Source organism: Bubalus bubalis, chromosome 3, assembly GCF_019923935.1.
Source record: "Bubalus bubalis isolate 160015118507 breed Murrah chromosome 3, NDDB_SH_1, whole genome shotgun sequence".
NCBI lineage: Eukaryota > Metazoa > Chordata > Mammalia > Artiodactyla > Bovidae > Bubalus > Bubalus bubalis.
The window spans coordinates 5,807,373-5,878,909 of NC_059159.1; the positions used below are offsets into that span (position 1 = coordinate 5,807,373).

The following is a 71,537-nucleotide window of genomic DNA, read 5'->3' on the forward strand; positions in this document are numbered from 1 at the left end:
AAGATGCCCCACAATAATGTTGAAGAAGGAGACGGGGCAAAGTCTAGGATTCCCCACCCCCTTCCCTTGCACTGCGCATGCCCAGAGTCAACTTGCCTGATTAATGTTCCCCAGCCAGGGTGCACAGACCAAAGAAGCCTGATTAACCAGGACATGTGTCCCATTTACTGAGACACAGGTCAGGGGGCAGCACGGAAGAGAACAGGTGGAGTCTTTAGACATGCTGTCAAAAGTACAGGTGGAGGTGGATGGATTTGGGTAGACAGTTGGGAGTTTAGGAGTAATATAGGGCTGGTGTTGAAATAATGGGGGTGTTTTTGGCTTGTGGATGATATGTAAGACAATGAGACTGGAGGAGACATCTGGAGAGAAAAAGAGATTGAGAGAGAGAGAGGTGGGTTGGGGTGGGGAACAGAGGAGAGACAGACAGACAGAGAGGAATTGGGCACACTGTGGCACTCTGGTGGGGGCAGGTCACCAGCAAAGAAAACGGAGGTGGGGGAAAGACGGAGAACTTTGATGCACTGGAAGTGGAGGAAGAGATGGTTCAGAAAAGTATGCTGCATGGGATGGAATCCTGCAGAGACACCAAGGAAAATGAGGACGGAAGAGTGGCCAATATGTCTACGTAGAGGGTCTTACAAACCTTGTCTCAGCAGGTTCAGAAGCCAGTTGGGAGGGGTTGAAAAGTGAACGGAGGCAGTAGGGGGAGCACCACACAAATACGTGCACCTTGACCCTTGCCTCACACCGTACACACCTTAGTCATCACCAAGCGGAGGTGACCACACCCTGCACTATAGCTTTTTATGTGCAATCACTTACAGTTATGCAATTAAACTAAAGGAAGTGGGGTTAGTATGAACACGTCTATCTAGCACTTTCTACACTGCATTATAATTGCTAGTTGACTTTTTTTATCTCCCACGTTAAGCTGTGAACTCCTTGAATCCAGAGATAGAATCTTGTCATCTTTTTACCTCCAGTGTAACTAAAAAATGGATCATAGATCTCAATGTCAAACCTAGAACTATAAAACTTCTGGAATAAAGCATAAAAGAAACTTTTGTAACCTTAGGAGAGATCAAGATTCCTCAGGATACAAAAAGCATTTAAAAAATGGATATTATAAGTCACAAAACACACAAAAAATTTTAAATTCTGCTCTTCAAAAATACCATTAAGAAAATGAAAAGGTAGACCATAAACTGGGGGAAAAATTTTACAAAACATATATCTGAAAAAAGACCTGTATCCAGAATGTATGAAGAATCCTTACAATAAGACAATTTGATAGGAAAAAAAAGAAAAAATTTTAAACAGAAACTTTACCAAAATAAAGGAGTACATGAAAAGATGCTCAACATTATTAGTCATCAAGGAAATGCAAATTAAAACCATAATAAGATACCAATATACAAACCTACGCGGATGGTGAAAATTAAAAAGATATCCTTACCACCAAGTGCTGGTGAGGATGGGGAGCAAATGGAATTCTCATGCACCACTGGTGAAATAGCTTGACCACTTTTGGGAAAAAATCTGGCAGCTTTTAATAAAGCCAAATGCACACTTATTACATGACCCAACAATGTCAATTCCATGCATTTATTTACCTAAGGAAAGTGAAGACACATCCAAAGACACTGTTGCCGTTTTTCAGTCGCTCAGTCATGTCCAATTCTTTGCAACCGCATGGACTGCAGCACGCCAGGCTTCCCTGTCCTTCACCATCTCCCAGAGCTTGCTCAAACTCATGTCCATTGAGTCGGTGATGCCATCCAACCATCTCATCCTCTGTTGTCCCCTTCTCCTCCTGCCTTCAGTCTTTCCCAGCATCAGGGTCTTTTCTAATGAGTCAGTTCTTCGCACCAGGTGGCCAAAGTATTGGAGCTTCAGCTTCAGCATCAGTCCTTCCAATGAATATTCAGGATTGATTTCCTTTTGGATTGACTGGTTGGATCTCCTTGCTGTCCAAGGGACTCTCAAGAGTCTATTCTAACACCATAGTTCAAAAGCATCAGTTCTTCAGCATTCAGCCTTCTTTATGATCCAACTCTCACATCCATACATGACTACTAGAAAAACCATAGCTTTGGCTATATGGACATTTGTTGGCAAAGTAATGTCTCTGCTTTTTAATAGGCTGTCTAGGTTTGTCATGACCTGCAGGTCAAGAAGCCACAGTTAGAACTGGACATGGAACAACAGACTGGTTCCAAATCAGGAAAGGAGTATGTCAAGGCTGTATATTGTCATCCTGCTTATTTAACTTATAGGCAGAGTACATCATGAGAAATGCTGGGCTGGATGAAGCACAAGCTGGAATCAAGATTGCCGGGAGAAATATCAATAACCTCAGATATGCAAATGACACTGCCCTTATGGCAGAAAGTGAAGAGCAACTAAAGAGCCTCTTGATGAAAGTGAAGGAGGAGAGTGAAAAAATTGGCTTAAAACTCAACATTCAGAAAACCAAGATCATGGCATCCGGTTCCATCACTTCATGGCAAATAGATGCGGAAATAATGGAAACAGTGACAGACTTTATTTTTTGGGGCTCCAAAATCACTGCAGATGGTGACTGCAGCCATGAAATTAAAAGATGCTTGCTCCTTGGAAGAAAAGTTATGACCAACCTAGAGAGCATATTAAAAAGCAGAGACATTATTTTGCCAACAAAGGTCCGTCTAGTCAAGGCTGTGGTTTATCCAGTAGTCACGTATGGATGTGAGAGCTGGACTATAAAGAAAGCTGAGTGCTGAAGAATTGATGCTTTTGAACTGTGGTGTTGGAGAAGACTCTTGAGACTCCCTTGGACCGCAAGGGGATCCAACCAGTCCATCCTAAAGAAAATCAATCCTGAATATTCATTGAAAGGACTGATGCTGAAGCTGAAACTCCAATAGTTTGCCCACCTGATACAAAGAGCTGACTCATTTGAAAATACCCTGATTCTGGGAAAGATTGAAGGCAGGAGAAGGGGATGACAGAGGATGTAATGGTTGGATGGCATCACCGACTCGATGGACATGAGTTTGTGTAAGCTCTGGGAGTTGGTGACGGACAGGGAGGCCTGGTGTGCTGCAGTCCATGGGTTGCGAAGAGTCGGACACAACTGAGCGACTGAATTGGACTGAACTAGGTTTGTCAGAGCTTTTCTTCCAAGGAGCAAGTTTCTTTTAATTTCATGGCTTCAGTCACCTTCTGCAGTGATTTTGGAGCCCAAGAAAATAAAGTCTGTCACTGTTTCCCTTGTTTCCCCATCTATTTGCCATGAAGTGATGGGACTGGATGCCATGATCTTAGCTTTTGAATGCTGAATTTTAAGCCAGCTTTTTCACTCTCCTCTTTCACTCTCATCAAGAGGCTCTTTAGTTCCTCTTCACTTTCTGCCATAAGGGTGGTGTCATCTGCATATCTGAGGTTATTGATATTTCTCTCGGCAATCTTTGTTCCAGTTTGTGCTTCAACCAGCCTGGCATTTTGCATGATGTACTCTGCCTATAAGTTAAATAAGCAGGGTGACAATATACTGCCTTGATGTACTCTTTTCCCAATTTTGAACCAGTCTGTTGTTCCATGTCTGGTTCTAACGGTTGCTTCTTGGTTGCATACAGGCTTTGCAGGAGGCGGTATGATTCATACAAGCCCCAAACTAGAAATAACTCAATCACCAGCAGAACGGATAAACAAATTGTGGCATATGCACACAAAGGAGCTCTATTCAACGCTCCTTGGGATGACTTGCTGATATGTGCAACACATGACCCTCAAAAACATGCTGAGGGACTTTCCTGGTGGTCCAGTGGCTAAGGCTCCACGTTCCCAATGCAGGGGCCTGGGTTCAATGCCTGGTGGGGAACTAGATCCCATGTGCTGCAACTATGAGTTCGCATGGCAGAGCTAATAGCATGAGCTCGCATGCTACAGCTACAGATGCTGGGTGCTGCAGAAAGACAGAAGATGCCGAGTGCTGCAACCTAAGACCTGGTACAGACAAAAAAATAATAAACACACACACACACACTGAGTGAAGGACCTCTGGTACCAGAGAGTGCTTGCTGTAGGATTCCATTTACATGAAATTCTGGAAAAGGCAAAACTATCTACGGTGACAGAAAGAAGGCCAGAGGTTGCCTGGAGCTAGCAGTGGGTGTGGAATTTGCCTGTAAATACTCATGAGGATACTTCATATTGTCCTTGGCTTTTGGAGTTGTGGTTGCATGGTTGTATATATTTGTCAAAGAGCAAATTGGGATTCCCAGGCGGCTCAGAGGTAGAGAATGGTGTAGGAGATTCAGGAGGCATGGCTTCCATCCCTGGGTCAAGAAGATCCCCTGGAGAAGGAAATGGCCACCCACTCCAGTTTTCTTGTCTGGGAAGTCCCATGGACAGGAGCGTCGGAGCGCCCATGGGGTCATAGAGAGTTGGAGGCACCTGAGAGAGCAAGCACAGGGCAACTTGTGCCCCAGCTTCCGGGGGAGCCGTGTTAGAGGCCCAGCTTGGCTCTCTGGGCTGGTGAGCTGAAGGTGGCGGGACCCTATTTTCCTTTCACAAGTGGCCTTTGTTTGAGGAGCTGGGTCTCATGCCCCTGGGTTGTACGAGCTCCTAAAGGAAGACTTGCTGCCCTGGCAAGTGCTCCCAGCCATTTTCATTCCTTCCCCATTAGCCAAGCAAGCCAAATATATTTTGCTGCATGTAAATCGTATCTCCATAAAGATAATTTTTGAAAGTTAATGGGACATAGTGCACTAACTATATAATTTCCAAGTATGTGGGACTATGCACATTTCCACGAGCGCATAAATGCAAAGAAATATCCAGAAATATACGTACCACAATACCTGTATTGCTGACCTCTGGTTAGAGGTAAGGGGAAAGGACTGTGATTGAGGTCAGTGGTCAGAGGGACTTCAGCCTTAACTACGGGGCTTTAATTTTTCAAAAGGAGAAAAATTTGTCCACTCGTTTTTCCCTGACACTTAGATTTTCAGGAAGCATGACGAGCAGAGCTGAGCAGAGTTTGTTCCATCATCAAAAGTCAGTTGAATGTCTTTGACCTGTTTGGATCAGCTATTCCCTTCAGTTATTTATTGAGCATCTATGTTTCTGGAAACATACGATGAGACAGGGTTCTTCTGTTCTTGGTTTCAGCCCTTCCTTCAGCTCACCCTCAAAGAAGCCAGGGAGCCAGTCTTTGACACCCATCGTTAACTAGCTGGGGGGCCAACTGACTCAAATTTTAAACCTCGCTTTTGCTGGCTCATAATAGCATCTGCCGCAGAGCCCCCCTGAGGGATTCTGTGAGAAAACAGAGGCAATGAACATGGCCCAGAGTCTAATAAATAAGAGCTGAGGTTTGTGTTTTATTATTATTACCATATTTTATTGATTTTTAAGACAGTTTTTTCATACTTTAATATTTCCGGAATTGGGCTCGTTTTATAATCACTGTCGCAGTTTATTTGGGAGTGTTTTTTTTTTTCTTTCTTGGTCTATAAAATAACGGTGCATCTTATAATCGCTGGTGTCTTAGATTATAGGAAATATGGTGATAGCATTTTGCCTGTGGCTTTCCTGTGAGGCTCTGCGGATATTTAACCAACATTAGAAACAGGGAGAAAAGCTAATCCTCTTCCCAGATGAGGGAGAAAGAGAAAAAGCAGGAATGATTTAATTAAATCATCACCGCCAGTACCCCAACAATAGTATTCCATCTGGCTCAGCTGTCACTTTGGGGAAGGCTCAGCTGCCAAGGAACTTCCTAGGTACCACTTTCTGGATATTTGCGACCTTGTCCTTGGATGGCCAAAGCTGGTCCCTTGCTCTTTGGTCAAGCAACCTCCATCAGCCTCTTAAGCTTCCCCGCCTACAGGCTTTCCTTTGGAACAACAAATCATGAATGTCCCTGGGGTGGTTTTTATCCATTGGCTCCGTCCCCTCTCCTCCAGGTCATGGCCATCTGAAAATTCTGATGCCATTGTTGTCATTTACCCATCGTGAACCTTTCTAGTACATTCAATGGGTTCTCAGTAACAACCTGAGGCTAACTTCTTTGCCTTGGAAAGAAAGCAGGAGCTCACAGAGTTGATGGGAAGGATGGAGAACTACGCTGAGAAAATGAAGAGGAATCACAAAAAGGCAGACAGAACCAAACAGACAGGGTGTTCCTGTGTGGCCGCCTTAGCCCTACCCACCCTCCAGCCCCAGGGCCCACTCTGCTGCTGCAGTGATGACCCGCCTTCCCGTGAGCCTCATCCATCACTTCCTCCACACTCAGGTTCCCTCTGAGAGTAATGAACGGCTCGACTCCAGTTCTGTGAGCTTGCCCAACTTCCAGGGTGGAAAATGGAAACGCTGGTCACCTGCCACACCTCCCAAGACTCGCAGTGGGGGATTCCTGTTGCTTAGGAAGGGACTACAGGTGCTCCAGACAGTTAACAAATGGCCAGCATTCACTCCATTTGTTTCCAGGAATGCTCGTGTTTTCATCACTAGGGACTGACTCAGATGCCCAACACTCAGAAACGTTTCCAGTTTGGTATTTTGTCTGCAATTCGGGCAAGTTAATCCCCCCTGGGGAGGAAAAGCTTCTTACAGTCCAGCCTGGTGTGTTAAGGAGCTCCTTTCCATACTTAGGGCTAGCCGAGAAATAGGTCCTCTGCTCCCCCTCGTTATCCTTCCTGAAAAAGTAGAAACTACGGTGTTTTATTGTTACATAGGGTGAAGTCCTGGAGGAGGAAATGGCACCGCACTCCAGTATTCTTGCCTGGAAAATTCCATGGGCAGAGGAGCCTGGCGGGCTACAGTCCACGGGGTCGCAAAGAGTTGGACATGACTGAGCACATCGAGTGAAGTAAGTCAGAAAGAGAAAAACAAATATCATATGTCAGTGCATATATGTGGAATCTAGAAAAATAGTACAGATGAACCTATCTGCGGGATAGGAATAGAGACACAGACATACAGGAGGGACATGTGGATGAAAGTGGGAAGGGGAGGCTGGGATGAACTGGGAGATTAGAACTGATGTATGCGCATTACCACATGTGAACTGGATAGCTAGTGGGAAGCTGCTCTATAGCACAGGGAACTCAGCGTGGTGCCCTGTGATGACCTAGCTGGGTGGGAGGGAGGTCCAAGAGAGGGGATATGGAGCCGATTTGTTCTGTTGTACACCAGAAACTAACACAAGATTGTAAAGCAATTACACTCCAATAACAAAGCTACAAAAAAAGGTCATCTAGAATTTTGAATTGTTGTTGTTTTGTTGCTAAGTTGTGTCTGACTCTTTTGTGACCCCATGGACTGTAGTCCCTAGGCTCTTCTGTCCATGGGATTTCTCAGGCAAGAATATTGGAGTGGGTTGCCATTTTTTTCTCCAGGGGGTCTTCCCAACCCAGGTATCTCCTGCAATGGCATGCGGATTCTTTACTACTGAGCCACCTGGGAAGCCCCAGAATTATGAATTACCGTTTGCCTATAGTGATGCTCGATGAAAGCAATATTTAGAGAAATCAAGACACCTATCTACCTTCTTAACTGACTCTTCCCTTATCAATCACAGTGAAGGCCCACGGTTCTCCAAACAGCCTGGAACTTGTTAGAAATGCAAATTCTTGCTTCCCTCCCCAAACCGGGCAAATCAGACGCTCAGAAGTGAAGCTTCAGAGGTGTGGTTTAACAAGGCCTCCAGGTGAATTTTATTTTTGCTGAATTCTGAGAACTGCTGGCTTCATCTTGATCTTGACTCCCTTGAGAATCACCTGAGGCACCTTTAAACTATTCAGCGCCTGGACCTCACCCCAAACCAATTAAATCTGCCTATTGAGGGAAGAGGCTTTTTTTTGTTAAATTTTCCTAGGTGACTCATGTATAGCCAGGGCCAAGGGACAAAGATGGAGCCCATGGTTATGTAAAAGGAGTCTTAACTCATGCTCATCTCTTAGCTCCCTTTTGTGAGTAGGTGCTTGCCTCTACTACCTTGAGATTTTTGAAACTGTCTCTGAGATTCTCCCTACCTTTGACAAGCTCTTTGCTGCTAAACTGATCCTTCTCAGCAAAGGAAAACCCAACCCATCCATGGAAACAGCAGCTGTGAGCAGTAGCAGAAAGTTGCCATGTACCTCCTTCCCAGCATGGAATTCCTGGTAACCGATCTTTGCTTTCTCTAAAGACAAGTTTTCATGGTCCATTTTGCGAGCACGCCCTCCTCCCCTCCTCTAGCCTGAATCACTGGCAATCAGAAGAGCCAGATGTTGCTTGGGTTAAAAGCAGATGTTATTGTTAAACGCCAAGATCCTTCTCCATCCCAACTCGGGATCTTGCCCGCTCATTGGCATCTTTTTCTGTCTCGCAAATGAGTTCTGTTTCCCTACTGGGGGAACACGGCTGCAGGCAGCTTTAGGATTTCCTCATTTTCATAGTGGAGAAGGCAATGGCAACCCTCTCCAGTACTCTTGCCTGGAAAATCCCACAGATGGAGGAGCCTGGTAGGCTGCAGTCCATGGGGTCGAGAAGAGTTGGACATGACTGAGCGACTTCCCTTTCACTTTTCACTTTCTGCATTGGAGAAGGAAATGGCAACTCACTGCAGTGTTCTTGCCTGGAGAATCCCAGGGACGGCGGAGCCTGGTGGGCTGCCATCTATGCTGCTGCTAAGTCACTTCAGTTGTGTCCGACTCTGTGTGACCCCATAGATGGCAGCTCACCAGGCTCCGCCATCCCTGGGATTCTCCAGGCAAGAACACTGGAGTGGGTTTCCATTTCCTTCTCCAATGCATGAAAGTGAAAAGTGAAAGTGAAGTCGCTCAGTCGTGTCCGACCCTCAGCAACCCCATGGACTGCAGCCTACCAGGCTCCTCCATCCATGGGATTTTCCAGGCAGGAGTACTGGAGTGGGGTGCCATTGCCTTCTCTGGGCTGCCATCTATGGGGTTGCACAAAGTCGGACATGACTGAAGTGACTTAGCAGCAGCAGCAGCAGCATTTTCATAGAGACCCAAGAGGAAAGAGGGTGCCTGTCACCAGGTCTTAGTGTGGAAGATCCCGGATAGTCTTCTCATGGTTTCAACACGGCTAAAAAGCCAGGACTGGCTCACTCCCAGGAGCTGGTCCGTGACCAGGTTATAGAGAAGGTGCGCTGGAAGACACACCCAAAGCTGTTATAGGTCAGTAAAACCTTTAACCCCTTTTAGGTCGATCTGTTTTGCATAGTTGAGTCAATACATGTGTTTTCCTATGCAGACAGACGCTTCCTTATAAAGGTCAAGCTTCCCAAAGCTTTAAGCTATATCACCATACAGAAAGCCTGTTCAACAAGACCATTTTAAGAGGACAGGGAAGTGGGGGAGGGGCTCAGAACCATGTCATTTGAAGAACTGTTGGAAACCAGGATGTTTAACAAGGAGCAGAGAAGACTGGAGGCACCAGCTGCCTCGTGTTAATATTCAGACTCTTCAGGCAAGAGAATGTTAACTAGTTCTGCATGGCTTCCCAGGCAAAATGATTCCCTAACTGGCCACAGCTTGAGGTCCGAATTCCTTGACATGCAGTCGAAGACCTGCTTCCGCTTTCCAGAGCCTTCCCTGATCTCATCTCTGGGTTCCAAAGGAAGGCAGTGTCAAGGGAATACTGAATGAATAACTCTTGTTAAAGGCGCAAGACGATGATTCAGACAACTTCTTGGTAGATACTGAGCTCAACTCCAACAAAGACAAAGATGATTGAGGGTCTTAAAGGAGAACAGAGAGGGGACACTATGGGGAAGCAGGAAGGGCCATTTTGAATATGGATTTTGGCCATATTGCATTTTCTGGGGGAATCTGGGCATGGCTTCTGGGGAAGCCAGGCGCAAGTTTGGTCCAGTTTCTTAAGCACAGTGTTTGGGCAAGTCCTTGGTGCCTCGTGGGAGTTCATAGTTCATTGTAGGAACAGGAAGTGAGGGTCCTGGGGGACGGCAGGGGAAATTGGGGATGTCACCTCTGCCTAGCGTGGTGCCCAGTAGCAATATCTGATGGATGGGAAAGTGAATGTGTGCAATCATGGTCTCTCATCACCCACCCAGAGAGAGCACTCCTATCAGGGCTGGATTCAACCAGCCTGGACTCAACATGTCAAAGTGTTTACAGTCCGTACGGTGGTGTTTTAGAGGCAAAGAGACACAATGCAAAGAACCTGGGCTAGATGGATTTCCGTTCTTGCCAGGTTGTTATATGTGCAACTTGGAATAAGCTCGTTAACCTTGCTGAGTTTGCATTTTCTCAGCTCTCAGAAGGGAGTAATGGCGATGTCCAGCTATTGGGGTTGATGGAGGAATAAATGAGATTTCACAGACCAGGCATCTAGTCCACTCTAGGTAAGACGCTTGAAGAAACTTACTTTCCTCTTCCCCTAAATGGTTGTAATCATTTTGTCCTGTTCCGTCTGAAAATGTGAGTTGTTGTCCAAGTGTTTTGGAAGACAGAGTGAATGTCTCAGCTGCACGATGTCATTTATAATGAAAAACTCAATAAAGGCTCCGCTTTTTGGTGAGCAGGATTTCTGAGGTCACTCAGGTCCACGAGGCCGCGTTAGACATCCGTCTCTCTTCATCTGGACCCTCAGAGCAGGGTTTCCCCAAGAGGGAGCCATGTGACCAGGGTCACCTGAGGATCACAGTCAAGCCTGACGTCCAGATCTCTAGTTCCTCCTCAGAGTCTGGGCATCTGGGTGTGAACCAGCTCCCTGCAGCGATCTTTCTGTGCACTGAATTTTGGGTTGCAGGATGAGGCTCAACATTGTCCATCGGGGCAAGGGTATCCTCTATCACCCAGAGCTTCAAAGCCTTGCCAGATCCATGGTGTGGCATCTTCCTGAGGTCATGACCCTCTCCAACCTCGGGCTTCCCTCCTCTTGACCTCTGTAGACTTCAGTTTCCCCGTTTGCTAAATGATAAGAAAAACACTGCATTTTTGTCCTGTGGAGTCACCAACTGGTTCCAGTTTGCCCACTGAAAGTCCTGAGTGGGCCCACCATAAGGCTTGATCACCCTACTCAGCACATAACAGGTTCTTGTGAAATGCTGGTCCCATTTCCTCTGTGTAAGATTGCAGCAGGGGTGGAGATGACATTCATAAACATTTGCTTCTCAAGCATGGCACCTGATCCAGAGAGCTTGCTAGAAATACAGAGCCTCACTCTGTCCCTGACCTACTGATTTGGATCAATTACATCTCAGAGGATGCCAGGCAACTCATTTATCCACATTTGCAAGTCTGAGAAGGGCTGGCTTGGTATTCCACAAATGGTAGTTCTTTTTACCCAGTCCCCCGACAGAGCTTCTTAACAAAACAAGAGCTTCTTAAGCAAAGCATAACCCATCTAGATTTCCTTAAAGTCCTAGTCACTCAGTCCTCTCTGACTCTTTGTGATCTCGTGAACTGTAGCCCACCAGGCTCCTCTGTCCATGGAATTCTCCAGGCAAGAATAACGGAGTGGGTTGCCATTTCCTCCTCCAGATCTTCCAGACCCAGGGATGGAACCCAGATCTCCCACATTGCAGGTAGATCCTTTACCATCTGAGCCACCAGGGAAGCCCCAGATTTCCTTAAGGAACAGTCTAAAACCAACTTCAAAGACCCGGGCCCTGGGGCTGAGGCTTTCACTCCTGTAAGTTTCTAGGAAAGAGCTGTAAGCTGAGAGTGGAACCAAGGAAAGTTCTAGAATTATGGGGTTCCACACCATAAGCTGAGGTAGACTTGATTTAGTCCTGCTGGGTACTTTGGGCAGCCTCACTCAGCAGACTCAACCTCGTCAATACTTCCAGGTACTGGAGTCAGGGAGCTCACCCAAGTTACTCCCACCGACTCTGATACTCGGGCGGGGTGAGTCATTGATTCAGCCTGAACCAGTTGTGATGGTTCAGCTGGCAGAACAGCCTATGGTCCTGGCAAAGGGGGCTGATTGGTGACAGCCCCCGAGGGGTGACGGGCCACTGGCGGGACACAGGATGTTCCCACCAGGCCCTCCAGGGTCCACTGGCCTCATTAAAACCTGGCCCCTTTCAATGCCCAACCTGCTGGGGGTGGCCATTCAATTTCCTTTATCCTCGGAGGCAGTGCCCTGGCTGGCTTCACTGAATTAGCCCTGCGGGGCTCAGAGGGAACACTTCAGATAGAGCCCTCCCAGATGAACTTGTAACATTTAATTACGGAAGCTGGGCTATCACAATGTTTAAAGCCATTTACAAAGCCTGGGAGCTACGGAGCCTTCCTACTCCTGTGTCCAGGGAGGCCAGGGCAGCCTGTAGATCATTAGCCGCTGAGAAAAATCTCAGTTTGCATATTAAGGTCAGGAAATTATCCTTTCGATTTCCTCACTAAATGGCCAATGTATTCATCTTGTGAAGAAAGAGCAATTCTGAGACGCCAAGAGGAAGCAAAGACCTCCAGAAGCCATTGCTCCAGGTTCCCATCTCTAAGCAGCTTGACAAATTCAATTGCCAGATAAAGGCCAAGGGCACAACGGAGACAAAAACTCTCGTCATTAAGGAACTCCTAAATGAATACGGCAACAGACATAAGTGCCTAGGAATAAGTGCAGGATAGAGGGGGAAATTAACACAAGCTTTGGGGGTATTCCTGGAAGGCTTCCCAGAAGAGGTGTCCCTTCCTTGGGGTTTTGAAGAATAAAGAGGAGTCATTCTTGAAAGTGAAGGAGTGGGTGGGCATGAGCCAATACAAGACATTTCAGAAAGGACCCTGCTAGTTCTGCAACCTGTAGGAACAAAGTTTCTTCTGTCCAACTTGCTTCTCTCTCTGGAAGATTCTCTCCTGCTTTGCTCTCTGTGGGGCTGGAGAACTGGTCAGTACCTATTCCTTAAAACCTTCATATTATAAACTCCTCAAGGTCTTCCTTTAGATTTCCAGCAGCATCTGAAAGGGCTGAGCCCATCCTAGCAGAGCTCATAATTGAATCTGCAAGCACAGCTGGAACCCTTCACCACCTGGTTTCCAGGCCCTCTCCCAGCTGAGCCAACTTGCGCCCAAATTCTAAACCTTCCGAAGTATGACCTTTTTTCCCCATCAATTTAATCCTCATAGAGTTAAGAGAATGAGGCAGGATGAGTGGATTTATGGCCTTCAATGAATTTCAAGATGAATAAGAACAATCACAATTCAAGTCAAATTTCTGGCCAAGGATTTGATCCCTTTCAAGTAAAGAGTGGGCTTGCCCTGCCCGCAGCCACGGCAGCTCCTTAATGGGAATTTAAATGCTAGAAGCCAAGCGTCTGAAGCAAACATGTGGGGAAAGCCGCCACCTTTGAAGCTAATTTTGTGACAGCTTTTTCACCGCAGCGCCTTGGGAGACCATACACAGCTTGTAGTTACTCACGAAAGCTAGAAAAGGTCCTCCTTTTAGACCCAGCTCTACTAAACCGGGGCTTCCCAGGTGGCCCAGTGGTAAAGAATCCGCCTGCAATGCAGAAGACATGGGTTTGATCCCTGGGTCAGGAAGGTCCCCTGGAGGAGGAAAGGGCAACCCACTCCAGTATTCTTGCCTGGGAAATCCCATGAACAGAGGAGCCTGGCGGGCTACAGTCTATGGAGTCATAAAAGAGTCGGACACGACTGAGCGACTAAACGAACAGCAACTGCCGCAATTGCCTGCATTCACCACCTTCTCCCCCAGCTCCCTCTGCCCCTCTGGGTGAATCAGCTATTTTCCCATGACCCAGAGGAGGATAAATGAGGGGTCCAGGGGGTCAATGATTTGCCTGTAGTTGGTTAGAAAAAATTAAATAGCTGCCAGACCCTGAGCCCTGCAGTGAAGGGGGCTGGAAGACGTTTTACTGATGATCTGTACACGGGAGCTGGTCCTGCCTCCTTGCCCGCACATCTGGAGGGAAGAGAAACAAGAGCCCAGTCCTCGGGAGCCTCCAGGTTCAAAAGGAATCAATGGTCAACAGGGAAGACAAGAGCCCCTGCCTCAAATGCAGGTCCTCCCCTCTGGATACCTAGGGAGGCTCCCTTTGGGGATGGAGGTACAGAGGGCACAGCATTTAAGGAGGTGACAGAGGATGAGAAGTTTGGATGACATCATCAACTCAATGATGGTGAAGGACAGGGAAGCCTGGCGTGCTGCAGTACATGGGGTTGCAAACAGCTGGACACACCTGAATGACTGAACTACTTTACTCCCTCTTAGGGGCTGCATTTTCCTTGCACGACCTTGACAATAAGTGCCTCCTTACATGCCCTGGAGGGGTGGGGGCCTTTTGCCCCTCCCCTTCTGCTAAAGGCTACTCTGAGTTGGGGGAAGGGAGTGGTTTCCAGATGCAAGAACAGTCTCTTCTTTGAGATGCATAAGGCTGTTCTCACCTCAATACACCAATAAAGAAGTGACTCCCGGCACAAGTAACCTCCCCTCCGTGATGGACCTGACCCTCTCACGGCGTCTCACACCATCTTTCTCCCCCAGCCTGCCACCCCAGCCCCTTCTTCAGTCTCAGCTGGCGACTCTGCGTCTTTTTACATCGAGTGCAACTCATCAGGAGTTGGGAAGGAGGAAGGGAAGACTCAGGTCCTGCGGGAGGAAGCCTGGGTGGTGACGCCCTCCATCCCAGGCACCCACCCCTGGGCACTGGGTGGTGCCCGGAACCCCAGCCCATCTCGACAGCCTTGGTGCCTGCACCTCTCAGGGGCAGGGTTCAGTGGTCCAGCCCTCCCCCTGCCCACCATGCTGAGCATGGACGCCAGATGGGTATTCAGAAAACACGTGCTCTCACACCTCGGGAGTTACAGTCTGAACCCCCAAGACAGCAACTTCTCTCTGAGGTGTCGGTGGAATGAAACCAAGTCTCTGCCAAACCTCCTTTTCTGGCAGGATGTACGAGAAAATCCAAAGGAGGGGGTCCTTCCTGTGCACAGGGGAGGGCTTGGCGGGGGGCGGGAAGGTCTGGTCTGGTCAGCTCAGGCCACCTGGACCTGAGCCACTGAAGATGCCCCAGAGGTGCAGTGCCCAGCACCCTGATAACCTCGACTTCCTGGCTCCCTGCCTTCCTCGGGGGGGCGACTTGGAGTGGGATGAGGAGAGGCATCTGTCAGCGATGACTCCGCGTCAGCTCGAAGACACGCACTCCCTCTGGAGCTTGGGCAGAGTAGAGCCTCGCGGCGTCGTGAATGTCTGGCGTCTGGCGTGCTATGGCTGTTCCTTGGCTTCAAGGTGCCTGCCAGGAACAGAGTGAGGACTGGTGAGCTGAGAAGGTGCAAGATTGCAACCGCGCCTCCATTTCTCCTGCCTTCCTGTATCCTCACGCTTTGCAGCTCCTATCAAGAGATGAAGTCTACCTCCCACCTGCATTGGTTTCCCAGGGCTGCTGTAAAAAAAAAAAAAAAAAAAAATTAGACCACAGACTGGGTGGCTTAAACAACAGAATTTATTCTCTTGTGGTTCTGGAGACTGGAAGTCCACAGTCAAGGTATCAGCAGGTCCATGCTCCCTCCGAAAGCTCTAGGAGACAATTCATTCCTTGCTTCAGGTGGATGCCATTAGCCTTTGGTTTCCTTGCTTATAGCTGCCTCACCTTGACCTCTGCCTCCAACTTTACAGGTCTTTCCCACCGGGTCTGTCTCTGTGTCTTTTCTTCTTCTAATAAGAACTCCAGTCATTGGATTGAGTGTGTTAGTCACTCAGTCGTGTCTGACTCTTTGCAACCCCATGGACTGTAGCCCGCCAGGCTCCTCTGTCCATGAGATTCTCCAGGCAAGAATACTGGAGTGGGTTGCCATTTCCTCCTCCAGGGGATCTTCCCAACCCAGGGATGGAACCAGGTCTATGGCATTGCAGGTAGGCGCTTTACTGTATGAGCCACCCAAGGAAGCCCCACTGGATTGAGCACTCACCCCAAATTCAGGATGATCTTATCTGTAGCTTTAATTACACCCGAATGAAATCCTACTTTCACATAAGGTCACACTCTGAAGTTCCAAGAGGACGTGAATTTTGGAGGAATGTTATCCAACCACCCCTTGAGTCTGATCTGCCCTTGTGTCTTGCTCTGGCTGGTAGAACAAGGTGGAAGTGACAATGTTTATATGTAAGGCTGTAAAGCTTTTGCTCTTGCCCTCTGAACCTTGAGACCACCTGAGGACAAGCTCATGGAAGATGAAACAGCATGGTGAGGGGGTCCCCATCAAGCCATCCCAGTGGCCGGGCTGAGGACACTCTGAGCCAGACAGCTCCTGGCTCAGCTACCCAGCTGACCTCCTGAGCTCACAGACGTCTGGTCCACATCAGTGAAGGCTCCAGACCAGCTGAGCCCAGCCCTGCAAAATCAAGACTAAATACATAGTTATCATTTTAAGCCACCAAGTTTGAGGTTATTGGTTATACAGCAACAGGTGACTGAGTCCCAAGATGTGATTGGCTCCAGGTCAAGGTGGGGAAGGTGATATCATTTCTGGGGGGCTGCTGAGTGTAACAAAAACTGGTGGCTTAAGATCTGGACCAACCACTAGTGACCTGGCGACCTGGACATCTTCTGAGCCACCCTCAGAAATGGTAACTGATGTTACTGAATCCACCAGTGCATTCACACCACACACCTCGCAGCATCCCCCTGCAGTTCGCTGAATGTGGAGCCACGCACGCGGTGGTGCCTGTTCAAGGTATGGAGGTGACCGTGGGGATCATAGCAAAAACCAGGGTCAGGGGCACCTAGATTCAGGGGAAAGAAATGAGTCATTGCCCACCAGCCTCTCAGGAAAGGTCTAATCCTTCCATGCCCCAAAGTCACGTGGACACGGAGAGGCTGCCAGTGTGAAATCCCAGAGATGGAACCCCCCACCTGGCCGGGGCCACCAATTAAGAGCCCAAGAGCCAGACATCAGCGGGAACCTTGAACATGCTGGCTGAAATTAATCACTTGCCTTGCAAGGGCATTTATTTTCTCCTTTATACCTGGAGAGAAATGGGCCGTGAACTGGAAATTTCCAGCGCAGTAGGCTGAACTTTTTGTCTGAATGGGAACAACTTTCTTTTAAAGTGCAACCATTTGCTCTGTTCAACTCCACCATTAAAGGACAATGGCCAATTTTCTGTGGACCTGGGATGTCGGTTTTGCCTAAAGAGTGAGCGAGCAGGTAATTTACTAACCTGGCTGCGATTGCCCGTGAAAACAGGTTATTTAACAGGATTTAAATACTGTGCTCTCAAGCTCAACAGCAGTGAGGAGGCAGCTGGAGAATTGGAGCCGTGTCTTTCCCTCCCAGTTCTTAATGATTGAAGACGGGAAAATTTGGAGTGATCGATTAGAGACATGCAGAAAGAGACAAGACAGAATCAGGGTCAAAGAGATGGGCGGGATGACCCCAATCAAGAGAGGGTATCTGCTCTTTTTAAAGTGATATTAAAACAGGTGTGTGTTCATTCAATCACTTATCCACCAATTTCATTCAACAAGTGATTTTGTTAAGGGATCTGCTGAGCTCAAGGCTCTCACATTGGTATTAAACCAAAGCAGGTGCTGATCTTTGTGGGCTTCCTGGAAGAGGCATTTGGAGGCAATACTTAACCTAATTTGTAACACTTCTGCCAGTTGTTCCTTAGCATCCTCCTCCCCTCTTCCCCTGAACTTGTGACTTGTTAAATGAAGGAATGAATAGAGTATGGAATTAGTGCCAGGAAGTCGTTTCCTCCGTTAACTGACTGTAATCTCAGGTTATTGTATAGGCTTAGTTTTCCCATCTACAAAATGGTAATCATTATACCCAACTCCAGCGATCATCTGCAGAATTAAAGAAAAATGTGGGTAGATCTTCCGGCACAATACCAAGCACATGTGAGATAAACACGAGTGTCAGTTTCCCTCTCTTCCCAATCGACCTTTGCCAGGCTATACTGCTCTCTAAAATCTGCCCAGGAGTTTGTTTCTTCCAGAAAGCTTACTTCCACCTAAAAGTTGCTGAATTAGGGGTGGCTCTGCCCTTAATTGCCAACATCTGCTGGATCATCGGAAAAGCAAGAGAGTTCCAGAAAAACATCTATTTCTGCTTTATTGACTATGCTAAAGCCTTTGTGTGGATCACAATAAACGGTGGAAAATTCTGAAAGACATGGGAATACCAGACCACCTGACCTGCCTCTTGAGAAACCTATATGCAGGTCAGGAAGCAACAGTTAGAACTGGACATGGAACAACAGACTGGTTCCAAATAGGAAAGGGAGTATATCAAGGCTGTATATTGTCACCCTGTTTATTTAACTTCTATGCAGAGTACATCATAAGAAACTCTGGGCTGGAAGAAGCACAAGCTGGAATCAAGATTGCTGGGAGAAATATCAATAACCTCAGATATGCAGATGACACCACCCTTATGGCAGAAAGTGAAGAGGAACTCAAAAGCCTCTTGATGAAAGTGAAAGAGGAGAGTGAAAAAGTTGGCTTAAAGCTCAACATGCAGAAAATGAAGATTATGGCATCTGGTCTCGTCACTTCATGGGAAATGGATGGGGAAACAGTGTCAGACTTTATTTTTCTGGGCTCCAAAATCACTGCAGATGGTGATTGAAGCCATGAAATTAAAAGACGCTTACTCTTTGGAAGGAAGGTTATGACCAACCTAGATAGCATATTAAAAAGCAGAGACATCACTTTGCCAACAAAGGTCCGTCTAGTCAAGACTATGGTTTTTCCTGTGGTCATGTATGGATGTGAGAGTTGGACTGTGAAGAAAGCTAAGTGCCAAAGAATTGATGCTTTTGAACTGTGGTGTTGGAGAAGACTCTTGAGAGTCCCTTGGACTGCAAGGAGATCCAACCAGTCCATCCTAAAGGAGACCAGTCCTGGGTGTTCATTGGAAGGACTGATGCTGAAGCTGAAACTCTAGTACTTTGGCCACCTCATGTGAAGAGTTGACTCATTGGAAAAGACTCTGATGCATGAAGGGATTGGGGGCAGGAGGAGAAGGGGACGACAGAGGATGAGATGGCTGGATGGCATCACTGACTCGATGGACGTGAGTCTCAGTGAACTCTGGGAGTTGGTGATGGACAGGGAGGCCTGGCGTGCTGCGATTCATGGGGTGGCAAAGAGTCGGACATGACTGAGCGACTGAATTGAACTGAACTGCCCTTAATAGCATTTGGAGTGGCCCTGCCCTAAATGGCACAGAGTGGTGTCTCAGAATGAGGGCTGGGATCAGACTTTCCTCGTCCCATGACTCACAGGTTGTATGAAATTGAACAGGATATTTAACCCTATAAGTCTCGGTTTCTCATTAAAGTCATAGTACATACTTTCCAGGGCTTCCCTTGTGGCTCCACGTCAAAGAATCTGCCTGCCAAGGCAGGAGATGCAGGTTCAATCCCTGGGTCGGGAAGATGCCCTGGAGAAGAATATGGCAACCCACTCCATTAGTCTTGCCTGGAGAATCCCACAGTCAGAGGAGCCTGGCAGGCTACAATAGTCCATGGGGTCACAAAAGCATAGGACACGACTAAACAACAGCAACATGCTTCCTAGGACCTTCAGGGTTAAAGGGGTGGCCCGTATAAAATGCTGTCCTGGGGGCCGGGCACTTAGTATGCGTTCAGTAAATGACAGCTGTCAGTCCCCATCGCTACGACCCACGACCACAAGTGAGGGCTGTTTCCCAGAGGATGAGAAGGCTACTCCTCTACTGCCCTCGATAAAGACATCTTTGTCTCTATTTGAAAAGCAAAATCAAACCACTACTGCTGAAGCCCACCCCAGCAAAGGCGCTGGCTGCCTCCTTGGCAGAGCCTCGCACCTTCCAAGCAGAAAGAGTTTTACATCCAGGCTTAATTTGCCCAATCACTCCACAACTTGGGCTCTTCCAACACACACAGAGACTTTAAAGAGGGACTGTACTGGCTGAGGGAGCACAAAATGCTCGATGATCGAGACACAGAACGGGCGAGAAGCGCTCCTTCCCCATGTGACTCAAGAATGAATTCTCTGACCTCTTTCTGTTGCAGCCTCAGCTCCTCTTTCCATTCTACTTCAATTTCAGAATGACTTTTTGTTTCCTTGCAATAGCGCTGGTCTGAGGTAGATTGGAGGTGGGCAGGAGGAAGCCAGGGTGGGAGAGCCGTACAACACACCCCAGCGATTCACTTTCCAAACCCCAAATCAGGACCCGCAGCCCGAGAGGGTTTGCATGTGAGTGTATTCAGGAGGTGGCAATCTAAGAGACATTGTTCGGTTGCTGAAATATTGGTGTTTCAATGGTTTATGGGCACAAAGGAATAGTGTTCTTGAAATCAGAGCTGTTCTAAAAAATCCAGGGTGCGTGGTTACCATTTCAGGTCCAGGGAATCTAACGTTGAATTTTTCAATTTGCCGCAAAACAGAAAATCAGAAGCAAGTAACACACAACATTGGGAATCTCTGGGGGCCCACTGAGAGTTAGGCTTGTATAGTTAGTTCTCTAGCAGAGTCCTCACTGCCCTGGATATCAATGATTAGGCGTTATTATTTATAAATTGTCATTAATTATTGGCATACTATTTGCCTGATGGATATCTCCCCAGCTTTATCCTGAGCTCCTTTTTTCGTTGTTTAATATTTATTTATCTATTTTTGGCTGTGCTGGGTCTTCAGTGCCGCATGGGCACGGGCTTTCTCTAGCTGCCAGGAGAGCAGGGGCTCCTCTTCAGCTGCAGTGGCTTCTCCTGTTGGGGAACACAGGTTCTAGCCCATGGGCTTCAGAAACTGCAGCACTCAGGCTCATAGCTGCGGCTCCCAGGCCCTGGAGCGCAGGCTCAGTGACCATGGCTCATGGGCTTAGGTGCCCGGGAACATGTGGGATCTTGGTTCCGGACCAGGGATGGAACCCATGTCTCCTGCATTGTAAGGTGGATTCTTAACCACTGGACCACCAGGGAAGCCCCTATCCTGAGCTCCTGATAGCAAGAGCTATTCAATGTCACACTCTTAGTAAAGTCTCAACAGATTTGCTGAATGGATGAACACATGTTTATCCCTGGAACGTGCTCTTCATCTTGGAAGGAAGTAGGCAGGAGAGTCAGCACTGAGAAATCTTCTTGTCCCATTGGGTTCATGATGGCTCCCTTGGCAAATGCCGCCACATTGGAGGAACCAACAACCGTGTTGAATTGCAGTTGGGGCGCACTCAGCACCCACCCCAGATCCCACAGCACCATGTGCTCAAACTCCATCTGTTTCCTTTCCTGGTTCCAGCAACATAGCCCCACATATACAGAATCCAAAATGTGGTGGGGACGAGGATTCGACAAGCTCACCTCACACCGCCCACAGCAGTCAGCAGGGACCTGGCAGTCAGTGCGCCCAGCCCCAGCCTTCTCCCTGGGTCTCCTTCCCATCTTGGGTCGCATTAACACCCTTGCTCCCTCCTGAAGTTCTGGCCGCCTCTGCGTCTCACCTCCTGCGTGAGCTGTTGGTATCCATCAACGGTGATGCTCCAACCTGCCCCGTGTTGAAAAGGGATGGGCAGAGGGGGAGGGATGGATCTGGAATACAGGGTGGGGTGGGGAGGGGGAGCAGAGAGCACAAAACACATAGAATTATTCTAAAAAGCAATTATATTGAAACATGATTATCAAAATATTATTTTTAAAAAAAACACCCCAAACCTGTAGCAATTTATAGTTTGAAAAACAAATGTATGGTAATTCATGTGCTCTTTCATTAATATATTAATCTTGTATTTTAATATCGCTCTAGCTGCAGGTCTAATAACTACTGTAATTTCAAAGTGGCGATGAGCATAAATAATATTTTGAGATACCTGCCAGAGCTGGAGTATGATATGAACATATCTGTCTGTGTTTTCTGTTGGTGCGAAAGTTTCAAGGGCTGCTACTATTTCTGTGGTTTGCCATCTATATTCATAGTTAAGGGAAATGATCGCTTTTATTTCAGGTTAATGAAAATAAGGATGTATGTTTCCCCACTCAAGTTCACTGAGCCCCTGAATTCTATCATGGACCCCAGAATACAAGCCCCATCAGGTCAGTGTGTCTTGCTTGGCTTATACACAGCCTCTGTTTATTTACCGTCCCCCCGGCCCCCAGTCGTGTCTGACTCTTTGCGACCCCTCGAACTGTAGCCCACCAGGCTCCTCTGTCCATGGAATTCTCCAGGCAAGAATATAGGAGTGGGTTGCCATTTCCTTCTCTAGGGGATCTTCCCAGCCCAGGGATCAAACCCGGGTCTCCTGCATTGCAGGGGGATTCTTCACCATCTGAGCCACCAGGGAAGCCCCTTCCCTAGTCATGTCACAGAGAGCCCCCTTAGCCTTTGGAGGCCCCAGGAGGTATGGGTGGAGGCAGGGGTGATAACCATTCCCATTCATTGTGGAATGAACCAACACTCCACGTTATGGTTTACCTACTTGATTCAAAATAGATACCAAGTGCCTGAAGACAAAGACACAGGCTGCTTGGAGCTCTGGTCTACCCCCAAGCCATAGAAATACCTGTTCTTCTGAGTCCAAGGTCACAAGCCAACAGAGAGAGGGGGGGTCTCTCTGTGCCTGTCTCTATCAGCTCCTTCCTCGGCTCCCCTGGGATCCTCCCTTCCTCAAGCCGCCCCCCCCCCATGCCCCAAGAGCTGCTGAAGGTTTCCACCATACAGGGGGATCCCCTTGTGTCCCCCTGCATCCTTCTTAAAGCCACACCCATGACACAGAGCCCTCAACCCCTCAGAGGCTCAGGGCTGGAGAAGAACTCAGTCTGTTTGGTCCAGCTGTGTCACTTCACGCTCAGACAAACGGGCTCCGAGATATTGAGCAGGTTGCCCAGGGTGGTCAGCCAGGCGGTGGCGGACATAGGCTCCACACCACGTTCTGTGCTTTCCTATCCATTCTGCCTTTGAGAAGCTGAGGCTGGAGGATGGGCAGCCTCGTCTCTGAATTGGCTTTCTCTCCTGGTGAAATCCTGCCTCATCACCTGGAATGGTCAGCACGTGGCCTGCTGCGGGAGCAGACCTCCTGCCCACCAGCCTCTGGTTCTGAGCTCCCCCAGCGGGAGGACAGGAGCTCCAAACCCCTCTCCGAGGTAGAAGGCGGGTGGAGGAATGTGGGAGAAGTGCAGAGACAGGTATTGTCTCAATCCCAACCTTCTTAAGGAATGGCTGCCCAGCAGGAGGTGCTGGACACCAGAGTCCAGTGGATGGAGCATGGTGGGAAACGGGGACAGTGCCAGGGCCGCTTGGCACTGCACAGGAGCAGAAGGAGGGAAGGGTGAGAGGAGTTCCAGGCAGTTGGGCATGTCACATAATTACAGGAGAAAAATTAGGCCAGAGCCTGGCTCTCTCTGCCTCTGTCTGAGTGATCATCGCCCTTATTATAAAGCAACTAATTATTAGCCTGGCTCATTAGCAATTATAAATCTCTAACTCCAGAACTTCATTTAAAAAATGACAAGTTAGCACTTAATTATTTTCCCAACTGCCTCAATCATGCATGATGTTAAGGGACCCAGTTCCCATGGTTCTTAGGAGCCGTGCTGGTCCTCAGGTACTGGGGCCAGTGGGGGGTGGTCCCTGATTTGTTCCAGAAACCTGAGTGTCCCTGCCTGGTTGCAATCAGACATCCTAAGATGTGTGGGGTAGAGAAATAGTGGCAGACTGTCCTCTCCTTCCGCTTTCCAGTAAAAACAGAAACCATACATTTATTAAGCATTTCTGCACACCAGCTGCTTGGCGTATCAGGTTTAAATCTCTCCATCATCATTGGAACTGATACCGTTCATCTCCATTTAACTGATGTAGAACCTAGGTCATGACGTCTGTCGCGTAGATCGAAAGCCACCAGCTTGGGGAGTAAATCCAAGGTGGCCTGACTCAAAACCCACACCTTTAACTACGATGGCAGGTTCAACCAGCATCCTTGAGGATGGAGAGACTGGCTCTGATTAAGGAAGAGTCCTAGGTAGGTGATGGCCAGGACTGTCTAAGCCCGAATTCTCCCCCAGACTTGCTGACCTAATAGAGCCCATTGGATCCTGGTGTCTCTTATCGGTCCACAGTGGGTGGGTGGGAGGAAGGAAGGAAAAGCCCCTCCCAGTTCCTAGCGCTGACACTTCATTATCCTACACATGGCTTTTCTAGCCTCTTTATCCTGCTCCAGTCATTCCATCCCTCACTGCTTCTTCCTCCTGGGCAGCACCTGGAGGATGCGATGAGGTCGAAGAGGTGGTCTGAGAACGGTGCAAGGTCGCATGCCCCTTCCCGTTCTCTGCGGTTTTCTTTCAGGTCTGAGGTACTGCCTAAGCCAAGCAGAGCTGCCTCCAGTGGAAGATTCAGAGCTGGGAGACCAAGAGAAGACAGACCATGAGTCCTCAGACCCACAGGAGGGACGAAACATCCACCTGGCTCATGAGGCCCACCGCGAAGTCAGGCCGGTGTGGCTAAAGGAGCCCAGAACGAGTGAGGGGTCAGGGTCTTGGCTCTACCCCGGCCAACGGTGTGATTGTTACAGGGCGAGTGTTTTCCCACCTGCAAGGTAAGGAGTATGGTTTAGACAATTCTTCCACTGCTGACATGGATGTAAAGAACCTTCCGGTCATCACAGCCACCAATTCAAATAGTACCTACATTCCGAAGTGGGAAGCTCATACTTTAAAGCACTCAGGTCACAAAATTTAAAGAAATGAGTGATTTCCATGACCCTGTGTATCTGAACCCATATAATTATATGGGCGTGAAGAGGATGGGGAGAAGCAAAGACAGTTATAGGTTAAAAGAGTGGGTGCTGGTTATTCACGCCATGGGTTCAAATCCAAGGTCTGTAAGTTCCAAGGACTCAAATGGTGAATAGCTTAAGATGAGCAAGTCCCACCAGGATGCCCTGCGGAGTCTGGAGGAGGTCCCATGGATGAAGCCTATTCCTCTCATCCTACAGACCTAGGGAAGCTTCCAAAGCATGAGACCCCTCCAAGTCAGGGCCAGCTGAGTGAGCAGGGAGGGTGTCCAAACATCCAGTTCACAAGGCTCAGACAACTGACCAGAATGTCGCCAAGAGAGAAGTCCGGGGAGGGTGGGAGAAGTCCTTTGATAAGCAGCTTGAAGAGGGTGGGCATGGTTGAGCTGCAATAACCATGAGACTGCTGTGTAAGGAGGGTGGTGCGGTTACATGCAGGACTTCTGGATCCCTGAGGGGCATGTAGTCTGGGGTCAGACTTACATGTTGACCCCAACTTACAAGTCGCCACAGACATTCATGATACGGGCTGACATTCCTTAAATGCTCTATGTATATTAACTCATTTAACTTTCACAACAACCCAGATATCACCCCCATTGTATAGATGGGCAAATTGAGGCATCCAGCCTGGGAGCGGGTGAGTCAGGATTTTAACTAGATGGTCTGGCTCCAGGGTCCCCTGATCTTCACCACTAGGCTCCGCTGTTTCTTACTGAGGAAGCTGAGCCTTGCTTGGGAAAAGGCAGTGAAGGGGGCTCTCACGGCAAAATATTGGCTTTATATTGTGTTAATACAGGCTGGTATCTGCCAAGGTGCCCACATGCCTTCATCAGAGCCTACTTGCCTCCCACGAGATGCTCCTGGGGATGAGGGGTCCAGAGAGAAGTGAGCTCCTGGTAGGTCTGGACCATCCCAGTGTACTCTGCTCCCAGCAGCACCCTAGCTGTCTGGGGACACAGGATGACACGGAGCACAGCGTCCTCTGCTGGCCGGAATAGGAACACACCCCAGGAGAGCCCAAGCCAGAAGGAAGCCCAAGCTGATTGGCCCTCTGGAGTGATGTCTGTTAGAGAGATGCTGCAAGAATTCCTGGAGCTTCAGGAACAAGGAGAAAGTGGGAGAAAGGATAAAGATGAGATGATCCCACTGATCAGCAAAGATGTACCCTAAGTTCACAACTGACAGCCCTGGGGGGTCTCTGGGAGTCAGTTCACCCAGGCCAGGGGTCGGTGGACCTTCTTAACTGTTTCTCAAGCATGGGGACCGAGGTGACCTCCACTGCGACTCCACTGAATGGAGTGGGGGGGGGGGATTGCTGGTGTTGACAGTTGACCCCTAGAGCTTGGTGAGAGCCACACAAGTGACCTTTGAGGGTTTAAATGACATCAGTGGGTGAGTGGGGCTTCCCTGTTAGCTCAGTTGTAAAGAATCTGCCTGCGATGAAGGAGATGCAAATTCAATCCCTGGAATCCCCTAGAGGAGGAAATGGCAATCCATTCCAGTATTCTTGCCTGGGGAATCCCGTAGATGGAGGAGCCTGGCGGGCAACAGTCCCTGGGGTTGCAAAGAGCTGGATATAACCGAGAGACCAAACAACTAGTAAACAACACAGGAGAGCCTCTGATCTGGTCAGGATTAGCCAAGTGGGCCAAAGTGGACCTGGGCTGCCCCTCCACCTAGGGAGCTGTCTGTCCACCATGGTATGTAAGAGAGGCTGGGTAACCCCCTGGACCACATCGTGATAACTAACAACCTGATAAGGCAGATTCCATCCACCCATTTTCCCTAAGGAGCAGAGAGGTTAAGTGACTGCCCAGGGTCACTCAGGGCCGGGACTCCCTAAGGGCCGAATCCCACTGCAGAACCCAGGCGTTTAGAGCCGTTCTAGCCATTCCCTCTGTATGGCTGCCTCATACTGGGCTCAAAGGGCATGGCCTGCCCTGACAAGCTTGGGTTTTGCTAGAAGACCCTCTACTGCCCAGAGACCCCAGCCCCGTGCCACTTCCTCCCCCAGCCCTCACCCCAGGCCTCTGGCAGGTTTCATTTATTAGGAAAACATGGGGATGGTGTTCCCTGAGTCAGGGCTGATCGGGGTCCAGCCGTTCTTTTTCTCCTGGGCTCCTCCCTGAAGCTCCGAACCCTCGCCTCCAGCAGTAGACAGGGTGCCCCTCCCAGCTTTCAGCCACCCTTGCTGCCAAGTCGGGCTTCTAGAAGCCACAGCAGGTGATGCCTTCCTGCTTGGGAACAGCACCTCTCAGCAAACTGACAGGTAATTGGCCCCTAAATCCCCTGGGGAGACACGGGGAGGATGAGGAAAAATTACGGCTGCGGAACTGAGTCTTAAAAATTATATCACCTTTGCTGACAGCGTAATTACTCCTTTTTCCTGAGATTTAGTGCAAATCTCCAATCCTTAAACAGTTGAGGGGTATTTTAAGGCTCTTCCTTTACTGTTCTCTCCTTCCCCTTGGCCCGAGGAGGCTGGATTCCTGCCACGTGCTTATCTTCCCTGCCTCTCCCGGGACACAAAGTGACCCTGGCCTAGTGACGTACAGAGGCCACCCAAGGCGGGAGGCGGCGATGGAGAGAAACCCGAGGAAGACTCTTCCCTGGCACTTGCTTCTTGGCCTGCTTGCAACAGGTCCCGAGTGACCCCTGCCCACCTGTCTGAATGTGCCTTAGCTTCCGGAGCCCCTCTCCCAGCAGAGGGAGACCTCACCTGTGGCCCCTTAGTCCGCTGCAGAGTCCCTGCAGGTGGGGCCCACCCTGGCCCGGGTTTCTGTGCCTCCTGGGCTGAAGGGGGTTTCCAGGATGGAGCAGCCTGCAGGTTCAGAGGTTCCTTCCCATCCTCTCAACCCAAGTGGGATGGATCAGTGGAGATACACCCCAACCCCAGGCCCCTCAGGGTGAACTGTCTGCAGTGGCGGTAACTCACTCACTGACGTTCTTCACAGCTTTCCTTCCTCCTGTCTCACTCTCCCCACCCCCTCACACACTTCCTGGATCGATCCCCAAGTAAACTACCTGCACCCAGACCCTCCTCTCAGAGTCTGCTTTGGGGGGAGCTCAGGCTTGAGGCCCCCTCCCCCGTGGCTCACTCGGAGTGCTGTGAGGCCACCGACCTCTGTTTGGAAGTGGGCATTCTCTGAATCAAGAGGGATGATTTGGATGGTCTAGGAGCTCCAGGCCCATCAGCTACAATGTTCTAGAGGGGCAGCATCCCTTTTTCCAAAAGTAGGGGGAAAAGTTTGGGGACCTGAATTCTAGAAGCCACAGATGTTAGTATCCCTGGGAGTATCTCCCTCCCTCCCACCCCTGGATCCACATGCGAGGGTCCCTCCGGCACGCACAGCTAGGATGGGGGGTCCTCATGACCCTGGCCTCTCTGAAGCTCTCAGTAAGAGCTGACATGGGATTCAGGCGCCGTGGGGAATAGACGCGCCAGCCTGTTCCAAAGTACAATGGGACCAGGAACCAGAACTACAAGATTCTATCTTAACGTGGCTGTCAGGACACTGAGCACTCTGAGAAGGGGCAGAGGATGAGAGCAGATTATCTGGGGTCAGCACTGGCAAGGAACTGGACCTGCAGCTGGGAAGACAGAACTTAGGAGGGCTGCAGAGTCCACAGTCAAGGGCCAGTTTGGGGAGATGAAAAAGCACGCTTGGGCCACCAGACTCAAGCCAACTCTAGGAAGCATTTTTGACAACTCGCAAGGTTTTGCTGGAACCCTGTGCCCATTGGGACACTTCGGGGAAGACAAGGCAGGAGCCAATCAGGAATTCATTTCCCAAGGCAGCTAGAGCTGTGCCGAATCACCAGGCAGAAACCCTCCTACCCTTAGACCTTCTCATCCTGGAATCTCCGAAAGCCCAGGAGACCCCTACCCCAGGGGGGCATAGGGGTGGCAAGCAGGAGCTACCCCCCAGTCTCAGCTCTCCGACACTTCCATGCAGTCTCAACACAGCAGCTGGTATCTGACATGCTAATCACCTACTTCCTGTAGGAGAATATGAATAACTCACATTTCTTGTGTGCTTAGGGTTTGCTCAGCTGTGTTGTGAGCATTTTACGGACATTAATGCTTCAGTCCTCAAAGCAATACATGAGGAAGGTGGTGGTGAGATCCCTGCCTAGTGGACAAGGAAATAAGCACACGGAGTCATAAGTCACGGCAGAGACAGGGTCTGAACTCAGGCAGGCCGGATCCAGAGCACATCCCCACCACTGTAAACGCCCTTGCAATCAGTCCTGGAAATTGGCCTCGCCCCTCCTCCTTGCTTCTCTCTGCTTCGACTGTGGTATGATGGTTAATTTCGTTCCAACTTGACCTGGTCACAGGATGCCTGGACTTCTGGTCAAACCTTTTTCCGGGTGAGTGTGTGAGAATTTTCTGGACAGGATTAACATTGGAGTCGGTAGACTGAGCAAAACAGATAACCTGCTCTAACGTGGGTGGGCCTTACCAAATCCCTGGGAGATCTAAATAGAACAAAAAGGCTTAGTCAGAGGGAAGTCCTCCTGCCATGGACTCACCCGAAATGTGGCTCTTCCGGGGTCTGGAGCCTGCTGGCTCTGGGCCGGAAGTCACAGCCGTGGGTCTCCTGGTCCTCAGGCCTCAGGACCTGCTGCACGCACATCATGGGTTTGCTTCAGCCTCTCAGCCTCTGTAGTCTCGGGAGCCAACCCCGTATAACAGATCTCTTTGTGCACACACGAGCAGGTGTACGCGTGTGTGCACACACACATATATGCTGTTGGTTCTGTCTCTCTGAGGATCATATCTCACACAGTGGGATTGTGCTCTTTGCCTCAGGACCACCAAAAGGCTCAGCTTCCTTGGCGATATCACCGCTGTTCCCATCAGTGGGACTCCTGCCCTGGAGACGTGTGGCAGGAAAGAGCAGCTCAACGTCTACCTGCAGTGACTTCACACCGGCCTAGGCTGGACCGATCAGAGCTGACCCAGGACATAAACACGCAGGTGAAAACAGCCTTTCCTGCCTCGATTCTTTCCCCGCTGCCTTAATTATATCTACGAGCAAATGAGGAGGAAATCCACTGCGTGGAGGTGGGTGCTCAGTCACTAAGTCATGTTCGACTCTTTATGATCCTATGGACTATAGCCCACTAGGGTCCTCTGTCCATGGGATTCTCCCAGGCAAGAGTACTGGAGAGGGTTGCCATGCCCTCCTTCAGGAGATCTTTCTGACTCAGGGATTGAACCTGTGTCTCCTGCAACTCCTGCATTGCAGGTGGATTCTTTACCGCTGAGCTACCAGGGAAGCCAGACTGGGAGTCAAACTGTTTCTGAGCTGGTTTCCTACAAGCCTTTGAGAAGGTGTCTGCAACTCTTTAACTCTATTTGTGACAAGAATGCAGTCCTTAAGCACATTCACAAGCCAGAAAGAAGAAGCTGCAGGGGGCCTGGCCATTCAGCCGAGATGGGTTGACACGGCATCTGCACCCCAGCTTCAGCATGGGGCTGCATCAGTGCTGGGGCGCTGGCAGTGAACCTCAAATCCCCAGGTGACAAAACGTGCGCCCTTCCACCCCAGTGGCCACATCAGTGGCCCCAGTGACTGGTGACATAAAAAAAGCGAGTCAGCCCCGAGCTGAAGGGACTTCCCTGGTGGCTCAGACGGTTAAGCGTCTGTCTACAATGCAGGAGACCTGAGTCCGATCCCTGGGTCGAGAAGATCCCATGGAAAAGGAAATGGCAATCCACTCCAGTACTATTGCCTGGAAAATCCCGTGGACAGAGGAGCCTGGTAGGCTACAGTCCATGGAGTCGCAAAGGGTCAGACACGACTGAGTGACTTCACTTCACTTCACTTCTCGGAGCGGGATCAGAGCCGCCCCCCACCCCGGCCCACCTTCCTCCTCAGACCTAAGGTGGGTGAGTTGAAAGCCTCTTCTCTGGCAAAGGTGAGCAGCGAGAGTCAATTTTCTGGCATTGATCCTTGGGTTTTTCATTTGCCAGGCGCGTTGCCAGGAGAGGCCAGAGAGAGGCGCGAGCAAAATGAATTTGGAAGGCCTTTCCCTGACATTGCCCCAGGGAGCCGAGTCGGCAAGGTGCAGAAACGCAGGGCATGGGTTCAGGGGGCTGTGTGGTCAAGTTGGGGGCAGCTGGGTGCCCAGTGTGTTAGTTTTGCAGGATCACTGGAGCCCAGGGAGATGCAGGAATGGGGAGGCCATGGGCCCATCTATGGCCCCACGTGGCTGGAGCCGAAGCTACAGGACTGACGTCAGAACATCAGCGCACTTGGTGTCTGGGATCGGGCCTCCTGAGCCCCGCCAGTCTGCCCCTGGCTCTGCTTCCCCACTGCCCCCTCCTGCCTGCAAGCCTCTGTTCCCGCCTCTGCCCTCCTCACTGCCACTAGCCGCAGCCAGATGGTCCTTCTGGCGGATGCCTCCTCTCTGGTCAAGGGAAGTCCTCCACGGAGACCCGCTGCCGCCCGCCCCTCCTGAGCAAGCCCTGCAGCTGCCTCTGCCTCTCCCTCCCCGCCCCCGCCACCCCCGCCTCCTGCAAGGAGGCGCTTCAGAATCCAGCCTGAGCACACATTTGATCCCTGCTATGAATGCTGTTACTCGCTCAGTTGTGTCCAACCCTTTGTGATCCCCATAGACTGTAGCCTGCCAGGCTCCTCTGTCCATGAGATTTCCGAGGCAAGAAACCCAGAATGGTTTGCTGTTTCCTTCTCCAGGGGCTCTTCCCGACCCAGGGATCAAACCCAGGTCTCCCACATTGCAGGCAAATTCTTTACCAGCTGAGCCACCAGGGAAGCCCAAGTAACAACAAACAGGCAGGTCGCGCAGATCCTCTGAGCCCAGACATCGTGGACGGGGAGGCGAGGGGCAGCCACCTTGAGGGGCTGTCATGAGGTCAGGTGAACCATGTTCAGGGGAGAGATTTGTTTCCCCGTGGGTCATCAGAACTGCGTTCTAAGGAGCAGACCTTGAGCCACCCAGGCCTTCACGTCCCCTCTGCCCTGATGGGTCAGGAGACACAGAAATGGGCCAGAGAAAGCGGCACTTCCCTGCACTGAAACTGTACAGCCTTTGTGATCAGAGGGATGGGGACAAGGGAGAGATGGGGCAGAGAGAAAGAAGATGAGCCAGCAGGATGGAGAGAGGAGGCCTGAGCACCAGCGGGGACAAAGTGACGGATGGAGACTGATGCTGTCATGCCAGCCCCAGGACTCTGCGACCAGGAAGTTGCAGAGCTGTGCACCACGCTGCTCAATTTCTTTCAACACCCCCGATGGCTTTGAACACTTGAAGGAAGGGGAGGAAGGATGATTTTGTTTCATCTGATGGGGATCAAGAAAGGGCCTGCCTGGGCCCGGAACAGATGTGTGTGGGTGTTCAGTCCAGAAGTGAAGTCAGACCCACGGACACAGGATTCCAGGGCCGGAAGGACCCAGAGGGGCACAACTGTGGCCTCCCTGGGAGGTAAAAGGGGCATGGCCACTTCCTTTAGATTTCACGGGACAGGGAGACCCCATCTGATGTCGGCTCCTTGGTCGGCTCTGCTTGACCCCTGTGGGCTCCCAGGTGCTGACTCAGCCCCCCTTCCTCCCTGAAATTCAGTGAAAATGGTCCTAGGCACAGACCGGAATGCCCTTCTGGGGACAGCGCATCTGACCGTGAATTAGGCCGGAGTGACGGGGCGGAGGTGGGGAGGCTGATCTCAGAGAGCCAGCTGCCTGGGGTCCATGACCCCAAGCCCAGAGCCGTTCAGGAGTCAGTTAAGCGGACAACTCGGGCCTGGAAGGGAAAGCCTGCCGCTGTTCCCTCTAACAGAAGATGAGAGTACCAACCTCACAGCCACTTCCAAATTAGATGGTGATAAGTCATTAAACTTGCCGACTCATTTAAGGAGCGCTGGGCTCTGGCCAGCAGGGAGGTGCCCCAGGGACCTGGTGTGACCCACTGTGGTCTGAGGAGGATCGGAGGAAAGGCCGGGAGACCTTGTCTCCCCCGACACCCACGGCAGGCCGTGCTGCTCCTCGAGGGCTCATCCTCTCTGTGTTCCCTCCTCGGCCTTCCTTCCAGCTCCTGAACTCCAGAGCCAGCTGCTCAAAATCCCTCCACGTCCTCTCCCACCCCTGGGTTACCCTGGGCAGGTTACTTAACCTCTTTAAGCCTCAGTTTTCTCATCCCTAAGATGGGGACGGACACGACTGAAGTGACTTAGCCGCAGCAGCAAGATAGGGACAGCAGCCCCACCTGCTGCGTGGCCCCGAGGAGAAGATGAAATTCATTTATGGCAAGTGCTTGGGCTCATACCCGGCATAGAGCCCTGGACTGGTGGGGTGTTACAATTCATCCCCACCGACCTCTCAGAGACCACCCCTGCCCCGGATAAGGCCAGGCTGCTGCCCTTGGGTGAGAAGACAATGTTTTGTCATTGGTCTTCCGTTCAGTCACACAGTCGCATCCGACTCTTCACAACCCCATGGACTGCAGCATGCCAGGCTTCCCTGTCCATCACCAGCTCCCAGAGCTTGCTCAGACTCATGTCCATCGAGTTGGTAGTGACTCCTTTGAGTTGCTGTCAGAGGCAGGCTGGACCCTTAGCTTCCCCTGCCTGTATCTTGGTGGCATCATGACTACAAGCAAGAACTGGGTATGAGCTTCGTGTTCTTTAGGGGAGGTAAGGAGGATCAGAGTCAGCTCTCTGCTATCCATCCTCCAGGAAGGAATCATTGCAGCAGGAAATGCAAGAAGGAGCAGGAAGGATTCTCAGCTCTATATTCTAGGCTTGGGCAGATGAAGGACACTTCATTCCATCCTCCATGGGAAGGCATTTTTTCTGTCTTTCACAGACTTTGGAGCACTTTCCTCTGAATCCATCGGGATTCTGGTTGCAAGCAACAAAAACCTAGACTAAAGGGATGCTCTTGGAGGGTCCAGGGGTGCACAGCCTCACTTGGATGAAGAGATACATAGCAAGTAGGGAGCAAGGGAGGTCCTGGAGCCTGGGCAGCAGGATCTGGCTGGTTGTAACACTTTTGTCACCAAGGTCGAGTGACACGGCTCCTGTCTCACGAGGCCATGGCAAATAACTTCTAACTGCCCCTCTGCCTTTCTACTACACACCCCAAAGTCAAAGTGGAACGGAACGTATGATTGGCCAAGACATGTCACCTGACTGAGCCCTAACTATTGGGATAGGTCAAGCCAACTCACCTGACTGGACTCCCTTGCTGTCAGAATTGGCTAAGCCAGGTCACCTGACTGACCTTGGTTGTTATGGAGAAGACAGGGGTTCCCTTTCTTGGGCTGAGGAGTGGATGGAGCAGAGCTTTATCTTGCAACCTTGTGGGCAGTGGGGGCTACCCCAGACTTATAAAGTGGGCTTCCCATCCTTGAAGCTTTTCCTCTACCTCCTCCCCAGTTGACCTGTCTGTGTGGCCAGGGTCAGGGCCATATTAGCAATGTCCTAAGTCCTTCACTTAGGGGCAAACGAGTTGGAAACCTCCCTGGGGTGGGGGGTGGGGCACAATCAGCAGGATGGGTTCTATTATAGAAGCTGGTGATGGACAGGGAAGCCTGGTGAGCTGCAGTCCATGGGCTTGCAAAGACTGCAGCCCCTGAACGGAACTGAATTCTGAAGAAGAGAGCCATTTGGATGGGAAGACGGAGCTGGTGAATTTGGCTCGTCTCCTTGTATCGGGGGCAAGATTGATTTTGTTCATAAATACTCCTGGTGATCTTGAACACCAAAGCAGGCTGCTAATGGCTGCTAATGAGTCACTGCGACCTTCCCGCTGCCCACCACCACTGCCACTGCCCCAACCAGACCCTGCCATTTGCTTCTTGACTCTGTCAACTCGATGGGTTTAGTGAAGAGAATCCTAGGGAAAGTGACACGGACAGCCAGGGCCAAAGTCCCCGAACATGGTGCGGACCTCAGCATCCCCAGACCTTGCCCAGCCCTTTTAAAAAACTTTCCTTCTGTCACTCAACCCTGCCTTGGGGGCCCCTTTCCTGAGCTTATGCACTCAGCATTGTGACTTCCTGGTGTGGCCTCAGGTATCTAACCTTGCCTCACAACGGAAACTGGAATCTCCCCACCATAGCCCAAACCCGTGACAGCTTCTCCAGTGCCCACTGACTGATGAGAATAATTGTGCCCATCCTCCATGGACCCTCTCCGCGTGGATCTATAGACAACAGATTTCAAGTTAATTTAAAGCCAGTGTCATGCTGGCTTAAAGGAAAATCCCTGCAGAAATTAACTAGTTTAACCTTCGCAGGATGCTTGGTAGAACCCAGGCTGCACAATTACAGAGGATGTACCCCTTTTCTCGGGAGGAGCACAGAAGTGTAGAGGTGCCCGGGAAGTTTGGCCCTCCTCGGGCAGGGAGGCAGAGCTGCTGCTGCTTCCGTATAAACTGCCTGAGGACACCTGGGTGTCCCTGGCACTGGCCTCCGAATCGGCCTCCTCTGAGACGCGGTAAAACTGGCTCAGCTGACGACTTGCTCTTTTGTTCGCTCACGCCTTCATCCATCACGCCAGACATGTGCCCAGTGTGTGGTTTAGTCTAGACCCTGATCATCTGTTGCCTGAATTGTTTTACCAGCTGCCTGAAAGATCTTTCTCTTTGTATCCAGTCCACCCCCCACACACTGGCATAGGTCAATCTTGGGGAGGCAAAGCAAATCACCCTCCCAAAGAAAGCCCTGGAATGTCCCCACAGTGCTTGCAGGATACAGATCCTTGCTCCCAGTGAGGCAGGAAAGCTCTCCTCCTGGCATGGCTGAGGTCCCCAGCGCATCTCCTGTAATGACTCCCCAGTTCTTCGGTGTGGTGATCGAGCCACGCTGTGTCTCCTATGATCGCACAGGCTGTTCCCTCTGCCTGGAGTACTGCTCGCTCCAGAGCTTCTGCCAAATTTACTTCCCTCCCCAAACCCTGTGGGCATCGCCGCTTCCTTGGGGCCCCCTTCCAAAAGGACAATCACTTGCTCCTCCATACAATTTCTATTACTTCCCATATATCTGGTCCACGTAGGTCTGCATTAACTTGCATTTAAGTGCCACGTGATAAGCCCCCAGCAAGGGAGGACTGATATTAGCAAGGCCCTTTCTGACACAGTGCCTGGCTGACGGCTGATGACTGGATGTAGTGTTGAACCACAAGCAGCAAGCTATGCATGGAGATGGACAGACACAGCCCTGCTCCTAAGGGGTCTCGCTTCTCCTGGGAGCAGAGGCCTTCTGCTCCCTGTCTTCCCAATTCACCAAGTGGACCTGGTGGGTTTCCTTTTTGTTGGTGGAGGAGGAGCCTGATAGGCTGCAGTCCATGGGGTCGTGAAGAGTCGGACACGACTGAGCGATTTCACTTTCACTTTTCACTTTCATGCATTGAGGAAGGAAATGGCAACCCACTCCAGTGTTCTTGTCTGGAGAATCCTAGGGATGGGGGAGCCTGGTGGGCTGCTGTCTATGGGGTCCCACAGAGTTGGACATGACTGAAGCAACTTAGCAGCAGCACCAACATCGATTTCTTCAGCACCTGTTTTGGTGGGGACTTTGTCAATCACCACTTTGTTAATCCAGCGATTCACAGCATCACCTGGGAACCTGTTGGAAATTCTGTTTCTTAACACTTCCCCAGATCCACTAAACAGAAGGCTCTAAGGGTGGTGCGCAGCGGCCGTGTTTAACAAGTACTCCAGGGAATGCCAGTGCACACCCAAGCACGTAGCCCCCATACGGGAACCACTGTCCCAATTTGCAGGAGGGTAAACTGAGGCTCAGCCATGTAGAGGGATCCTTGAGGGTCCCACAAGGAAGCCACATCTTGATTGGAACATGGGACAGGCTAAAAAATAGCCACATCAAATTTGGACCTCCTGAATTTATGATCTGGTTTGGAAAAAGAGCCTTTGCAGGTGTTAACTAAGTTGAGGATTTTGAAGAAGGATTATCCTGGATTATCCAGGTGAGCCCTACATGCCATCGTAACTGGCCTTATAATAAACAGGCAGAAGGAGCTTCGGCATTCCCAGAGAGGAGAAGGTGGTGTGAAGATGAAGGAGCAATTTTAGTGACACGGCCACAAGCCAAGGAGTGTCAGGAGCAACCAGAACCTGGAAGAGGCCAACAGAGAGCTTCCCTTGGTTCAGTTCAGTTGCTCAGTCATGTCTGACTCTTTGCAACCCCATGGACTACAGCACGCAAGGCCTACCCATCCATCACCAACTCCCGGAGCTTGCTCAACCTCATGTCCATTGAGTCAGTGATGCCATCCAACCATCTCATCCTCTGTCGTCCCCTTCTCCTGCCTTCAATCTTCCCCAGCATCAGGGTCTTTTCCAATGCAGAGCTTCCCTAGAGCTTCCCGAAGGAGTGCAGGTCCGCCAACAGCTGGATTTCAGACTCCATTCTCCAGAACTGTGAGAAAGTCGGTCCCTGTTGGTTTTAGCCACCATATTTCTGGTACTTGATCACAGCAGCACCAGGGAACTAACGCAGAGACCCATAGAGGCTGAGGGTGAGCCAGGGGATCTGGTCAGACCCCCAACGGGACACCGAGATGCTTGGTCGCTATCACACGGGACTAGCTTTTCGCTCAGGCATCTTTTCAGCCTGGAGGAGGTCCTACCTACCCTTTGATGTTTTTCGGTCACTCAGTCATGTCCGACTCTTTGCAACCCCGTGGACTGCATCACGCCAGGCTTCCCTGTCCTTCACCATCTCCTGGAACTTGCTCAAACTCATGCCCATTGAGTCGGTGATGTTCCCACCAGAGAGTACTTCCCTGAGGGCTGGGAGTGGGTCCTGCTTGTCTTTTTACCCCTCGGGGTTTTATTAAATGGTTGATCAGATGAACACGGCATCTTGGGGACCCATGCACAGGAAGTGGCTGGGACTTCAGAGCTGGTTCCTTTTCAAGGTGAAGGCTCTTGTGTGGGAAGAAGATTTCTACAGAAGTTTTCTGAGGCCAGAGAATGTAGTGAAGCATTCCCTTTGAGAGAGTCCTTGTACACGTTCATCTCTGAAGTCACCCAGCGAACAGAGCCGCTGAAAGGGCTTCACACACTTTAATGTGCCCGTGGAGCCCCTGAGGGTCTTGTTAAAAGGCGGGTTCAGATGCCGTGGGCCTGGGCTGGGCCCGGGAGCCTGCATTCCTAACAAGCTCCCAGGGGGCGTCAGGGCTGCTGGAGTCCCCACACCAGCCTTGGAGTCGTAAGCTGTGAATCGTTGGTTGCTTCTGGAAGAGATGCTAAAATCACCTGCTCCGACACCCCCGGGACGAAGAGAAGGAAATGGAGGCTGAGAAGGGGCTTGTCCAAGGTCACGGAGCTGTGAATCAATACTGATGCTAACCTTAGCAGCGGGCCCTGGCTTGTCAAGGTGAGAAAGAAGGATGGGGGCATGCTTTCCTTTTGAGGTACGAGGGCCCCCCAGACCTCCCCACCCCAACCAGCTCTGCTCCCGCTCCCCACCCTTGTCCAGATTTTAAAACAAACGTCAGCTGCCAGGCTGATCGATAGGCCCACTCATCTGAGAGGTTTGAGGCTCTCTCTCCACAGATGTAATCAGGGCTCCAGAGACGTCCTGGCAGCGGGCTTGTGGGGAGGGAGCGCGGTAATACATTTAATCAAGGAACAGATGGGGAGCTGATAGAGTGTGTAGAGAAATCAGGTTTCTGTGATCACATTGCTTTTCCCCCACTCAGCCTCCGCAGCCCGCGGCTCCTCCAGCGAGAGCGCCCCGCACTGCTCCAGCCCTGCCCTTTCACAACATGTTTTCCCGGGAACCTCAGGGCCCCCGGAGAGGCGCGTGGTGGGAGTGGGGTGGAGGCTGCTGCCTGTTGAGCCCGTCTCCCCGCCCTCCACAGGGCCCCCTGTCCCTCGGCCTCCTCCGCGCCGCCTGGCTCCTCTCTCCACGCAGAGCCAGCGGAGGCTGGGAAGCGAGGGGACCCACATGTGGATCGCTGAGTCCTCAGCGTGGTTGGCATCACAGATGCCATCGGCAGCCCCCCGCCCCGTCTCCCGGTAGCTTGCAGAGAAGAAACGGGGCTCATGTATCCACTGAACCCCTGGCTGCTTGGTAACACCCCCGTTTCCTCTGGAGGTATCAGGGTGCCATGAGAAGACGTCTCAAGACTCTACGGCTGTGGTTCTTGAGCGGGGTGACAGCCCCCTGGGTACATCCAGCTGTATCTGGAGACATGGCTGGTGGTCGTGACTCAGGGAGGATGCTCCCTACTCCTAGCGGCAGAGGCCAGCGATGCAGATAAACAGCCTTCATTGCACAGGGCAGGCCCTGCAATGCAGGACGATCCCATAGATCAGCGTCCGTAGAGCGCGGCCTGAGGAATCCAGCTCTTGACGGCGAGCCAGGTGCCTCCAGGCTGACCGTCTGTGGGTGGGTTCACAGGGCTTTTTCCATCTGCATCCAGTCCTCAAATCAGCACGTTCACTCTCTGCCCAGCTCCTCCCATACCACGTGCGTGCACAAGGGCTCATGTGGGTCAGGACGGGGCTGGAGACTGACGCGGGCAGGATGCTTACCTGGGGCAGGGCTGTGGGCGGCGTCTGGTGCACTTACTGTGATGATGGCCCTCAGCCTTCACGCTGCCCCAGCCGTCCTGTGATTTAAGGAATTGGTAGGTAGTAAATAAATAAATGCACGAGAGGATTTCCCACTGTTTATTGCTGGTCAGATTTCTTGTTTAGTCCCGGGAAATCCACCTTATAAGCAGGGATTTGGTGGCAGTGGCAGGGGTCAGGGGGCGGTCTTGAGCATCCTTTGTTCCGCCCACCACCCCTGCCCACTGGCTTCACTCTGGACCAGACCTCATTCTGGGACTGGCTCATGGTCAGCAGGCCCCACGGGATGAGCTGATTTATGATGTCTCCCTTCATACTACTGATGGGATTCAACCCTCCCTGATACTGAAGCTATCGGAAGAGCAGAGTTCCTGTCTTTGGGGTCCCTGCCCAGAGCTTGGGGTGACCTCCTTGAAAGGCAGCAGCCTTGAGACCACACTCCTCCCTTCTTGCCCTGATCTTCCTAATATTCGGTTTTGACATTGATATAATGTCTGCTAGTAATAACTTACCCCCCCTTTAGGTACCGAGTGTTCATTCCATCCCAGCCTCTGAGCTCCCAACAGCTACGTCACTCAGTCTTCTTGGGCATCCCGAGATGGTCTGTGATCCCCATTTGACTAACGAAGAAACTGCAGCCCAGAGAGGGTGAGTCACTGGCTCAGGGTCACAGAGCCAGTAAGCAAGCCAGGCACTCAGGACTTGAACCCTTCAGTTCAGTTCAGTCGCTCAGTCGTGTCCGATTCTTTGTGACCCCATGGACTGCAGCATGCCAGGCCTCCCTGTCCATCACCAACTCCCAGAGCTTACTCAAACTCATGTTCGTTGAGTCGGTGATGCCATCCAACCATCTCATCCTCTGTCGACCCCTTCTTCTCCTGCCTTCAGTGTTTCCCAGCATCAGGGTCCCTTGACTGACTCCACAAAGCATCCTCCTAGCAGCAGCCCTGCTCTCCAGTATCTGTTGCCCCTTAAGGTGGTCCTCACACCCAGCATTACCCGGAAGCTGAGTAGATAGGCGGAGTCCCAGCCGGCCCCTCGCGCTGACTGGGAAACTGCACTTGCCCTGCAAAGACCCTGGGGACCCAGCCATGTGTTCCGACTGCTCCGTGCTCTCTGGTCTCTGTCCTGACACAGGGGCAGCTTTCTGGGAGGTTGGGGCTGGGACTGGCGTGGGAGGAGGAGACAGAGGATGCTTACGAGGTGTTAAGAAACCCAGGGGAACTGGGTGGACTCAGAGTGCGCTTGGGCCAGTACGGTTTGGCTTATGGAGTGTTTCCCAGGCCAACCTCCCAGGCTGGACACCACCTGTGTCTGGTGCCATCCTGACCTCTCTCTCTCTGGATATTTGAAAGGGCTGGTTTCCTACTTGAGAAATCCCCCTCCTTGGATCCCTGACCCTTCCCCTGACCCCTGCGAATGCAGTTGTTTCGTCTGCTTTCTAGACCCTGGGGAGCCGGGTCTCCTGTCTCCAAGAACAAGCTTCCCTTGGATCCCCACATTCTGAGACTTCTCCCAACCACTTCCTGCATTTTGTTCCTTGTAACTGTCTTTCCCTCTCATTGGAAACCCTTTCATCTCCCGTTTGGGCTGGGACCTGGGGCCTCTCCAGGGCCTCTGGGGTGTTGTTCCTGTTACCAATTAGAATATAAAAGTGCAGCCATTTATCAAAGGTACACAGACAGCAATACACGGCTGCACCACGGGGAGAGTGGGCCGGCAGACCCAGACGTGGCTGCCTGCAACGCCCACCGCCTCCACCACGCACGCTGGGAGGAGGCCAGCAATCGTGAACAGACGTTTCCCTGTGGCCCCACAGGTAGGTGGTAGTATTTCTACTTCACACCGGAGCCGCAAAGACGTAAGTGGCTCCCTTAAGTTGCGTGAGTAAGTGTATAATTACAGCTAGAGAAAGGCAACAGCCAGATTAAACCTCTGATGCCTACTTTGGCCCGCTTCCTTTTTCATTCCAAGTGAGGAGCATCCGCTGAGAAGTCAAGCTCTCTATGGGGTGCCGTAAGTCTCCATGTATCCGGAAAGTTCTGCAAGCAGGTTGTTTTAATGAAAGGTTGCACAGACTCTAGATGTATTTATCCATTTCAACTGTAGATCTGCTCAGCTGTGAGACAATGCAATGGGTCATTTTATAGGGAGGTGACTCCACCCGATAGAAAAAGGCCAGAACTCATGTGGGGTGAAATGCCACCCGCCTCTCGGTGGCGGGAGGCAAAGATCTTCAACTCTTTGCTAAAGTTTTCCTGCTGAAAAGGAAGTAGACGTAGTCTAAATTGTGAGAAGGTTATCTGAGGACCGGTAAGTAGAATTAGCAAGGAGACATTTGGATTTATAATTGTAATGGTTAACAATAGTAAGAGCTGGCATTCCTGAGCACTTCGAGTGTTTCAAGCATATGGATTGTTCTCCTTCCATTGTTCCCACCTTGGTCTGAAGATAAGAACCTTCCAAAGGGGATGGGTTGGGGAAGCAAGCTTCACTTCTCCCTAAAGGTCTGACTGGAAGCACCTCACATCAGCTGGGCCATGTCCCCCGTGAAGGCACGCGCTCCTTCTGCCCCCTGGCACCTCCCAGCAAGAGCACAATGAGAAGGACAGGCTCTGGCTTGGTTTCCTGCCCCATCTGGCCACCACGCTCAGGGCTGGCCTGAGGCCTGGCCTCCCTCACCTGCTGGCAGCCACCACGCTCGGCCTCCTGGAACCAGTTCTTCCTTCCACTCATGCTGGGGTCTGCCAGGTGGGCAGGGACCCTGCTTGAGCAGCCGAGGTCTCCCCTGGGCAGAGTCTGAGACCTGGACTTGGAGTAGGGAGCCCTCATCTCAGCCCCGGGAGCATCTTCTCAGGAGCCCTGGGCTCTGAGCAGGGCCTGCAAATGTTCCCATCAAAGTCCAGAGAGTAACACTTTCTGCTTCCTGCCCCAAACAGTGTCTCTGTGGCAATGACTCAGCTCGGTCATTGGAGCACAGGAGCACCACAGACGATAGGAAAATGAGCGGGCGCGACTGAGCTCCTTTACGTTATTACAGAAACAGGCAGCGGTCAGGCAGCCTGTGAACAGGAGTCTGTCCATCTGCTTTAGGGTCATCGGGCCTCCATTGATAAGCCGGTCACTCCAATCAACATCTGGGTCCATGAGCTCAGTGGACAGGGAGGGTGAGAGATGGGGGCTCTGGGAATTCAGCTTGCACCTCGAGGATGGCTCACCCTCCTCGTCAGTCTCCCCACAGCGGGGTCAGTTGGATTACCCCCATTTCACAGATGAGCAAATGGAGACCCAGCCTCCGCCCTTGGCCCTGAGTTCACACTGGTGATGACATTTTGGTTGGATCCACATCCGTGGGGTCTCAAGAGCCATGTTAGTGCTGGTGTTAGGCTTGTGATGAGAAGGGGGCCCAACAAGGAGACCATCCAAGCTGGAGGGGGCTGCACTCGGGTGGGCGTCCCCCACCCCCCGTTTGGGAGGCATTAGGGCAAGGGCTGCCCAGGGTGGGGGGTGTCCTGGGGACCTGCATCCTTGGAAGATTCCCTGCAATTCTGACTCCAGGCTCACCTGCTCTCTCTCCTGAGGTGTGCCTGATGCTCCTTGAGGTTGGGGACACCTACTCCCTGTCCCCCCTGGGGGGCCTGGCTGACCAAACAGGGAAGGTCAGTGCCGGGAAGCCGCCTCTTCAAGCTCCCCAGGCCCTGGGAGTGGACTGAGAGCCCCCAAGTCAGTGGCCTTGGTCCCCATCAGGAAGCCCCCACCTCTCAGGGATGGAAGCAGCGAAAGCTTTGCTTTTTAAAAGAATAACATGCAAATCGGTTGTCTGACTCCAACACTCCCAGCGGGAGATCCCAGCACAACCTGCCAGTGCTGACAGAGAGGAAATGGTGACAAATGCCACTGCCATGCCGTCCCAGCGCCGCGGAAGGCGAGACTGGGGCTCTGCGTTGCGGCGTCTACTTTGTTTTCCTGGGGGAGGCTGGATGCTCCCGAGCCAGCGAATGTGGGTGATCACCTGTCACTGTAGGTGTGGACTTTGAGGCTCGGCCAAGGTCAGTAGGCCAGGCGTCTACCTGAGCTCCTGGCCCTCTTGGCGTGATTAGAAACACAGAGCTAGTTCTATGATTACTCAAAGGGGAGGGGTTCTGTCTGTTCCAGGCTGTATCCTGAGGGTGTAACGTCTGGCACATAGTAGGTGCTCAAGAAATGGGCATGGATGGAACTTCCCTGGTGGCCTGGTGGTTGAGACGCTGTGCTGCCGATGCAGGGGGCATGGGTTCAATCCCCAGTCGGAAACTTAGATCCCACGTGCAGTGCGGCACAGCCAAAAGATTTCTTTAAAAAAGAAAGAAAGAAACGTGTACTGGATGAATTGGTAGTGACTGGGATCAGGGAGGGGAGGCCACCAACACTCAGCTGCCCCTGCCACCCCCAAACGGGGCACACGGCTTGAATAGGTCTCCCTGGGAAGAGCCATTTGGCCAGAACATGGCACTGCAGGGCCACCCAACAGCAAACACGGGCCTCCAGGTCCCAAGCCCCGTGCCATCGGCAGCTGAGCCTGCTGCTTTATCCGCAGATTGGGGCTGGCATCTCTCAGAGGTCTACAGCCCCTAGACAGTGGTCCAGGAAGGCCAAAGCTGCACTGACCAACCCTGAGCACTTGACGTTGGCTTCATTTTGTCTTTAGCTTGCAGAAGGATGTGGATTTCACGTGAGGCTGGGATCAGTCCCGATTTGGCCAACCCTACACCTTACCCGCTGTCCCCCGGCAAGTTATTCAGCCTCCAAGTTGTCATTTTCTCATCTGCAAAAAAAGACAATGCAGTCAACCCTTAAACAACACAGGTTTGAACTAGGTAGGTCTACTGGTACAGATTTTTTTTCAGTAACTATAGTACCTGTATAGGACAAAAATGGTATGTCGATAAAGGACAGAAATGGTATGTACCTAACAGAAGCAGAAGATACTAAGAAGAGATGGCAAGAATACATAGAAGAACCGTACAAAAAAGATCTTCATGACCAAGATAATCATGATGGTGTGATCACTCACCTAGAGCCAGACATCCTGGATTGTGAAGTCAAGTGGGCCTTAGGAAGCATCACTACGAACAAAGCTAGTGGAGGTGATGGCATTCCAGTTGAGCTATTTCAAATCCTGAAAGATGATGCTGTGAAAGTGCTTCACTCAATACACTAGCAAATTTGGAAAACTCATCGGTGGCCACAGGACTGGAAAAGGTCAGTTTTCATTCCAATCCCAAAGAAAGGCAATGCCAAAGAATGCTCAAACTACCGCACAATTGCACTCATCTCACACGGTAGTAAAGTACTGCTCAAAATTCTCCAAGCCAGGCTTCAGCAATACATGACCCTTGAACTTCCAGATGTGCAAGCTGTATTTAGAAAAGGCAGAGGAACCAGAGATCAAATTGCAAACATCTGCTGGATCATTGGAAAAGCAAGAGAGTCCCAGAAAAACGTCTATTTCTGCTTTATTGACTATGCCAAAGCCTTTGACTGTGTGGATCACAATAAACTGTGGAAAATTCTGAAAGAGATGGGAATACCAGACCACCTGACCTGCCTCTTGAGAAACCCATATGCAGGTCAGGAAGCAACAGCTAGAACTGGACATGGAACAACAGACTGGTTCCAAATAGGAAAAGGAGTACGTCAAGGCTGTATATTGTCACCCTGCTTATTTAACTTATATGCAGAGTACATCATGAGAAACGCTGGGCTGAAAGAAGCACAAGCTGGAATCAAGATTGCTGGGAGAAATATCAATAACCTCAGATATGCAGATGACACCACCCTTATGGCAGAAAGTGAAGAGGAACTCAAAAGCCTCTTGATGAAAGTGAAAGTGGAGAGTGAAAAAGTTGGCTTAAAGCTCAACATTCAGAAAATGAAGATCATGACATCTGGTCCCATCACTTCATGGGAAATAGATGGGGAAACAATGGAAACAGTGTCAGACTTTATTTTCTTGGGCTCCAAAATCACTGCAGATGGTGACTGAAGCCATGAAATTAAAAGACGCTTACTCCTTGGAAGGAAAGTTATGACCAACCCAGATAGCATATTCAGAAGCAGAGACATTACTTTGCCAACAAAGGTCCGTCTAGTCAAGGCTATGGTTTTTCCTGTGGTCATGTATGGATGTGAAAGTTGGACTATGAAGAAAGCTGAGGGCCAAAGAATTGATGCTTTTGAATTGTGGTGTTGGAGAAGACTCTTGAGAGTCCCTTGGACTGCAAGGAGATCCAACCGGTCCATCCTAAAGGAGACCAGTCCTGGGTATTCATTGGAAGGACTGATGCTAAAGCTGAAACTCCAATACTTTGGCCACCTCATGTGAAGAGTTGACTCATTGGAAAAGACCCTAATGCAGGGAGGGATTGGGGGCAGGAGGAGAAAGGGACGACAGAGGATGAGATGGCTGGATGGCATCACCGACTCGACTGGCATGAGTCTGAGTAAACTCTGGGAGTTGGTGATGGACAGGGAGGCCTGGAGTACCGTGATTCAGTTCAGTTCAGTTCAGTTCAGTCGCTCAGTCATGTCTGACTCTTTGCAACCCCATGAATCGTGCTGCGATTCATGGGGTCGCAGAGTTGGACACGACTGAGCGACTGAACTGAACTGATAGTACCTGTATTTTCATTTTTGTGTGAGTGCTCAGTCGCTAAGTTGTATCTGACTCTTTGTGACCGCCATGGACTGTAGCCCTCCAGGCTCCTCTGTCCATGAGGTTTCCCAGGGAAGAATACTGGAGTGGGTTGCTATTTCCTCCTCCAGGGTATCTTCCCAACTCAGGGATCGAACCTGTGTCTCCTGCATTGACAGGTGGATTCTTTACCACAGAGCCACCTGGGAAGCCCAATTTTCACTTTACAGATCTTTAAAGTTGTCAACATTTGTGTTCAGTCAGAGATCATGGTATGTGAAATCAAAAGAACGAAGGTATGAATCCTGATTCTATCCAAACTCTTTGAGCTTCTTACCCTTGGGTGAGTCTTTTATCAATTCCTTTGTTTTTTGAGGCAAAAATAGCAGGGTGAGGATTTTCGATGGTGTGGGGGTCTGCATCTTATCCCCTCCATTGTTGATGGGTCAACTCTGTATGTAACACCCTTAGAATATTGTCAGGCAAGAAGCAATCAGTCAAGAGCTACAGCCTGCTGACATTATCGCAGATTAATTCTCAGCCGGTATCATGGACAAGGGGATAACACGAAAGTCCTGGCTCTTGGGCCAGGTGCCTGGGCCTTATTTCCATCCATCCTCCCCACATGACTCTGCTCATCCCTCCAGCAGGCTCCAGCTGGAGGCCTGGGAGGAGTGGTCAGTGTGTTAAGAGAAACTGCCGCTCAATTTCCCTTCTTTTCAAGGACCTCCTTCCAAGGCTGGATTTCAGAATGCATCCCCTGGCTGTAGCTGGAAGGGATGCAAAGACGCCCCAGCTGTGCCCCCGAAAAGGGGAGCAGAAAGTGCAGGCAGCCTCAGCCTCAGAGAGCTGACACCCTGAGGCCACTACTGTTCGGGGCAGCTGTGCTCCCAGTGACCCACCGGGTGGAGTCTAAGGCTTGGTCACTTGGGCCCAGCGCTACCTCTGCCTGCCCTGCTTCCTCCCGTCCCTTTGCAGGGGTGATCCCTAGTAAACATTGGGTACCTCGGCCCTCAATGTTCATTCCCGGAGACTCTGACCTAGGCCAGCCTCCCCTGTCCAGGTGTGTCACTGAGCATCCCTCTCAGCCCTGTCACTGAGCATCCCTCTCAGCCCCACCCCTGGCAGGAAAGCTCCCTCCCAGGGGTCCCCTGCAGCCCTCTCCTCCCTCCTCTCTCAGCACCTCCAGCCCCCCAGCTCAGCTCACATCTCACCTGAACACATCTCTCTTTCCTCTCCCTTCTCCTTGCCAAGTCCCTTCATTTCCCTGTTGCCGGCTGTCTGAGGAATTGTTTACCACCATAAACCACAGTACAATTCCATAAATACGTTATTTATCCTTCCTATTATTATTCCCCATTATTTATTTCTGAAACTCTATTATTAAATCTGTAAAGTGTTCGGTGATACACTGGCAATGAAAGACACTCCATAAAGGCAAGTTTATGATTATTATTACTCTGTGATTAAAACAAGGAAGAAAAATGAACTGTATTAAATCAAACCAGATTCCCTCTCGCCTGCAGGGGCCCCTGCTTTTCGGTGAAGGACGGCCCCTGGCCTGGGCTGGGTGCAGGCTCTGTCCTCCTCACTGGCAGCCCTCCTGGCCGGTTCCCTTTACCGCGGCTGGTGACACCTGGGAGAAGCACGGATTTGCAAGGAGGCTCCATCACGGGTGGAGTTTGTTCTGGGCAAAGCGAAAGCGATTCCGTTTGCAGTCTTACTTTTCACCATCAGTCACCACCAGTGACATGAAGAGGTAATCGAAGTGCCCAGGAATCCTGTATTTTATTTCCACTCGGCAGCATTTCTCTTGCAGGGGAAACATAAATTCGGCTGATTTTTGTGCAGATTTTGCAAAAATAGTCTCTCTCCTTCTCGCTCTGTGGACCAACGTGATGCAAGGACAGAGGGATGGTTCTGCCCAGAGGTCGGAGGTGGTCTCAGCCTCATCCAGGGGGAGATGTAGGGAAGGAACGGGGGGCCCCGTGGAGAGTTGCCTGGTCTGTACACAGTGTTAACAGGTTAGGGAGCTGGGAGTGGGAGACTTTCTGCATCACCTGGCCACATCCATCCTTTAGTGCAATGGTTCTCAAAATGTGGTCCCTGGACCAGCAACATCAGCACCACCCGGGCACTTGTTGGAAATGCAAACTCTCAGGCTCCACTCCAGACCAACCAAGTCACGAACTCTGGGGGTAAAGTCCGGGGATCTGTTTGAACAAGTCCTCCAGGTGGTTCCAGCGCACCGCAGAGTGGGAGAATCACTGGGTGAGCACACTGGATTCAAAGGGCCTCCAAACCAGTCCATCTGAAAGAAGATCAACCCTGAATATTCACTGGAAGGACTGGTGCTGAAGCTGAAGCCCCAATACTCTGGCCACCTGATGCTAAGAGCCAACTCATTAGAAAAGACCCTGATGGTGGGAAAGACTGAAGGCAAAAGGAGGAGGGGGCAGCGGAGGATGAGAGGTTGGATAGTATCACTGACTCAATGGACGTAAGTTTGAATAAACTCTCGAAGATAGTTTATTCCTCCGAGTTAAACTCTCGGAGGACAGAGGAGCCTGATGTGCAGCAGTCCATGGGGTGACAAAGAGTGGAACCCGGCTTAGCGACTGAACAGCAACAACAAACAGCATCTAACTAGGAGCTTGTTAGGAAGACAGAGCGTAAGATTCCCCCAGGATCTACTGATTCAGAATCAGCATTTCTGCAAGCTCCCCAGGTGCTCTTTCACCCATTAAAGCTGAAAAAGCACTGCTTTAGTGTCTTCACCGCTCTGTTCAAGTCTAGTGGACAGAAGGCAGGGCCGAGCTTGTGAGGGTGGAGGTGGGGGACTGGAGCTGTGAGGTGATGGCAAAGCCCATGGGACCTTTAGGGATGAGGGAGGGACCTGGGGCAACTGGAGTTGGGCATCTGGGGATTAATGGGAAAGGCACAAATCATTGCGTCTGACTCAAACTTTCCCCATATCAGAATTAAAGGCAAAAATCATCTCAACGGGCTGAACCTGGGATGTCTGACTCCTTAGCAACCAAACTGACATCTTGTCGTCATTGTCAAATCTTTATGACAACCCCACCAAGAGAAAGCACGGCGGAGCACACAATCTGATGATTTTGTGATGGCCTTCGAATAATTTCATACACTCCAGGTTGTTACAAAATCCCACCGACTCATCACCGGGTTGAGATCTGTTGCTATGGAAACCACTGGATGGAGAGCCGAGACTGGGATCTGGACCCGGTTCCCCCTCTGCCCCAACATGTAACTCGAGGCAAAGTCAGCCCACTTGTCGGTAGCTCACCCCCAACTCCTTACAGCAGGAACTAGTCTGTGGATTGTGGGTGAGTTGGTGTGATCCCAGGCAGAGAAAGGGTCCAGGGCTTCTTATCCCGCCAGCTTGCTGACATCTCTCGGCTCCCAATTTTTAAACGTCTGTTCTGTCCCAGGCTCAGGGGTTCTCGTCTCATCTTCTCATGTTGGAGGAGGTAGTGTCGTCAGCCCCATTTTATAGGCGTGAAAAAGGGGGGACAGAGAGGTCAGGATCTTCCGTAAGGTTACACAGCTCCTGAGAGGCTGAGCCACGGTTTGAATCCAGCCTGAGAGCTTTCATAACCCTCCGTCATCCATGAAGAATGGGTCACAAAGAACTCTGCTCAGTACTCTTTAATAACCTAAATGGGAAGAGACTTGATAAAGAATAGATACCCAGGTATGTAAAGCTCAATCACTTTGCTGTACACCTGAACTAACACCACGTTGTTACTCAGCTATATTCAGATATAAAATAAAAATTAAAAAATAGTAAATAAACAAAAAAGAGTGGATCAGATGACTTCCATTCTCTCCTGCCTCAGTTTGCCCAGCTATGAAATAGGGAGAAGGAGCGTCTCTTCAGTTCTCCTTCTGAAGTTTGCTGTGAAAATGAGAATTCACAGCCTTTAAGGGCTTCCAGCCACGGGGAAAGCAGGGCCCCCTCCCCACCTCCCCTCTGCCCAGTCTGATGTTTGGCTAGCTGGTGAGAGTGACCAGTGGCCTTTCTGACGGGTCAGTCCCTGGGCCTCGCTAATTGTCAGCTCCTCGGAATATCTCCCCCATCTCTGATGCAAGAGCCGGTTGGGTGGGTGTGAGGATGTGACTCAAAGTTTGCTTGGCAACTTTCTGCCTTCGTGAGAGAGCTATTAGCAGCAGGGACGCAGCTTGGATGAAGGAGCCGTGATGAACGGAGCCTGCATTACCTCGGGGCTGACACTGCTCCATTAAGCTAAGTACTTGCGGTGGCACCTCAGCTGGCAATTGCTCATCTATTTATCTCAGGAGAAGAACTGATGTTTGCAGCTACACACTTCTTCATAAACTCCAGATGCTTCCCAGCTCAGTCTGGCCTGGACGCAGCTGCCCCAGGGACGTGACGTCCCATCACCTTCAAATGACTGCCCAACCCTGAGATCGCCGCTCCCCTGTGCCAGGGAAGCTGCCCCACCTGTGACGTGGTCACTGTCCCCCTTCCATAGGCACACGCCCTCCTTACTGGCCGACCGCCCCAGAAGCCACAGGGCTGAGCTCAGGGAGGCCACCGCCAAGGTAGCAAGGTGGCTGGGCTCCCCAACCTCCAGGGCCCTCCACCCCTCAAGGAGTTTCTTGGGGTGAGGCCAGGTGGGCCCTCACTCTTGCTGGAAGGTGGGGTACAATAGGGCCAGGAAAGCTCTGAGCCTACTGCTTGCAGAGGCCTGGCTGGAGTCCAGATGGGCATTTCTGGAGAGACTCACAAGCCTCCTGGAGTGGCAGCCTGGGTACTGAGTGTTGGAGACCCCAGCTGCCATTGCTGAAGACACCCTGGGCCAGATACGGCCAGGCCTTCCAGTGCTCCTGACCCTGAAGGGACAAGCTTCCCACCCGTTCCTGCTCTCCTCTCCTCATCTCTGCTGGAACCGCAGGATAGGATTGCTGCAAGGGCTCTCTGGGTTAAACTCAGACCATGATTGGTACACATATACAACGGAAGAGTCCCTGGAGAAGGGGTAGGCTACCCACTCCAGTATTCTTGGGCTTTCCTGCTGACTCAGATGGTAAACAATCCGCCTGCAATGCAGGAGACCTGGGTTCAATCCCTGGGTTGGGAAGATCCCCTGGAGGAAGGCATGGCAACCCACTCCAGTATTCTGGCCTGGAGAATCCCATGGACAGAGGAGCTTGGTGGGCTACAGCCCATGGGCTCGCAAAGAGGCAGACACGACTGAATGACTAAGCACAGCATTACTCAGCCATTAAAAAGAATATAAAAATGCCCTTTGCAGCAATGTGGATGGACCTAGAAATTGCTATACTGAGTGAAGTAAGTCAGACAGAGGAGAAATATTATTTGATAGCATTTATATGTGGAATTGAAAAAGAAATGATACAAATGAACTTACTTACAAAACAAACAAATTCACAGACTTAGAGAAGCAACTTACGGTTGCCGGGGGGTACAAACGGGCAGAAGAGATAATTAGGGAGTTTGGGACGGACATGTGCACACTGCTATATTTAAAATGGATAACCAACAAGGACCTGCTGTATAGCACAGAGAACTCTGCTCGATGTTATGTGGCAGCATGGATGAGAAAGGAGTTTGGAGGAGAATGGATGCATGTATATGTATGGCTGAGTTGTTCTGCTGTTCACCTAAAGCTACCATAACAGCTTTAATTGGCTACACCCCAATACGAAATAAACTGATGTCATTGAGTGGAAAAAAAAAAAAAACCAACACTCAGGCCATGGGACGTGCCTGTTGAGGAACTGTGTCCAGACCAACCATGCTGAAGGCAGATCCTTGGGCCCCAAGAGGAGGCCCTACTGAGGCCCCTGAAGAGCAGATGCTTGCATTTATTCATACATTCCTTCATGCATTCGTTCATTCTTTTATCCATTCATTCATTTGTTCAACACCCTTTTGTGTTCTGCCATGTGCCAGACGGCCACAGGCACAGAGGGTAGATCTTGGGCCCCAGAAGGTTAACAAGCTAAATGACCACCCCCACCCCCCAACCCCCGCCTGCCCCAGGCTAAAAGAACAGCCCAGGGAGGGCCAGAACTGCCCCGGGAAAGACTTGGTGGCCTCAGGCGTTTGTTGAATGAACGAAAGAACCAATACACAGCTAAAGAAAAGCAGCTGGACCCCCAGGGGCCAATAAAATCTGGGAGGGTCCTGCCTGTAACTAGGTCCCCGGAAGTCTGTGCCTTCAGCACCGCGGTCCATCTCTTGGCACTCCCGCCCTTCTTGAGACTGAACTTGAATCTTCAGGCATTTGGTTTTCTCACCACCTGAGAGCTGGGTCCCTCCCATCAACCATCCCACTGAGGACCAGGGGTGATCTGTCACCTGCCCCTCTCGGCACCTCTCCAGCTCAACTCCACATTTACCGATGGGTCATTTATTTCCTCCCTGGAAACGTCTGGACTGCTGGAGTTAGAGGTGAGTTATGAGACTGGGAGACCCTCAGTTTCAACCTGGGCCGTATTTCAACCTGGGCAGCTCTGCAGCAGGTTGCCACGCAGCTGTTATGATACTCCCCAGCCTCAGGGGGCCACCTCCGCCAGGAAGCCGAGGAAGCTGGGGATGGAACTGGGAAGGCGTCCTCTCCCGAGTCCAGTCCCAGGAGCCCGTCTTTGCCACATGCCTGGAAAGCATGGGCATCTGCAAGGCAGAGCGGTCAACCCCATAATAAATGATTCTGGCTTTTGATGGACCTGCTCCTCTCGGGGGCTTCCCAGGTGGCGCTAGTGGTAAAGAACGTACCTGCCAATGCAGGAGACATGGGTTTGTTCTCTGGGTCGGGAAGATCCCCTGGTGGAGGGCATGGCAACCCACTCCAGTATTCTTACCTGGAGAACCCCACTGACAGAGGATCCTAGCGGGCTACAGTCCATGGGGTCGCAGAGAGTCAGACACGACTAAAGCAACTTAGTAATCAGGCACACTCCTCTTGGCTCTTGAAAGTGGGACCTTGCTGAGAACCAGGCTTGGGGTGGGAACCATCTCTCCCACCTGGGCCTCTCTGGGGAAGAAGCATCTGGAAAGGGCAGGTCCCCACCCCAAGGATCACACCACTCACCTGTTTGCCTCTGAGTTTATAGGCTGTGGTATACACCTTGGGGACAAAGCTGCCTCCTTCGTCCCCACCCACTTCCCCTCCACCCAACTGAGACTCCCTTGCTCATGAATGCTAACCCTCAAAAATAGCCCCCCGGCTTCCAACCCCTGCAAGAGGCAGATACATAATGACAGAGAGACTTGGTGCAGAGGTAACAAATTGTCCATATTATAGCACTTTACATCTTGATATCCATTCTCCTCAACGGGCTTATCTGTAAACCGACTGAATTCACACTGGGATGCTAAGAAAATAGCTGTCATATAATAGATGGGGTCTCCTGGAAAATGAACATTTACAAATGGCTGTAGCATTTACTTAAAATGTCATGCCAATTGCTTGCTGTTGTCTTTATGCAATGAGATTGATTTTACTGCTCCTTTGAGTCCTCAGCCTTGATGGGTAGTTTTTAATGCAGCAAGGAGATGCTTTTTGTGTTTAATCTATAAATAGAGTCTGTGAGGGCATGGGCTCTTGAAGGTGCAGCCATGGAGGGGTCCAGGCCTCTTTTCCCAGGACACTTCTCTTTTTTTTAACCCCCCTCCTCTTCCCTCTGGGAGAAGTTGGACCTGGGCAGGGTGTGCACTGATCTTATTCATGTATTCAAATGTATGCAGATGTATGCATTCTGTTTAACAAGTTAATTCATTTGCCAGGCCAGGCAGTTAGGGCTTTTCACAGTGTAATACCCACACTTGATTCTCCCTTCCATACCTGATTATGCCCTAGGGTTTTACTAGGAGAGCGTTTATAGAGTTAGGTGGGTTGGGGGAGGGGCAGCTTGCCCCTTGCAGAAAATGACCTCAAGGCGTCCTCAAGGTGATTCCAAGGGCTCTGGTGTCCTTGAAGCCACAGAAAGCCAGCCACACGGACGTAACCTAGGAAGTTTGCAGTTTACCGCTGTCCTCAGCCAACTCACCCCCAACATGGCCACTTTTTCCTCCTTTACCTCCTGAAAAACTACACAAGCAGCCTTGATTGGCAGTCCCTGCTGGGGGAACACAACTTCCTGCTTGTTCCTGGACCCGATGCCGTATGTCCCCTACAGAGCACGGCCCCCGCCCTCCCCAGACACCACACCCGTGTCCCTGGCCAAGTTTGGCATCTTCCTCCTAACAGAAGCACAAAGGTAAAGCTGGGTGAAGGAGTCCACTTTGATTCTCCCTCATATCTTTCCCGGGAAGATTTTCTATAGCATTTAGGAGCCAGCGTGTCACCCTTTTCCATCTCTAGAACCCCAGCTGCACCTGCAGGGGAGCCACCTTTTCATCCAAGCTGTTCAGAGTTTGAAGATCTGAGTAAGATCCAGATGCCTTTACATGCCAGCTTTTTCTGCATCAGAGGGATTGGCAGCACCTGGCTGCTTCTCATCGTTAATGGCAATAAGTCTTTACCTGGTGTCCCGTCCCGCAGGACAGTGTGTGCGTTCATCACGCTGCGGGATCCTGATAAGCAGACAGGATGTGTGGGCATCCTCTCTACTCCTTTGTTCAGCACATATTTATGAGCACCTCCTCTAAGCCAGGGGCAGTGCTGGGGGCTGAGAACAGATCAAGAAGCCCAACAGACTTGGTCTCTGCTCTTGAGGGCATCTCCGTATCCTGTTGCGGATGGAGAAGTGACTACTGCATCCCTGACAGGCCAGGGGCCTGCCACACACGAGCGCACAGGTGGGCTGCTTTCCTAGTCTTGGTGGTCGTAGCTGGGGAAGCATTCAGGGAGGGCTTCCTGGAGGAAGTGCTAAGGAAGTGGAGGCCTGAAGGATGAATAGGAGCTAGCCAGCTTAGGATTAAAAGAGGGCAAAACACAAAGACAGTGTTTTCCAATGGAGGGGACAGTACTTGCCAAGGAATTGGAGCTCAGAGAGAGCAAGACTTTCCCAAGTCACATGACTAAGAGGGGAATATGAGACCAGTTTCTTTAACTAACCTAGCTTTGCAGTCCCCCAGCAGTAAATTCTACAGGTGGGGAAAGAGAAGCTCTGGCCAACACAAGTTTCTGACTCTGGGGTCACCCTTCCTCTTAGTAGGCTGAGCATCAACAAGCCAGCACTTCCAAGGAAAATGCTCACTGCCCAGACAGACTAGACAGCTGTGGTTATCAATGCTGGTCTGAAAACATGATTAGACAGGGTCTAACACCGAAATCAGATTGATAATATTCTTTGCAGCCAAAGATGGAGAAGCTCTATACAGTCAGCAAAAACAAGACCAGGAGCTGACTGTGGCTCAGATCATGAACTCCTTATTGCCAAATTCAGACTTAAATTGAAGAAAGTAGGGAAAACCACTAGACCATTCAGGTATGACCTAAATCAAATCCCTTATGATTATACAGTGGAAGTGAGAAATAGATTTAAGGGCCTAGATCTGATAGATAGAGTGCCTGATGAACTATGGAATGAGGTTCGTGACATTGTACAGGAGACAGGGATCAAGACCATCCTCATGGAAAAGAAATGCAAAAAAGCAAAATGGCTGTCTGGGGAGGCCTTACAAATAGCTGTGAAAAGAAGAGAAGTGAAAAGCAAAGGAGAAAAGGAAAGATATAAGCATCTGAATGTAGAGTTCCAAAGAATAGCAAGAAGAGATAAGAAAGCCTTCCTCAGCGATCAATGCAAAGAAATAGAGGAAAACAACAGAATGGGAAAGACTAGAGATCTCTTCAACAAAATTAGAAATACCAAGGGAACATTTCATGCAAAGATGGGCTCGATAAAGGATAGAAATGGTATGGACCTAACAGAAGCAGAAGATATTAAGAAGAGATGGCAAGAAGACACAGAAGAACTGTACAAAAAGATCTTCACGACCCAGATAATCACGACGGTGTGATCACTGACCTAGAGCCAGACATCCTGGAATGTGAAGTCAAGTGGGCCTTAGAAAGCATCACTACGAACAAAGCTAGTGGAGGTGATGGAATTCCAGTTGAGCTATTTCAAATCCTGAAAGATGATGCTATGAAAGTGCTGCACTCAATATGCCAGAAAATTTGGAAAACTCATCAGTGGCCACAGGACTGGAAAAGGTCAGTTTTCATTCCAATCCCAAAGAAAGGCAATGCCAAAGAATGCTCAAACTACCGCACAATTGCACTCATCTCACATGCTAGTAAAGTAATGCTCAAAACTCTCCAAGCCAGGCTTCAGCAATACGTGAACCGTGAACTTCCTGATGTTCAAGCTGGTTTTAGAAAAGGCAGAGGAACCAGAGATCAAATTGCCAACATCCACTGGATCATGGAAAAATCAAGAGAGTTCCAGAAAAACGTCTATTTCTGCTTTATTGACTATGCCAAAGCCTTTGACTGTGTGGATCACAATAAACTGTGGAAAATTCTGAAAGAGATGGGAATACCAGACCACCCGACCTGCCTCTTGAGAAACCCATATGCAGGTCAGGAAGCAACAGCTAGAACTGGACATGGAACAACAGACTGGTTCCAAATAGGACAAGGAGTTTGTCAAGGCTGTATATTGTCACCCTGTTTATTTAACTTATATGCAGAGTACATCATGAGAAACGCTGGACTGGAAGAAACACAAGCTGGAATCAAGATTGCCGGGAGAAATATCAATAACCTCAGATATGCAGATGACACCACCCTTATGGCAGAAAGTGAAGAGGAACAGAAAAGCCTCTTGATGAAAGTGAAAGTGGAGAGTGAAAAAGTTGGCTTAAAGCTCAACATTCAGAAAATGAAGATCATGGCATCCGGGTCCCATCACTTCATGGGAAATAGATAGGGAAACAGTGGAAACAGTGTCAGACTTTATTTTTGGGGGCTCCAAAATCACTGCAGATGGTGACTACAGCCATGAAATTAAAAGATGCTTATTCCTTGGAAGGAAAGTTATGACCAACCTAGATAGCATATTCAAAAGCAGAGACATTACTTTGCCAACAAAGGTTAGTCTAGTCAAGGCTATGGTTTTTCCTGTGGTCATGAATGGATGTGAGAGTTGGACTGTGAAGAAGGCTGAGCGCCAAAGAATTGATGCTTTTGAACTGTGGTGTTGGAGAAGAGTCTTGAGAGTCCCTTGGACTGCAAGGAGATGAAACCAGTCCATTCTGAAGGAGATCAGCCCTGGGATTTCTTTGGAAGGAATGATGCTAAAGCTGAAACTCCAGTACTTTGGCCACCTCATGCGAAGAGTTGACTCATTGGAAAAGACTCTGATGCTGGGAGGGATTAGGGGCAGGGGGAGAAGGGGACGACAGAGGATGAGATGGCTGGATGGCATCACGGACTCGATGGACGTGAGTCTGAGTGAACTCCGGGAGTTGGTGATGGACAGGGAGGCCTGGCGTGCTGCGATTCATGGGGTCGCAAAGAGTCGGACAGGACTGACCGACTGAACTGAACTGAACTGAAATAACAATTTAGATTAATCATCTGAAAATGACCCTCAACAGAGATAAGGAAATAACAAAGAAAGCCAATGTGCGGAATCTAAAAAGAAATGATACAATTCTTTTTATGATACAATAAAGAAATGGATTTATTTACAGAATAGAAATAGACTCACAGACTCAGAGAAAAAACTTATGGTCACCAGAGGGGGAAGGGATAGTTAGGGAGTTTGGGATCGACATGTTCAAACTGCTAAATTTAAATTGGATAATGAACAAGGACCTACTGTATAGCACAGGGAACTCTGCTCAGTGTTATGGGGCAGCCTGGATGGGACGGGAGTCTGGGGGAGAATGGATACGTGTGTGTGTGGCTGAGTCTGTGCTGTGTACCTGAAATTACAACAACGTTGTTAATAGACCATCAGTTCAGTTCAGTTCAGTCGCTCAGTCGTGTCCGACTCTTTGCGACCCCATGAATCGCAGCATGCCAGGCCTCCCTGTCCATCACCAACTCCAGGAGTTCACTCAGACTCACGTCCATCGAGTCAGTAATGCCATCCAGCCATATCATCCTCTGTCATCCCCTTCTCCTCCTGCCCCCCATACCTCCCAGTATCAGAGTCTTTTCCAATGAGTCAACTCTTCGCATGAGGTGACCAAAGTACTGGAGTTTCAGCTTTAGCATCATTCCCTCCAAAGAACACCCAGGGCTGATCTCCTTCAGAATGGACTGGTTGGATGTCCTTGCAGTCCAAGGGACTCTCAGGAGTCTTCTCCAATACTACAGTTCAAAAGCATCAATTCTTCGGCGCATAGTCCAATATAAAATAAAAAGTTTAAAAAAAAAAAAGAAAACCAATGTGTTCAGATCATTATTAATTACTCAGATCCAGGCCCTAGCATTTTAAAATCCACTAAACGGCTGTGAGAAGGAGATTCCCTTCTTTTATGGAGTCACCAGACTCTCCTCTGTTTCTTGTACCAAATACTGAAACCCTCACGGTCAGATTCAGAATCTCCACACACAGTACAGTCAACAAATTGACTCCAAAAGCCTGGAGCCAAGAGACACCCAAGAGCTCAGCTTCTCCAAATTGCTTGTTACACAGAACTGGAGACAGGGAAGGGGGTGCCAGTCTGTTCCAGCTGCTATAACAACATACGGTAAACTGGGATGCTTCACAACAAATGCTTATTCTCGTGGTTCTGGAGGCTGAAAGTGCAAGATTCAGTTACTGGCAAGACCCCTCTTCCTGGTTCACAGACAGCTTCTTCTTGCTGTGTCCTCACATGGCTGAAGAGGGGAGGGAGCTCTCTCGGTTCTTTTTAATGAGGGCACTAACCGCATACATGAGGGCCCCACCCTCATGACCTAATCACTCCCAAAGATCCCACCTCCAAATACCACCACTCTGGGGATTGGCTTTCACCTCCAAGATTTTGTGAATATTGGGGAACACAAACATTCAGTCTATAGCCGAGGTGTCTAAAATCATCAGAATTGTATCTGGAGTAAGAACTAGAAGAGTGTTAGGGTCTTTTGCATGGATCAAGCCTTGAAAACAGTAGTGTTCTCTTCCAAGAAAAGCAGCCCTTGCTTGAAAAGTCCACTCTGCGTTGAGCAGAGGACCCAATTACCCTGGCAACCACTGACTGGCAGGGAAGACCACACTCCTCTCCCTGCCCCACCAGACAGAAGGGAGGCCTGCAAGGGTGCTTAGACAGAATGCTGATTGCATTGATGATCTATTACTGGGTAACAAGTCACTTCAAAACTAAGTGGATTAAGACAATCATCATTCTATTATCTCTCACGGTTTCTGAGGGTCAGGAATTTGGATGGTCCTCAGTGGGAACTTGTGTCTGTTCTCAGATGTCTGGGATCTTGGCTGGGAAGACAGGGGCAGAGTGTGGCAGGGTGAGCAACTCGGCAGTGTGAGGCTGGAATCATTGAGAGGCATTTTCACTCACGAGTTTGGTGGCTGGTGCCGGCTGTCGGCGGGGCCCTTGGCTGTCTGTCAGCCAGCACACCTACGTGGGGTCTCTGTGCATGGACTAATTTGAACTTCCAAACAGCACGGCAGCTGTTCTAAGAACAAGTGTCTGCAGGAGATCAAGGGGGAAGTGCATGCCATTTTTAGAGTCTAGTCTCAGAAGTCACTTCATGTCACTTCAGCGTACTGTCAAGGCAGCCAAAAAGTCCTCCCGGGTTTTGGGGGAGGTGGGGGTAGGTGTCAAGGTCAGATTGTATAAAGAGCCCACAGAGTGGGACCTATTACAGGGGCCATCTTCACACCAAGCAGTCGCTGCCTCAACAGCTCCTGAGGACTCGAACCAAATTCATTTATTTAAAAAACAGTTTATTGAGCACCTATTGAGTGTCGGGCTTCCCTGGTGGCCCAGATGGTCAAGTGAAAAAGTGAAAGTTGCTCAGTCCTGTCTGACTCTTTGCAACCCCATGGACTACAGAGTCCATGGAATTCTCCAGGGCAGAATACTGGAGTGGGTAGCCTAGCCCTTCTCTAGCAGATCTTCCCGACCTAGGAATTGAACCACGGTCTCCTGCATGGCAGGCAGATTCTTTACCAATTGAGCTAAAAGGGAAACCCTAATGATGGTAAAGAATCTGCCTGCAATGCGGGAGACCTGGGTTTGATCCCTGTGTTGGGAAGATCCCCTGGAGAAGGAAATGGCAACCCACTCCAGTATTCTTGCCTGGAGAATCCACGGACAGAGGAGCCTGGCGGGCTACAGTCCGTGGGGTTGGAAAGAGCCGGACATGACTGAGGGACTAACACTAACACTTACTGTGTGTCAGGAACTGCATGAGGGGCTCTCCTGTCTCTTAAAGTGCTGGCAGCGGCAGGGATGCTGTGGGGAGAAGCAGCCCAGAGGAGCTGGGTTGGGGTGGGGCAGAAGACGCTGCCTCTGCATGCAGATGCGTCTGTCCATCCTCACCCTTGCCCCCAGCGAAGGCAAGGTGAAGGCTCCAGGGCGTCACCATGATGACCTGGTCTCCTGAGCCTGTGCTCCTGCCACATGGCAAGAGCAGCCCCTGAGTCCAGGGGAGGAAGAGGAATTCTGTGTGTGCAGCCTCCCGAGGAGTAGGGTCCCAGGTGACCCCGCCCCTGCCCCTCCTACTGAGCAGAGCCCATCACCACCATTCATCCTCTCCCAGCAGAGCCAGGGCCCCACTCCTCCTGCCCTTCATGCACAGAAGCTGTCCCAGGGTTCTTCCTGGCCGCAGACACCCTCCCCCTCATCTACAGGGGCTGAAGCCTCGTTGGTGTGCCTGGATTTGCGTCTCTCCTCTTAGCCAGAGATTTCCGATCTGAAATTGCCATCTTTATTTTCAATGTGCCACCTCCCCCTCCCCTATGAACACTCGAAACCCTCTAACAGTTGAATGCAGCCAGCCACGGGCAGCTCACTCCCACCCTTGTCATCTGCAGACAGCTGGACCCCTGAGGAAGTCCTGCCATCTCATCCTAAACAACACCAGACTCATCCCTAGATCCTACTGTGACGAAAGCGCCTCCCTTGCCCCATCTAAATAATTGTGGATTAAAGGATCTCCCCAGGCAGGGCTGGCACTCTTGTTTATAGATAAGTAGGGAGCCTTTTAATAAGTTAATTGTGGTGGTGGAAGATGATGGGGACTTCCCAGAGAGAGCTGGGATGGTTTTAATGAAGCAAATGTGTGCTGGGGACCCCGAAGAGGAAGGGAGTCGTGTAGCGAGAGGCTGAGTCTAGCTGATGCTCTGAGGGAAGGAGAGGGCTGGAGGGCTGTCAAGATCCAGGAGCTGCTGTTTAGGAAACAGTGACTTCAGACAGGAAAAGGCAGTCAGGGGGAAGATGGGTAATTTGCTCTAGAGCAGATGTGATGAGGAGAAAGGCTTGGAGGAGGGCAGGCAACCCTACCTCCCCTCTCCAGCTCCCTCTCCTCCTGCTCTGGAGGTCAGATGTCTTCAGAGACTAAGGGCATCTCCAGAGCAGCCCTGGAGGCCCTGGGCAGGCGGCTGACCGGAAAGAGATTCCTTTTCCTGGTGTCTAAAAGGCTGGGGTGATGTGGATGGGGCGCCAAGGGGCTCACAACCTGCCTTTGATACATCTGATCAATGTGAGAAAATTGTTCTTCCGTTTTTAGATTGCTCTTGGACAGGACGACACCTGCATCCCGTGGACCCTTTACATCTGTCCTGCTTCTGGCTCCAAACAGATAGATGCCCAGGGCAGAGCTTTCCGACCTCCGTCAAGGACAAGGGTGGAACAGGCCTGCCCTCCCCACCTACTCACCCCTCGTCCTTTCTGCCCCTTCCCTGGGCAGCAGCGGGGGCTGTGACTTCCATAATGCCGTCTGAGAAGTGGCCCCAAGGGCTGTTGGCGGAGTGGGAGTTCTCGTGGTCCCAGCAGTAGCGAGGAGCTGGCGTTCACAGCTCCCCAGCCCTCGGCGAGCTTGCGGGGGACCAAAGCTGACCCGGGCGAGGGCTCCCCCTCCTTCACCACGGCTGCAGTCACCGTTCAAAAGTGGCTCTGGCTTCATCAAGAAGGCAACTGACCCTTCCTCACCCTCCCTCCACAGGGAGCCCTGGCTTATGCCTGCAGCTAAAGGAGATGATCCAGCCCCGTGCCAACCCCAGCTTCTGAAATGTGAATGTCCACCTTGCAGCCGAGCAGGACCGCAGGGCAAAACTCAACCACAGCCACGAGCCTCACTCCGGTGGAGCCCACTGCGGCCCGAGGGGACGCTGTCCCCAGGCTTCGAGGAAGACTCCAAGGTGTCAGTTTATTTCAGGCTCAGAATCCAGGCCAGGTTCAGAGCCAGGCTGCTCAGGCTACCTTTCCAACCCTGAGGGGCACTGGCGGGGAGCCGATTCACCCCCAGGCAAGCATTTCCGGTGGAGACCTGCTTCTCCTGTCTTCCCAATGCCTGATGTTAGCGGGGCCTCCTGCCTCTCAGCCGTGATGAAGAAGAGCGATTTTCTGAAGGTCGGACAAAGAGTCGGACTTCCCGAAGTACCCCTGATCCACAAAACCAATCCAGCCGTCCCTGGGGCCGGAGCCGCCCTCAGCCCCAGCAGGACTCAACCTTGACTCAGCACCACAAGCTTCTCCACGTGCACCCTTCTCATCAGCGGGGGATACCCGCAGCCCGCTGCCGCCTGGTCCCCAGATGGTTTCCAGGGCTCCAGTCGGTCCAGCTGAGCCAGTCCCTGCATGTCCTCCCTTCACGAGGTCGGAAGGGCCTACCGGGGCCACATGGACACTAAGCCCTTCCCTCCCGCAGGGTCCTTCCTGTGCTGGTTCTCCCTGCCCACCCGGTTCCCACGCTACTGTGACAGCCGCTGAGGCACAGGGCTGGGGGCTGGTGGCTCCTCCAGGACTCCAGGGACTCCAGCCTTCTCGTCTGCCTCCTCCCCCCCCACCACCCCCGCCCCAGTCTCCATTGGGTAGCTCAGCTCCAGGAGGGCCTGGACCAAAGGACGTGGGTGAAGGAAAAGGATGCGGTTCACAAGGCCTGAGAAGCCTTCGAGCATGAAAAGATGCCAGCTTGAAAAGACTCAGAAAGGAGATCGTGCAGGCTGTAGGCGCCTCTGAGCCTCTTCCAGTTTTTCCATTTCCCGCGGCGTTTGGCAAAAATCGGACTGGACTGGAGACCCCCAAGACCGAGGACTGGCTGGCTCTTTGGCACCGTGGGAACAGTAGGACAGACCTCGTCTCCAGGCTGCGAGAAAGGATGTCCCTGGGCCTGGGGGTGGGCGGCCGGGGGTCATGGAGCCGCCTCTCCTACAGAGACTGTGGGCTGTGGAGACGCACCCCAGTCTCTGCTTTTCCCTTAAACTTGCAGGAAGAAGGGGGTTGGACTCAGAATCTCAAGGGACCTTGCGGAACCCCTTGTGCCCAACCTCCACCGGGGACTCGGGAATCCAGGCTCTGGCCGGGGACCCCCAGAGCCCGCAGGCTGCTGGACCCCTAGCGAGAGGGAGAGAAGCGCTGCTCCTGGTTTTGGGGAGGAGGGTGACCCCCGAGCCGACACAATGGATGGGGACAGATCTAGTCTGAGCATCTCGGAAGATGGTATTACTCAGCAGCCTCACGCTTTTCATCTGGAACTTATTGGAAAACCTTGCTAAGGGGATCAGCTGCCTCCCGGCGCCGACTCCCAGCTCCCATCCAATCGGTGTTCAGGCCCTTTAAAGTATTACTTTTCGACACTGTGAACATTGTATGTTCCTGACAGGATAAGCCCGCCACAAATTAATACCTGGGGCAGATCCTAAAACACAATTCTTCCCGGCTGCAATAATTCCAGCCAGCCCCTCTATCTGCACTGACAGAAGCAGTAAATCTTTCATCGTTGCAATTCCTACATTGTTTTTTCTCCTCCGGTCCCTGAAACAGCCCAGACAATAAACTTTACTTCCTTTTATGATTATCGGTGCGTTCATGGGGTTCCCATGCTGCACCACCAGCCGCTAGAAGGGCCCCTGAGCTGCCTTCGGGGACAATCCCACGGGCCATCAGCATCTCTTTTAGTCCCCACGTTGAGGTTTGGAGGCAGTGAGCTGGCCTCTGGCAGACAAAGGCAGGTAGGGCTTCCTCAGTCTGGGCAGCTGAGGGTGGCAATAAGGGAGGCGGGGGTGGGAGAGGTGCTCAGTGTTTGTCATACAGGAGGAACCACAGCATCAGCCAGGTGCAGTGAGGACCAGGGAAGAGCCTCAGGACAGGAACGCGAGCTGCCTGACCTGCCGCTGGCCACGCTGAGCCAGGGGGGAGTGAGGAGCCCACTGAAGGGCTGGGCCAGAGGATCACCACGCATCCTGCCTTGTTTCACATTTTACCTGTGGCCGAGCTCAGCACAGAAAGTCAGGTCTGTGTCCTAGCCCACAGGCCTTTGTTTTTCCATCTGCAAAATGGGACTTCTGACGCTGGCCCTGCCTGGTCCACAGAGCTGTTGGAGGGCAAGGATGCATATAGAAAGCCACGAGATGCCCCCAGAACACTGAGTACCAGAACCCTCTGAGGGCACTCAGGATAAAACCTGAACTTCAGCAGATCATCCCTCTAGGACCTGAGAGAGGTAGGGGTGTGCTGCTTTTCTAGGGCGGCTGCCGTGAACCACCAAAAATGGAGATGGGGTACTTCAAACAGTAGAAGTGTATTCTCTCTTGGTTCTGGAGGCTGGGCCTCAGTGAGTCGGCAGCGCTGATTCCTTCTGGAAGCTCCGAGGGTGGATTTGCTGGTCTCTCTCCAACTTCCGGTAGCTGCCAGCAAGCCTTGGCCTGTAGACGTATCACCCCCAGCCTTTGCCTCTGTCTTTACCTGGCCCTTCTCCTCTGCGTCCTCCCCTCTCCATATAGGGACACCGGTCATTGGATTTGGGGCCCACCCTGACCCATATGACCTTTGGTAACTAACAGCCTCGCATCAGGGACATTCCTGGGGTTCGCTTTCATGGCAAGAAGTGATCAGAGTCTGGGGATGTCCCCTCTAACCGCTCCATGGAGACGTGGGGCTTCCCAGGGGTGTTCCGCCCTGAGACACTCCAGCTCCTCGTCTGGCCGAAATGCAGCTGAGCCCCTCCACTCCTCAGTCACCTGCGCTTAAAGAGCCAGCCCTCCCCCTCCTCCCCACCCTCCCCTCTGCTCAGCTCTGGACCGTTCCTCCAGGGCCCACGGAGTAGCCTGAGCCTGCGCCTGGTGGGAGCCCGGTCCCAAATTGCACAGTTTAAATTATGCATTAGCTTTTTAAGCAGCACTTTAAGCTGGCAGGGAGACAGATTTTTATCAGTGGTGAATGCCCACCTCGGGCTGCTAAATTTCATCTCGGGTTCGTGTGACGGGTGATAACTCTCACCTCCCTCCATGTGTTAAGAGACACGTCCTGTCTCTGGCGCGGGGAGGATACGACAGCGCACATGCCGGGCGCCAGGGGTCAGAGCTCGAGGGCTCCTCCTCCCTGAGGGTCTCCAGCTCCCCCATTGCACCTTTCCTTCTGTGGCAACCACTGGAGAGGCCAGGAGGACCCCATGATGACCACCACCTCCCACAACCGGCCACTGGGCCGAGGTCATTCTTCCCCGGGGACACACAACACCTGCTTCACATCACCTCCATCCTGCTTAATTACTGCAGGGAGGGGCTCTGGCCACCGGGCCTGTACGCAAGCAATCTTGATATTTTTAGCAACAGGCTCTTCTCCAAGGGCCAGATAGTCCCCCCGGGGCTGATCTTGTGGACAGATGAGGCAGGGTTGTCACGAAGGATGGTCCAGGGCAAATCTACATCTCGAGCCTTCGTCCTTCTCAATGCCCTGCTGCCTGGGGAGGAGTCCTTCTTTCTTAACTCTCCTCCGCCCCTCCAAGTCTAGTCCGTCCTGGAGGGCTTCTGCTCCCTCCCCAGCTGTGAGCTCCCAGGCTCTCTGGGGAAAATCGGCTTGTCAAAGGCAAGAGCAGAGCTCCAGTCCGGCTTCCACTGCGAGTGAGAAGCTCCGGTGGAGACTGTGGGCTTTGCCCCTGACCTTGGTGCTAGGGAGAGGGTGGCGGTCTCATGGTCATGTTCTCACAAACATGGGCCCCCCCAGGCTGTCGACCACGTGAAAAGGCTTCCAAGAGGCTTCTCTGTCCTAGATAAGTTGTTAAAAGCCAAGATCAATCTGCTTCGGAAAATAAGGTAGGTCAATACAAACAGGGCTGTCTGCAGAGGGACTCCCACGCCCCAGCTCTCCTGTGCTCGGGGACGTGGGCCCTGGGCCCCAAGCCTCGCTTTTCCTCTCAGCCCCCCACCCGGACCCCCACCCTGCGTACTAAGTTGCTTCAGTTATGTCCGTCTCTTTGTGACCCCATGGACTGCAGCCTGCTAGGCTCCTCTGTCCATGGGGATTCTTCAGGCAAGAATACTGGAGCTGGTTGCCATTTCCTCCTCCAGGGGATCTTCCAAACCCAGGGATTGAGCCCACGTCTCTTATGTCTCCTGCATTGGCAGGCGGGTTCTTTACCACCGGCACCCTCTGGGAACCCCCATCCTACCCCATGGTATTTGCATCTGCTCCTTGATCCCTGGTGCAGCCAGTCTTGTCATTCGGAAGGGACAAAACATTCGGGAAGGGGACTTGAATCCCAGGGAAGCAGGTGTGCCATCCCTGTGGGTGCAGGGCACTTTGGGACGTGTGGTTCCCAGGAGGAGGGATCCCTGCCCCGTTCCTCAGCCCCTCCCTTTCTACCTCCCCAGGGCTTCATCTGATTCTTGGAAGCCCCACCCTGAACATGCAGCCTGCCCCCCACTTCAGGGAGTGACGTCTCAGGCAATTTAACAGGGGCATCTACCTGGATCCCACTGCCTGTCTTAAACCAGAGCTCTGACCTCTACAAGGTATGTGTGTGTGACCTTGGGTGTGGATGAATAACCTCGGGTGTGGGTTTTAAGGCCCTTAGCTGCTTATTAGGGTTGACCAGAGCCTGCCTGGGTTATACTTGACTCAGAGTGTGTGTGTTAGTCACTCAGTCGTGTCTGACTCTTTCCAATCCCATGGACTGTAGCCTCACAGGCTCCTCTGTCCATGGAATTCTCCAGGCAAGAAGACTGGTGTGGGTTGCCATGCCCTTTCCCAAGTGATTTTCCTGACCCAGGATTGAACGTGGTCTTCTGCACTATAGGCAGATTCTTTATCATCTGAGCCACCAGGGAAGCCCACTTGACAGAGAATATGCTCCCAACTGATAAACATTATGGCCAACGAATAAGCAAGCCATTCTGGTCTGAGCACGGTATCTATATTAATGCATTTAATCCCCACAACAGTCTCACGATTATCTACCATTATTATCTCACCATTTTAGATAAAGAGGAAAAAGGCCCAGAGAGGTCAAGTAACTTGCTCAATGTTGCACAGGATCTGAACCCAGGCAGTCTGGCCTGGTGCCCCAGGGCTTCACCCCTGCCATTGTTAGTATGTTTTGTGCTGAGTTAAGCTGGGGGCAGGCGCGCAATGTCCAAAAAGCACTGGTCCAGCCCTCACCCTCAGGAATCCTTCCTTTTCCTCCAGCTGGTCTTCAGTTAAAGAGGGAAGGCTTGGGCCCTCCCTAGGGTCTTGCATTAGCAGAAGCTCCAGCCACCAAGGATGATTTAACCTCATCAAGCCTGTCGTCCCCACAATGCTCGGCAGCTTGGCTTGGAAAATGATGATGGAGTAAGATTTAAAAGCCTGAAGAATGGACTATTATTCTTATCAGTGCTAATAAAGGTGAAAGCGTTTTATTTCCTGGTCTGCATATAATTCAGGTGACAAGAAAGTCCTCACCCCCTCCTCCCCGTGAACTTGCACCCTCCCTACCTCCAGCATCCTCTGAGATCCCCCTGGACCTGTGTTCCTAAGACGTTTACCTCTCCACGAACCCCAGCCCCCAGTAGAAGTTCCCAAAAGCCCAGTGGGGCAGAGGGGATGACAAAGCAGGGTGCAGGTTCTCCTATTGGTGGTTCACTCAGCAAAACAGTCAGCTCCTGCACATTCCATCCTGGACACCAGGGATTCCACAGTGAGCAGAGCACCTGCCCTCCCATGGCCTGCATTCTAGTAGGAGAAAAAGACTAGAGCAATAGTCTGCTGTTTATATAATGCAGTGTAAGGAGACTACTCCAAGCCAGGCTTCAACAGTACGTGAACCGAGAACTTCCAGATGTTCATGCTGGATTTAGAAAAGGCAGAGGAACCAGAGATCAAATTGCCAACATCCATTGGATCATGGAAAAAGCAAGGGAATTTAAAAAATAAAAATCTACTTTGGCTTCATTGACTACGCTAAAGTCTTTGACTGTGCGGATTACAACAAACTGTGGAAATCTTTAGAGAGATGGGAATAACAAAGCATCTTACCTGCCTCCAGAGAAACCTGTGTGCAGGTCAGAAAGCAACAGTTAGAACTGGACATGGAACAATGGAATGGTTCCAAATTGGGAAAGGAGTACCTCAAGGCTGTATATTGTCACCCTGTATATTTAACTTATATGCAGAGTACATCATGAGAAACGCTGGGCTGGAGGAAGCACAAGCTGGAATCAAGATTGCCGGGAGAAATATCAATAACCTCAGATATGCAGATGACACCACCCTAATGGCAGAAAGTGAAGAGGAACTAAAGAGCCTCTTGATGAAAGTGAAAGAGGAGAGTGAAAAAGTTGGCTTAAAACTCAACATTCAGAAAATGAAGATCATGGCATCTGGTCCCATCACTTCATGGAAAATAGATGGGGAAACAATGGAAACAGTGACAAACTTTATTTTCTTGGGCTCCAAAATCACTGCAGATGGTAACTGCAGCCATGAAATTAAAAGATGCTTACTCCTGGGAAGAAAAGTTCTGACTAACCTAGACAGCATATTAAAAAACAGAGACATTACTTTGCTGAAAAATGTTTGTCTAGTCAAATCTATGGTTTTTCCAGTGGTCATGCATGGATGTGAGAGTTGGACCATAAAGAAAGCTGAGCGCTGAAGAATTGATGCTTCTGAACTGTGGTGTTGGAGAAGACTCTTGAGAGTCCCTTGGACTGCAAGGAGATCCAACCAGTCCATCCTAAAGGAGATTAGTCCTTCGTGTTCATTGGAAGGACTGATGCTGAAGCTGAAACTCCAATCCTTTGGCCACCTGATGCGAATAGCTGACTCATTGGAAAAGACCCTGATGCTGGTAAAGATTGAGGGCAGGAAGAGAAGGGGGTGACAGAGGATGAGATGGTTGGATGGCATCACCAACTCAATGGACATGAGTTTGAGCAAGCTCTGGAATTAGTGATGGACAGGGAAGCCTGGTGTGGACTGTAGCCCACCAGGCTCCTCTGTACCTGGGATTTCCCAGGCAAGAATACTGGAGTGGGCTGCCATTTCCTAATCCAGGGAATCTTCCTGACACAAGGGATCAAACTTGTTTAGTGACTAAACAACAACAAGACAACTATCTGCCTTCAAAGCAAAATAAAGCAGGTTAGAAGGCAATGGCACCCCACTCCAGTGTTCTTGCCTGGAAAATCCCATAGATGGTGAAGCCTGGTGGGCTGCCATCTATGGGGTCGCACAGGGTCGGACACGACTGAAGTGACTTAGCAGCAGGGAATAAAGATTTGAGGAGAGGAGGCATCGGTCACAGAGGAGGCAGAAAGCAGAGAGGTCCTCAGGTGCACGATGAAAGGGACAGAGATGCGGGCAGTGTCGAGAGGAAGCACGGGGAGGGTTCATCAGCCTGGACCAGTCCGCTAGGGAGAGGCCTGATTCCCCTCCCACCTTCTAGCCACTTCTATTGGCCAAGCCCAGTTGGAGGGCAGGGGGATAGTCTCCTCAGTCAGCCTCCTGTGATGCCGAGCAGGGTGGAAAGTGTGGGTGGGGATCTGAAGGGTCGGATGGAGAAAAGGTGGCTGCGGCTGCTGCTAGTCTGTGTAGGGTGATCAGGGAAGACCCTCTGAAAAGGTGACATTGGAGCAGAACCTGGGACTGTCCAGTCCCCACCTCCCACTCACCCTCTAAACATTATCCTGCTTTATTTTTCTCTTCCATCCTGAACCTCCCCCCCAACCACAGATGCGTCCTTGTACCCCTGAAGGGAGAAGAACAGGAGTGATCTTCCCCTAAGACCAGGCTGCCGTGGGAATGGGATAAATATGGGATAGACCTGCGTCACGGCTGCAAGAAGCCGACACGTCCTGCGCTGGAAGGAGTTTCTGGGACACGTGAGGAACCACCGCTCCCCTAAGCTGTCTCTGGTAATTGCCTGGAGAGGAGGGGAAGCTGCTGGGAGAAATGACCAGAGCCGAGGCCACCAGGGTCCTTCTTCCTCTGGCCGCTTGTGGAGCTACAGGGGGTACAGGTGCTGTCAGGAGGTTCTCCATCCGCCCCTTCTGTGCCTCTGGGAAGGTCTTGTCTGCAAAAGCTGAATCAATGACATCATGAAATTTCACAGAATTGCAGAGATTGGTTCCAGATATTAGACTCCCCCACCATACACACACACACACACACACACACACACACACACACACACACAGTGCTTTCCAGCTCTGCAAAGAGAAAAGGGTCTTAGATTCTTGCTCTCGCCTTTGAGAGCACCTCTGGTCTTCACCTGTCACTCTTCTTTCTCCCCAGAGGGTCTTCTGAGTTGGTTTTCCAAGAGATTCTCCCCCCTGTGTGCATCCCTGCATGACAACTGATTGTATATGAGTTTGTTTTTAGATGCTCTGTGTGCATCCCCCTCTTCCTTGAAGTTGGAAATCAAATGCAATCAGCTGGCTGTATCCGTGTGTTTTATTTCCACTGCTCTCGGAATAAATTTCCAACTTCTTATGGTGACCCGCAAAGCTTCTGCAGGATGAACCTGCCCAGCTCCAATGCACACCCCTCTCCCTCTGGCTCACTGTTTCCAGCCACATCCATTTCCTGTCTGTTCCTGGAACACACCCAGTCTTCTATACTCGTGTCCTTGCTCGTCTGTCTGCCTGTCTGGAGGCTTTCGTTCCAGAGATTGGTGTGAAAGACTCCAGCTCTTATCACTGACGCTTCGTTTCCATGACCGCTGATGCTTCAGCGTGATGCTGCATTCTCCTTCCTCGAAGCTTAACTCAAAGGTCACCTCTTCCGAGAAGCCTTTCTCCTCTGCCCTATTGTTTTTAATTATTTTTAATTTATTTTTGGCTATGCTGGGTCTTCACTGCTGCGTGGGGGGTTTTCTCTAGTTGTGGTGATCAGGGGCTGCGCTCAAGTTGTTCTTGGGGGCAGTGCTCCCTGAGTCTTGTTGCATATTATTGCTCAGTCTGTTCAGCTCCACTGGGAGAGGACAATGGGAGCCTCCCTTCCTGGTCTGTCCTGAACGTTGCCCTGTGCACCCCTTGCCCGTGCTGACTTCAACCTCCACCCTTTCACTGTAATCAGCAATAGCCATGAGTCTAATAATGGCTTTGCTGAGTTGAATAAGTCCTTTCAGTTAATCCCTGAACCGGAGGGTGGTCTTGGAGACCCCCAAACATTAAAACTGGTGCCAGAGAGACCTCTTAGGGACCTCTTACCTTTGTAGCATTGGTCACAGCTGTCTTCCCAGGGCCTGGAAAATG

At 51.0% G+C, this 71,537-nt stretch overlaps 1 long non-coding RNA gene across 1 annotated transcript; it reads right to left on the reverse strand.

Moving 5' to 3' along the window:
* Nucleotides 1–9,728: 9,728 nt before the first annotated feature.
* LOC123332500 lies at nt 9,729–18,097 on the reverse strand. The gene is made up of 2 exons (XR_006549273.2): nt 17,140–18,097; nt 9,729–16,046 (listed from the first exon to the last, which is right to left on the reverse strand). It is a non-coding gene; the product is annotated as an uncharacterized LOC123332500 (long non-coding RNA).
* Nucleotides 18,098–71,537: the final 53,440 nt, after the last annotated feature.